The sequence below is a fragment of the Tiliqua scincoides genome, chromosome 4 (assembly GCF_035046505.1).
Source record: "Tiliqua scincoides isolate rTilSci1 chromosome 4, rTilSci1.hap2, whole genome shotgun sequence".
In the NCBI taxonomy this organism is placed as follows: Eukaryota; Metazoa; Chordata; class Lepidosauria; order Squamata; family Scincidae; genus Tiliqua; species Tiliqua scincoides.
In genome coordinates, this window is record NC_089824.1 from 183,363,473 (window position 1) to 183,424,420 (window position 60,948).

A 60,948-nucleotide genomic window follows, 5' to 3' on the forward strand; every position below is an offset into this window, starting at 1 on the left:
TATTTATTTTATTTATAAATTTTATATTTAAAAATTTTTTCCAGCCCTCAAAACCGTGCCAGACATTTGATGCAGCCCTCTGGCCAAAAAGTTTGGAGACCCTTGATCTAAACGGTTGCCTCTGATCTTATTCTAATGAAAGTCAGTAATGAGTTGTTCACCCTGTCTTTTTTGACAGCAATTTGAGAATTAGTATTAATATGTTCATCTATGATCTTTTTTTTCATGCCAAGTAAGCACAGATTCCCTTCACCTTGCGTGATTTGCCTTCCAGTCCTGTTTGTCATTGTCATATCTCCCTCTGGATTCTTGCTAGTTTCGCAGTGTCCTTCTTGAATTTCTATAGCCAGCAAAAAACAATCTTATGGGTCTTACCAGTGCTGGACAGAGTGACACTCAAGGGCTTCAATCCTACATGCTTGGAAGCAACTCTCATTGAATTCAGTGGGACTTACTTCTAGGTGACTGTGAATAGCATTAGACTGATACTACTCAGTGTTGGATACAATGTCCCTCCAAATACAACCTAACAACTGACCTGGGTGCCCAGGTATCATATAGGAGACAATTTATTGCCCACCATAGTATCCAAATACTTCTCAGTGATGTTACTCCTTGCCCCGCAAAACAAACAAACCTCAAATAATAATGAAATTAACTCATCCTTTTCAGATCTCAAGTTATTTTTTCACATCCCTTACCTTCAGTACACTGTACTCCCAAAGCAGCAATCAGACATGCAAAAAACAACTGAACAACAGATAATGCCCTCTCATACTATCACAATAGAGGTCATGGATCCTGCAACACTCTGTTTTGAAAGTTTCCACACTTGAGCCAAAGGCCCACTTTTTTCATAATCCACCATATGATGGGCAGCCCAATCTCAAACTCCTTGCTCAACTTTGCGGCTGCCAGAGCACATGCTGTATCTCTCAGGGGAGTTTCAGGCCCTGGAGGCCTCCTTGGGGTAAGAAAACATTTGTTCTCTTGCTCCAGGGTAAGACTGTTTGGACCTGCATCAGTTATTTAGCTGGCACAAGTCTGAGTGGATGTGAGTTGGGGAATCAAGGCCAGGAAAGGGGACCGGGTATTAATGGTACTGCTGCCACTGAAACCACCCCTTCTCTTGATCCACTCCACCCCATTTTGATCCACCCCACCTCCACTCCATTCCACCCACTCCTCTTCCAACCCTTTACTGACTTACCAGCACTGGTGGGTATCCTCAAGTTCCTGGCGCATGGACCTGGCCCTTTGCCACTTGATTGGTTATGGGCAAAACAATCCTAAACTGCCCCACAGCCCAGTGGGACAGCAGTGCTGAAATGGCCACTGCTGTATCCCAAGGGGCCAGGGCAGCTACCAGAGTCTCCTTGGGATCAGACAACGTTTGTTCCCTTACCCCAGATAAAGTCCTGAATGCCCCAATGTGTCTTCTCAGAGCTGCACCAGCTCTTGAGCTGGTACAGAACCAAGGAGGCCCATGTAGGGCTTCCTGGCTTGGGAGGGAGCATAGCATTTGGCAGCAGAGTCTGCTCCCATCCCCGCCCACCTTCCGGGCCCAATCCGCACCTCAGGCCACCCTCCGTCTGCCCAGTTTCACCCTCCACCACCCTCCCCCTGCCCCAAAAAGCCTTACGCTAGCTGGTAGGGCAACTTCCTGCTAGCTCCTGAGAGGAAGCATCTTCCCAATGCTAAGGCCCAGCACGGACAGGCATTGGACTTAGTGCCAGCTCAGTGTCGTTACCACCAGCGCTGGAGTGCCTTATGGCACTTTTGTGGCAGCAGTTGCTGGGGCAGCGTGGTGGCCACCAGTGCCACCCCGGTATAAGATAGGGGCCTTAATCTGGGATTGTCACTTTTTGTTCACTCGCTCATTGAATTAGGTTCAAATAATGACATCATCCATTCATTGTCAATCTGTAACATCCTTGTGCTTAAATACTAATATTTTCTAATCCAGTAAAAAAAAAAAAAAGTTAACTTTTGGGGGGGACCAGTGTACAACCGTGCATGTGTGAACTGTTGTCAATGTTACTATTTTTTTAAGAAGCACATGCCCAGATACAACAGATCACAACAGAAACAGGAGGGGTAAGAGGGAGAAGGTCAAGCTACTGTGGCCCCAAAATATGCTACATCCCATGCAGTGTGGATAGAGCATTGCAATTTGCATGCTATTGGAAGTGGAAACTCAACAGATGCTTGACACTACAAGGGAGCACACCTGGAAGAACAACACTGAATCTTTTGAAACTGATAGGCCAGATATCTTTGTCTCTAAATCCAAGACGAATTTCAGGTCAGTTTTGTTTTTCCCAAATGGAAACACCCATTGATTGACCTAACCCATGACACTGTGGAAGCATGCGACAATTGACCATTTCCTGCTTCCTCTTTTTTGACCAAAGCAAAGGCTACAAGGGCCTTGACTTTCTATTGTCAGAGCATCCCTAATGGAAGGCAGCTTCTGCATTTGCGTTTAACCTCAATGGGACATGAACTCCTTGCAAAAGAATAAAATAAACCAAAGTGGCATCAACACACACTGAATTTGGTTGGTCTTCTAACTTTTCTGGCTGATCGGATTACAAAGGCATCTTCTGAGATTGAGAAGTAACATATGAAAGATTGGAGAAGATTCCCTGGAGAAGATTCCCTATTGTGAAAGACCTAAACAAAAGAAATGGCATGAAATGTTCGCAGAAACTTCACCAACTTTATTTCACTGTCTATATAAAGCAGCAGCCACGCCAGGTCATAAATGGATGTCATGTTAAAGCACATGCCAGTTTTGTACGTACTTGGTTGTAGGCTTGAATGAATCTGAACATTCTGTAGAAGTACAAAAAATAATTAGCATTGAGGGGGAAAATTTCTCCCACACTCAACAAAAGCACCTTCTAAAGGGTGAAAAGCTGCCCACAGTTCTGCCTTCCATCTACTGAAATGAACAAGGGCATAGTCTGTGCATGGGTTCTAAGAGGAGAGACTGACAAAGGTGACTTCATATAAGTAAGCACCGAAATGCAGGCATGTATGGCGCAAAGGGCACGACATGCAAATACATGTAGTGAAACCCAGACAGGTTTCTTTCAAATGAAAAGCAGCCTTGGGAGATGTTGGGAGATGAGTGGAAGGGTGGGAAGGAGGTGCTTAATCCTTTCCCTACCAGTTTTTTTTCTGCTCAAAATAATTCCCCAGCCTGCTTTTCATCTCCTATTCCAAATGTGTTCTTGCAAATATACAAACAGAAGGTGAGCAGCTTGGGAGCATATATTTTTGTGCAGAAAAACTGTTGAAGGGGAGAAGTTTATGCAACGTTATGCAAACCCTCCCCCTGCCACTCCTCTATTCGAACTTGCAACTTCTTAGGGCTATTTGTTTTTTTTTAAGACTTCAAATACTGTGGGGGCTGTGTTGCATGTATCTCATATACATTTGTGCCTCAATCACTGCTGATTTGTTTTTCTGCACAAACGCATAAAGGGGAAAGTCGTGTGTTTCCCCCACCGCTTGAGATGTGCATCTCCAGATCTAAGTACAAAGCATGCATCTTCCCTTGTGGTAAAAGTGATGCATAAGTTTCTTACACATATGCTTTGGTGGGGGTCACAGCCACTCCACTAATGAGATGACCTGATCTGGCTCACATCCACAATGGGCTGGTGGAAGGAGGCTTTGGCAGACTTCAGCCACACTGACCCTGGTGGGGGGGCGGGGCTTTCACTAACTAGCTAGTGTAACCAAAATAGCACAATGCAGAGTTAATTTATTGAATTCTCTGCCATAGAATTTAAATTAGAGCGTAAGAAGAGTCACTTTAACTATCCAAGGGAAAGCTGATCTGAAATCTCTCATGGATTACTGTCTTACATACAAACCTAAGAAGAGCATCAGGTCAAGGGCCCTTCTAGTCCAGCTTCCTGTCTCTCACAGTGATGCCCACTAGATGCCTTACCCTGTTGCCACTCCCTTGCATCTGGCATTCAGAGTTAGGCTACCTCTAAAACCCAGAGCTTGCATGCAGTCATCATGACTTGCAACCTGTGATGGACCTTTCTTCCATAGATCTTCTGAATGGGCCAGTGTCACATGATATCTAGGTTCTATCCAGCACCTTGCACAATGGCAGCCTAAATAAATGTTCAGTGCTGCCATCACAGCACATCACAGCACAATGGAGCAGGTTAAAGCTTCAAACACAAATGCCCAGTCTCTAATCTATAAATAGCAGGTTTTTCCCTCCCAACACCTTCCCCATCCCTGGATTGTTTTATAAATAAGTTGTAACACAATCGTTTGGTTGGGCCTCAGACAAAAGAGCAGAGTCCCCCCCAAGCTTTTGCTGTGTAGCACTCGAAATCGGAGAAGGCTAATTGGATTATAAAGAAGCGTAGGGTCTCTGCTCTCAGTTTCTCCCTGGCCAAACAAAGTCATTATTTCATCTGAAACAATTGGACTAGGAAGGAAGCTGGAGATTTGGCAGAGGGAGAAGGCCAAGATGCCAGAATGCCTGCTGATCCCAAGGTTTGCGATCCTGCAAAATTAATTAGACGCACAGCAGAACGCTGCTGCTTGGAGGAAAGGTTGACTCTTAAGAAACACAGGCACCTGCTAGTGTCTGAAACACGTCAGGAAAAAAAGTACAAGTTTAACCAAAGTTTGCTGATGGTCTCCAAAAGCGGGGAATGCTTTGCGACTGCAATAATCACGAGACAGCAGTTTTGTTGAAAATGATAAGCTCTATTATGCAACAGCTAGCTCTTTTCCCTCTCACATAACACCAGAACAAGGGGACAGCCACTAAAGTTGAGCGTTGGGAGAGTTAGGACAGACAAAAGAAACTTTTTCATTACCCAGTGTGTAATTAGTCTGTGGAGCTCCTTGCCACGGGAAGTAGTGATGGCATCTTGCCTAGATGCCTTTAAGAGGGCATTGGACACATTTCTGGAGGAAAAGTTCATCATGGGTTACAAGCCATGGTAGGTACATGCAAGCTCCTGGTTTTAGAGGTAGGTTGCCTCTGATTGCCAGATGCAGGGGAGGGCACCAGGACCCAGGTTGTGTCTGTTGTCTTGTGTGCTCCCTGAAGCATTTGGTGGGCCATTGTAAGATACAGGAAGCTGGACTAGATTTCCACCGGAGCTCTTCTTATGTTCTTATTGCATCTCCCCAGTACACTTCCCTCAGAGTTACTGGAATTCTTCAGGTAGTGGCTCCAAGCTTCTGGTAGGTGGCTAGCAGTAGGAGGATGTGACATAAACACAAGATTGTGCACTCTGAGAAAAAACGGGGTGAGCGGCTTAGAGCGGCAGTTTTGTGTAAGGGGAGGCCGAAGCTCAGATTTTAAGTGGTGCCTAAATGAGTACCTCCTGGGACAGAGAGAGGCAGAAAGACAAGAGCAGTTGGCACCCAGCATAGGGACAGCAAAGGTGTATCATCAGGGGTCATTTTAAAACGAGGCTGCAGGTGGTGTGAATGGCAAGAGGTGAATTGGGTCAAGTGGCGTAGCTAAGGGGGTGCAGGGGGTAGCAGTTGCACTGGGCATCAAGCTTTAGGGGGAAACAAGCTGAGATTGACACTAGTGACCAAAATTATGAAAATTTTGGTATGTATGAATAATACCATCATGTTACATATCATTGGAAAGGTAATTTAATGTAGAATGCAATGCAACAAACCACACTGGAATATCTGTATTATATCAAACGTTATGGCCAATTAACCAGAAAATGAAAACACAACTGCCTTGTGGAACAAAAAGTGATTTGCTTAACTCCAAACTGACCTATGAGACTGATTGTTCTCAGTGCCAATGAGATATTATGATAGAGCATGGAACCAATAACCATTTATTTATTTACTTAATTAAATTTTATTTTGTCATGCAGGGGGGGCTACAAAATCATCTTTGACCCCCAGTAGCAGATATATGCCTTAGCTATGCCACTGACTAGGGGGAGGCAGCAGAGCAAGTGGGTGGTGAGCTGCTAGGTGGGGGAGGTGGGTGCCTCCCAATTTTCACTTTTTTAAAAGTCCAGGCTTGATATCACATCCTGTTGTGACATCACTTCCGGGGCAACATTTTGAACTTGGCACCAGGCTACATGATCAGTAGCTATGCCACTGATTGGGTCAGAGGGCAAGAGATGAATTGCAGCATGGCTCATGAGATGATGGGGAAGTAACATGGCATGAGACTAAGATTTTGTGCATGTGGGGGGGATGAAAGGGATTAAGGCTGCAATCCTACATACACTCTCCTGGGAATCTTACTGAACACTTACATCTGAGTAGACATGCCCAGAATTGTGTTCTAAAATAGTGATTGCCAAACATTTTTGTACCGGGACCCATCTTTTTAAATGGCACTCTATCAGGACCCACCTTGGTTTATCAGAGTTTCAAAAACGAGATCTAGAAAGAAATAATATTTTTTTTTATTTATAAGCAATAATAACCAGAAAAAAGACCCTCAAACATTTATCTCCCCATATTTACACATGCTTGCAAACTGCAGGAGCTGAGCTCTTTGCAGAGTAATTAGTAGCTACAGGATCTGATTTTTGAATAGCCTCAGGGCTTGAGACAGTTATCTGAAGTTTCCATGAACCTGTGACACCCACCAAAAATCAGGGTGCAGCCTGATGATTGTGATGTGGAAGATAAAATCATAATAAAAATCTCCCATAGTTGTTTTAAAAATTATATTAAATCAGTCATGGAAGAAAGTTCATTTGAACTGGAACCTCAGTAGTTAACCCTCTCCCCCTAGTCCATTTCCCCAGTCAAACTTCAATCCTGCCCCCCACCACAGTTGCTAGTTGTCCTGAAGCAAAACATACAGACACTAAAGGGCATGTAGTGCATGTTAATAATTATTAATATATTAATGCTGTGCAGGTAAGTATTTAGCTTTCTAAGGTCTGTACCTGTGTTGGATCCCTGGCAACCAGACACATTATTAAGATCCTACTACCATTGAAAATACAGTATCCTGCTTAATCTAGAAGAAGCTACTAGTGTTTTTCTTGGCAGCTGACAGTGGATGTTAAAGGAATGCACAGACAGAGTCTTGGGCAGAATTTACATGTGTATTGCGTTAAATAATTGCCTGATGACAGCAGCATCAAAACTCGCATGTAAGAAACAGCCAGATCAAAAAAGAAAGTTTTTTTTTCCTTTGTCATTGCCTAAAAGACTGTAATTTTCAATGGAGGCAATTCACATGTTCTGAGTGTTTGGGGGGGGGGGGCAGTCCAATCTGCACGTGACATGCATGTGTGAATCAGTCCCAGTGCATGTGGGCAGGATTTATGAAGACAAACAAGGAACTGCTTCCTTCTAAAACACTAAAGAAGATGGAAACTAGCAATAGAATGAAATACACAGTGTGTTTTTTTTACTACTTCTACTACTACATACACACACAAACCCACTCTAAAAATTAAAACTGCTCAGTTCTTTTCTATTAATTCGATCCTTAACCTTACCATGTATTCTAGAAACAGCGATTCATTGAATTTGGAGTTTGTTTAGAAACCAAAATAATGATTTGAGTAACTAATCAAATTTAAATTATTGCAGCAGATGCAAGCAATAACTGAAAAGAGAGTCTCTCTAGGAGTACAAAGGACTCTCTAGGACTCTCTAGGAGTACAAAGGACTGTGGACAAGTTTTCTCAGAAAATGGTCCCCTTAATGAATATGCATGTGTTTCATACTGGCCCTTCCTCAGATATTAAGCATATTCCAGTTTAAATTAGAATTGCTTTGCTGGATCGAACCAAATTCTGTGTAGTCTACCATACTGTTTTCAATAGTGGTGGGTAGATCTTTCCCTGTTGTTGATCCACAGAATCTGGTATTAAGAGATACAGTATACTATGTCTGAATGTGGAATTTTCATCTAGGTGTCATGTCTGAAAACTGGGATCCATTCATTGGGTTCTGGGTCCTGGAACAGACATACAGTTTTACAATAACCCTGCAAAGGATGGATTTATTTATTTTTCTCCATTTATGTTTGATAAGCCAAAATGATGAGATTTGTACATGGGAGATCCAGATTCCTGCCTGCATCCTGCCACTTGTGTTTCAGGATCACTGTGCAACCTTTCTTCTGTTAGCGCTGAGAACCAACAGTGAATATGACTGTTCCTCCCATTCCAGGAGCATTTATCCTGCTGAGCCAACTCGTACAATGGAGTTTACTCCCAGGAAAGTGTAAATAGGATTGCAGCCCAAGGCAAACCTCACACACAAAACATAGGGCACATTCCTAAACAGATTTACTCAGAAGTAAGTTCTATTTTGTTCAACGGGGCTTACTCTCAGGAAGTGTAGTTAGGATTGCAGCCATAGGCTCACAAACATAACATAGGCTGCAATCCAATCCACACTTACCTGGGAGTAAGCCCCATTGACTATAATGGGATTGACTTCTAAGAACAGCCCCACTGGATCAGGCCATAGGCCCATCTAGTCCAGCTTCCTGTATCTCGCAGCGGCCCACCAAATGCCCCAGGGAGCACACCAGATAACAAGAGACCTCATCCTGGTGCCCTCCCTTGCATCTGGCATTCTGACATAACCCATTCTGAGTAGACAGGCATAGGATTGGGCTCTAAGTGCCATTAAAGTTCATGAGGCTTACTCCCAGGTAAGTGTGGATATAGGACTGCAGCCTATGTTATGTTTGTGAGCCTGGGCATGTTTTGTGTGTTATGTCATGTTGGAGGAGGCATCCTGGAAACCAACTCCAGGGTTCACACATTACTGGCTCCACTTCTTTTCCAGTCTATGGGAGGGGAGGTTGGGGGGGGGGGTCTAATGTCAGGTGGTCCACCCCATGGGCAGCAGCCCCCCGGTGGTTCCTTCTTCTCCTTGGGAATGGGGGCTCACCTGAGCCCAGAGCTGAACGGCAGGAAGCAGGGGGCGCTAGGACCCTCTTGCCCAGCCCGGGAGGGGAGTGCAGCAGGGCTGCCTGTGATCCCTTCTGGCTCCGGCTCGCAGCAGCAGCAGGTGGTGCCTGGGAGGGACAAGGTGAGAGCTCGCAGCCAGCGGGCGGGGGGATAAAGCCAAGCCTGGAAGGGGGGAGGCGTCCCACTTGCTCGGCTGCGCTGATCCGGCCCCAGCCCCGTCCCGGAGCCGGGGAGTGTTGCCCAATGAGAGCCCACGGGAGGTGTCAGTCTGCCCCCGAGCCCAGCCCTCCGGCGTGTCATCCGCAGCCGATGCCTGCCGTCCATGGGGCTGCCTCGGAACCCGCTCCTTGCAGCAGCAGAGCAGCAGCATCTCTCCCGGGGAGCAGCAGCAGCAGCAGCCAGCCAAGCCCGCGACCGTCCGCCTGGGGCTCCCGCGTCCTTTGATCCGGCCGCCTCCAGGAGCCCTGCCCCGGGCAGAAGGCGAGCAGCCAGCGGCCGTCTGGGGGCGGAGTGGACGATCCTCGGCCAGGGGCGCCTGGAGCAGCGCGCTTCGGAGACTCCCGGCCGGCCCCTCGGAGGAAGGCAAGGATGCTCGGGCCCGGACGCCTGGCCAGCAGCGCGGCGAGGATCGCCTGGACGCCCCGGGGCAGCGGGCGGGCGGCAGAGGGCCGCCCGGCCCCCTCTCGCCTCTGGGGCCCTCTGGTCCTGATGCTGCTGACTCTCACACCCCGGGCGGCGGACTCCTCGTGGTGGTGAGTGGGGGGACCGGGCCGGGGGGGGCGGGCGCGCGGGCGAACCCAGAACCGTCCAACAAAAAGGCAGGGGGAGGCTCCCCACGCCCCGGACGTGGGGACAGGGCGAACCTTGGCCGTGGGGAGGCTGCCAGGGCTCGGCCGTGGAGCCTGTGGCTGGACCTGCGAGGCTGCCTCCCTCCAGACGTGACGCAGTTCGAGGGTAAGGGTGCTTCTGAACATGTACAGAGTGCTTTCGTCCCGGTCTGGAGAAGCAAGTGCAGCTCTACTCAGACGAGTGCTTTGAACGCCGGCGTGGCTCTTTCTAAGGAAGGATCCCCCACCAGTCAGCAGGCGGGGGATCCAGCCGCGCCAGGCCCTGTAGGTGATGGCTTTGCCAAGCGGAGATGGGTTGCGCTGGCTGCCCGACGGGCTCTGGGTTTTCTCTTCGCCGCGGTTTCAGCTTTCGGGGCCGGGGTACCTGCCTCCCTCCTCGGGACTTCTTGTCAAGGGAGGATCTAGGACGGAGAAGCGGCAGGGGCGCTGGGCTGCCGGAGAGCAGACAGGGTGGGCAGCGAAGGAGGGATCCTGGAGCTGCTGCGCTCCTTGGGAAAGCCGGGCAGGGAAGCCTAGAGGGCGGCACGGAGAGGCTGGCTCTGTCCCTTTGATGAGTGCTCATTACGGTGGCGATTGGGGAGAGGGGGGCTCCCTACTGCCCTGTTTGATTTTCCCTATCCTGCCAACTACGCCAGTTTGTCCCGTCCAAATACTCCAGCACTTTTGGGCTAATTAACACCCTCCTTTTCCAAGAGCAACAGCCGAGGTGTACAAAGGAAATGACCAGAACTCCTTATCAGTTGAGCAATTAACAAGAATTTATTGCTACAAAGACACACACTCCCTGCAAGTCCTCTTGTCCAGAGGCTTTCCCTCCCCAAAACTCCACTCAACTCAATGGGTAAAGATCTGAAGCCTCCAGTCCAATCCAGTCTCCAAAGCACAGTCCAGTCTTCCCAATCCAGTCTTCTGCATTAGAGTCCCTCCTCTCCAGCAGAGTGTCTCCTTCAGCAGGGTCCTGGCAGTCCCCTTCTTCCATAGATTGGGGTCAGGATAGCTCTGGCTCCTTCTGAAGCTGCCTTTTATCCTGCAGCCCCTTGTTAAGTCCAGATTCGGCTCAGGCGAGCCATCTCTTAGTCCATGTCCATTCAAAGTCCCCTCAAGGTCAAATGAAGCTCAGGTGTCCATCCAGGTCTCCACTGGCCTTGATTGATTACAGCTGTGGAGCCAGCCCTGCCCTTCCCAGAGCTGTCAAACAGCTGTCAAAACGTGGGATCACTGTCAACACCACATCATCCGCCTGATGATCTTCTGATCTTCCATTACACCTCCCCACTTCGTAATTCCCAGAGGTGACTCCTGGGTAGGTGCCCCCATCTCTTGCCAAACGGTGATCATGTTCCAAAAAAAGAAGGGCATGATCCAGACCAAGGTCACAAGCAGAGCCCGACCCTTGGCATGGGTGCTCAGGAAGAAGTTCCACCGTGTTCAGCGTGGCTCACTCCCGGGTCGAACTGCAGAGATTAATAGCATCCCATTTAGTTCAGTGGGAGAAGAATTCTGCTTTCACTGCGGGATTTCCTCCTCTGAAATCAGTGGGACTCGCCAGGGCTTAATTTGGGGGGGGGGGAATCCCAAGAGCGATCCCATGAACCTGTCAATCGTAGAGCACACTGTTCCCTGGTCTACTCAGTGAGTCGTATCGCGATCAAATCATTTGTTCAGCTCTTTCTCCACCTGGTCTACCTGGCTAGGGGCCCGATCCTGTCCACACTTTCCTGGGAGTAAGGCCCATTGATTATAATGGGATGTACTTCTGAGTAGACATGCATAGGATTGGGCTCACTCCCCCCCCCTCCCCTCTGCTACTATTTCCCTAGATAGCAAGATCGTCTGCGATGGGGTGAGGGAAAATAGATCCAGGCGGAGAGACGAATGGAATCACCCCAATGAGCAGATCCTTCCTATCTCTTGATCGGAGAGATCGGGACCTCGAAAGGGACGCTCTCGCCCATTTACTGGTTCTCCGCACGAAGTCGTTACGGATATTCTCAGGATTTCTTACGGTGCTTCTCACTCCCAACGGAGTTGTTCTGTCTTTTTCGGCCTAACCTAATCGAACCTCAATCCTGAGCACATCTACGCAGAAGTAAGCCCCATCATAGCCAATGGGGCTTACTCCCGGGAAAGTGGGGATAGGATTGGAGCCTTGGAGCCCGATCCTGGGTATGCAAGGCTACAATCCTAGCCACCTTTCCTGGGAGTAAGCCCCATTGGCTATGGTGGGACTTACTCCTGAGTAGACATGCGTAGGATTGGGCTCTAAGTTCCATGATAGTCAATGTGGATAGGACTGCAGCCTAAATTTCATCCATGTTGCCATCGATCTATTGATAGACAAGCTCTTGAGACAGTTTCTCTCCAGCTATTGGGGTGTCCTAGATTTTCAGCTCCGTTTTCCGACTGCCCCCGTCCATGCACCTCTCCTTGACGGGTTAGCCTTGGGGGGGGCAGGACTCGTTCCCCTCTGGTGAGCTCCTCGCTCGCGGTGTTGCCCACTGGCCCAGCGTTAAGGGCTGCCAAAGGCTGGGCTGGCCAGAGCTGGTCACTGATGCTGGCCAGGCGGACCTGAGCCTGTCTTCGACGGAGGGGCGGAAGATCCCGATGGGGTGGGAAAGCGGGGCAGGCCTCTTTCCCACTGGTGGGTCCGAATCCCACGGAGTGTCAGCCAACTCTCTCCAGCCTGTTCTGCTTAGCGCTGCTGCGGGCGGCATGGCTTGAGCATTGTTGCTCATGTAAACATGGCTTGAGCATTGTTGATGACAGAACCGCTTGAATGTAAAACTGTTTTTCTTGTCCATGCTCGGGAGTTAAACAAGAGCGACTCCTTAAGCGGCCACAGCTGTCAGTCTGCCCCGAGAAGCGGAGCGATAGCTATGGCTGTATCCATGCGGGAGCCAGAGAAGAGGCGTGGAGGCCGTTCACACGTGGTGGGCGTCCATCGCTTGTTATTGGGTTGCTGGCTTTGGCATGGGGGGTCTAGCTGCAAGCGATGAACGACGCCACACAGGCTTGGCCTCGCTACACGCCTTGGGCTGAGAGTCACGGAGGAGTGGTGGTTCCCCGTGTCATGCTACTCGCGTGAAGACTGCCACAGCATCAGAGCATGGCTGGCTGGCATGTGCGAATGGGCCCCGACGCCGCGGGCGAGTCCCATGATCAAAGCCTGCTCGGATCGCGACCAATCATCCCAAACACGCGGCTTCTCCGGGGAGTCCGTTCACACGTTCAGCTGCCCTTGATCGAAGGCACGATAAGTGGCGCGCGTGCCCTTTAGCTTTAAGAGGTACCGGGATTGAAAAGGGACAGAGGCACATTTTTTGGTGATAGTGGAAAGAAAGAAAGAAAGAAAGAAAGAAAGAAAGAAAGAAAGAAAGAAAGAAAGAAAGAAAGAAAACTGGATGATGGAAGGAGCAAAAAGAATCTGTTTGCCTGCTCCGAATAGCAGCAATATTTAGTAGGAAATACAAATGTAATGGGAGGAATGGAGGAAGTGACAAGGCGAAGGCAAAAGTCTCTTCCAAAACGAATATCAGCAACGATTAATCGGAGGTTTGATTCGACTCCAGTCACCCGTCCTCACTGATGAGGGAGGATCGATTTCATCGAACGTGGGGCGACTTGGTTGTGAGAAAGCCTCGCTGCTCTATGGGGCTGCATCCGTGTATCTCTTCACGCAAAGATTGGGGGGTGTGGGGGGTGAGAGAGAGAGAGATCTATAGAATCTATAGGATTTCTAGGATAGAAGATAGATATAGGATAGAGTCTAGGATTTCCTATTATAGGAAGGGCATTGGACTAGAGATGACTGTGTGGGTCACTTCTAATTCTGTGATCTCCCAGCAAACCCTCCACGGATCATCTACCTATGTGAGATTTCTGATTGAGAAACCCGCCTCTGAATTAAGCCATTTCCGCCCAACGTTGCATATACGCAACAGGGACCTGTGGGCCGGGCAGAAATGGGTCCTCAGCATTAGCATTAACCGATGCTTCTTAACTGTTGCCCAGCCCACAGGTGCACACGTTAGATTCCCTGTTGCGTCTGTGCAACGTTGGGCAGAAATGGCTTAACAAATAAAAGCCCTGAGCTGGTGCCACTCGCAGGAAGAGCGCTGGACTGAGGGCCAGATGGGATCGGACCCCTCGCTGAGGCCCAAGTATTGCTGAAAGGAGCAGGGACGGCAGGAGGAGAGGGGGTGGAGCGAGAACAGAAAAGCTGCCTCCCCTCCTCTCTTTTTTCCCTTGCTCTGCTCATTTCTTCCCCAGAGGGTCGTGCATTTTGTTTGACGATGTGAAACGCGATCTGTGGGGAGCCTGAGGTCCCCACCCTCTGCTGCATGTCTTCTCAGAAGCCGCTCCCATTATAGTCAGTGGGCTTCACTCCCAGGAAAGTGTGGACAGGACTGCAGCCTCAGTGTGGACCGTGCAAACCTAGGAGCGTGGTGATCTGCCCGCCCGCCTCATCCTTGCCACGCAGTGGGATTTACTCCCGAGTAAACCCGCCCAAGATCGTGGAGGGGTGTCATGCGAGATGGAGCCTCGTTCACACGCGCCCTAGTGGGTGCCGTGGCTCTCAGACGAGCTCACGGGTCTCTGCTCCACCCGCATCCCCCCCCCCCAAACAGAGGATCTTAGGAGGTTTCCTCTCCGTGGGGCCTCATCCTGCCGCTAAACTGAAGGCACTCTCAGCATCTGGACTTCAGAAGTTCTTATCGCTGGAACCGCAGTTCAGAATCAGTCCCTAACGCCCCCCCCCCACCTCCAGCACCTCAGAAAAGGGGGGCCAGGCAAATGTCCCCAGGAGAGTGCTCAGCTCTGGGGTTTCAGAATGAATGGACAGCTTCAGATCAGTCAGTTCAACTGCAGAGGAAAGGTGTGTGGCTCCCTGGAGAGAGAGAGAGAGAGAGAGAGAGCCCAATCCTATGCCTGTCTACTCAGAAGTAAGTCCCACTATAGTCCATAGGGCTTTCTCCCAGGAAAGTGTGGACAGGATTGCAGCCAGAGTCCTTGGCTGGGAAAATCCCTTGACTGAATAAAAAAAACATTACCTGTGAAGAAGATAATAAGAGCCCTAATATGGGGATTGGGGACATCTGTTTTCTGAACATTGCTTCTTGGATACATTGATTTGACTGGAGAGTGGTGGTCACTGCCCTCCCTGGCAGAGGCTGCAGTGATTCCTGGTCCATTTATGGTGACCTCTGACCCACACCTGCTGTGTCTTTCTTTATTCACTACATTTGGGTCCCACCTGTCTGCCTGACAGCAGGCAGTGAAGGGGGCTGACAAAGAGACACAATTAGAAGCACACCAGACATAGATCTTTTAAAAAGCAAGGTGAGGAAAAAGCTCTGGAAGGACAATAGTGGAAAAGTGTACACATAACTGCTGTTTCTTCAGAGGTTCTACAATTGGGGGGTGGGGCGAGTAAGAAGTGTACTATCTAGCACCAGGGCCATGTGCATCAGGTGCATTTGGTGGGGTGCGGGGCACTACATCTTCTCACCTGGACAGCAGAGCAGCCTGCATCTCCTGGCTCTCACTAGAGAGAGAGAGTTATGGAGGGTTTGCTGGGGGATCATGGAATCATAGAATTGGATGTGATCCACACTGTAAGCAGAATGTGCCTGCTTACACCCAAGGAGGCTCTCCTTACGTCTGAGAAAGCAGGTGTAAGGAGAGCCTCCTTGGGTGTAAGCAGGCAGGGCAGCTATGTAGCTTTTACATGGACTACAATGGGGCAGTTCTGCCTCACCAGTCACCCCTGTACCGCATGTCCCTGATCTCTTGTCCAATGCCCTGCTTATAGCATGAATTTCTCCTAGAGCATCTCCAGCAGGTGCCTGTCAAGCCTCTGCTTGAAGATCTCCAGGGAGGAAAAATCCACTACCTCCCTCTGCAGTCTGTTCTACCGTAGAACCTCCCCATGGAAAATGTTGATGGAAAATGTCCACTTCCTGGGTCTTTTGTATGTCTTTTTCTGTCAATGCCTGATTTGTCGTGGGCCTAAGAATGAGAAGTCAATCAGGAAGGAGAAATTGGTGATGATGGGTTTGAGGAATTGATAATGTACCTGGTGAAGGTTCAAGAGCGACCCAATGAATAGTTTATGTATAATGTACAAGAATGAAGCATTGTATGAGTAAAAGCACCATGTATATTATACCACCCACTGCATTGCTTGACTTTCCAATGGAATCTTTCTAGTTGGACTTGTCCAGCTGAACTGTGTTGAGCAGTGAGCATAAAATATAGTGCAGTTGTGTGAGTCTGTGGCCACCCGTTCATGCACTGGAGCATACATCTCATTGGGCTATTTGAAACAAAGCAAAAAAATGGCACTATCATGGCATAGCATCCAGCCTGCCACTCCAAGGCCACAAACTACTTCCTGCATTAATATAAAAATGGGATGGACAAGTAATGTGCAATGGTGGCAGAAAGAGAATATTCCATAATTACTTAATTGTGGTTAAGGTACCCCCAAAGGGTCCTGCAGGCCCACTCCCATGTTTTACATAAATGGAGTGGCATCACTAGGGGGATGCAGGGGTGTAGACTGCACCAGGTGATGCACTCAGGGGGGTGTCACTAGCCAAAATTGTGAAAACTTGGTATTTTTGAATAATACCATCATGTTATATATCATACGATATGGAATTTCATGCAGAATGCAATGAAACACACCGTGTTTAAATATCTGTATTCTATCAAAAGGCATGGACAAATAACCAGTAAAGGAAAACACTACTGCTTTATGTAACAAGAAGTGGATTTCTTTAAGCCCTTTCTGCCCAACATTGCATATATGCAACAGGGACCTGTGGGCCGGGCAAAAATGGGTTAACTCAAAACAGACCAATGCTAGTTATTGTTCAGAGAGCTAATGAGGTGCTATTATGATGAAGCAGGGAACCAATGAGGTGTTAGTATGAGTCAGCTCTCATTTCTATGTATCAGAGCCAATACTAGAACTCTTATTCAGTTATGCGTCAACAAATCGGCCACTGATTTTGGGGGGCTACTGAGTGACCTGTACTGTTTTATATTTTTTTAAAAAAATTAATGGAGGTTACACCAACCCTAGTGATGCCACTGTGTTTAGGTTGTGTGCGTGATATTGTAATTTATTCTGCATTGTCTGGTATGGGAGGAGTTCCATCACAGGGGTGATGCAATGAGCTGTCGCAATGGGTGACTCAAACCCTAGTGACACCTCTGCATAAATGTCTGCATAAGTGTACATGAAAACTTCTGCATAAAAATTTAGTTTCCATCTACACTGCTTATTCTTTAGTTACACTTGAATTATTTCATTCATTCATTCATTCAGTTTTACCCTGCTATGCTCCTGAAAGGGCACCCAAAGCAGCTGAAAATAAACTACGAAAATACATCAAATGTAGACAATAAAAAAATATTGATACAAAATAAATGTTATAAAATTACACATCAAAACATTAAAGACACGCAGAGCCCAGTCCTATCCAATTTTCCAGGGCCAGTGCAGCAATCCCAGTGGGGTGTGTGCTGCTTCCTGCAGTGGTGAGACAGTCAGATAGGTCTCCTCAAGGCATAGGAACATTTGTTCCCTTATGTCAGAGCTGCATTGCAGCTGCACCGGAGCTGGAAATTTGGATAGGATTGGGCTCCCAGCCAGCAGCAAACTGTATAACAAGAAATTAGAAGAGACCAAAACACCTAATATACAAATGCACAGTAAAAACCACCAATAAAATAAGCAGATAACAAACTAAAAACCACCATACTGAAATCAGATGGCTTCTTGGGAAGAAATGTTCATAAGCCTCACTGAAAGATGGAGCGGTTGTTAAACCAAAGGGGAAGGGATTGCATAAAACGTGTGTCACTGCTGAGAAGGCTGTATTTCTAATCACCACCCCTCTAACTTCTGTTAACTGACAGCTCCATCCAAAAGGACCCTCTCCGATGACCAGAGTTCAAACCGGATTATACTTCATTGCAGCTGTTCTCAAACTGTGGGTTGAGGCCCACCAGTGGGTTGTAACCTGATTTTTGGTGGGTCATAAATCTGACAAACTGATAGCTGACAAGGGAAATGTATTGAGCCCTAGGGAAACCAAAATGGAGCAGTATGTGTGTGTTTACATGCCTTGGTCCACTTCAAAGGGAGGCTGAGGGGAACGCAATGCCATCAGAATCAGTGGCGTTCCCACATAATGTTAAGTTTTGCAGGTGCCTCAGTGCGCTATGTAAGTGCCCCCTCCCCATTTTGGAGCCATTCCGGGCAGTGAGAGTAACATGGAGGTGTCTCCTCCATCTGTGGCAGACTTGCCATTAAATCAGAGGGGCAAATGCACTAAGCACGGAGAATCACATGCCTCTAGGACCGCGCAGAAGCCTCTTCGAGGCTTCTGACCCGGTCAGAAACTGTGCTTTCCACCAGGGGAATGCCCAGTGGGTGGGGTACCAGCAATATTGGCTGGAATGGTAGCCCAGGTCTACTTAGCAGGTAGACCTGGGCTCCAAGTCCAGATGGGAGTCCAGGTCTACTTGCCTAGCGAAGCTCAGCCACGGAGGCCATAAAGTTCAACCAGGAGCCCAGATCTACCTGCCAAGCAAACTCCCACAGAGGCCACAAGTTAAACAGGGAGCTCAGGTCTACTTGGCAGATAGATCTGGGCTCCAAGTCTAGGCAGGAGAGGAGGTCTGCCTGCCCAGCAAACCTTGGCCACAGAGGTCAAAGTTCAACCAGGAGCCCAGGTCTATCCACCTGGTTGACCTGGGCTCTGGAGTTGGTAGTGCTCATGCCCCTCCCCCCAAACCCAAATGCTGGATTCACCCCTGGCCCTTGGTGCAAGACATTAACATGGATTCTGTACTTTGATCCTAAATTTGCAATCTCCATTTACAAGTGTTCTATCTTTAGTGCTCCTTCCGTCAACTGGTATATTCAGTGCTTGGCCAAAGAGAGAAGTTCTTGGCTTGCTGAGAGAAGAATCGAGGTGGTCCCTTATTGTCAAGTATGAGATTCCAAAAAAAGGTTTTCATAGTAATTGATGTTTGTCAACGAAAAGGCAGTATGACTGATATTGCACTGTTAACAGCGGGTGGTTGATTCAGATTGCCCACATTCCTGGAGAGATTTATGATCTTCAGGCTGATGATTTATACAATCATTTACAATTTTCAAGAAATGCTGATCATTTTCTCCAATCAACGTTCAAAGCCGAGGCATGGAAAGTACCAGGTGCTACTCTCACTGTGCATGACAAGGAAATATCAGTCAAATGCTTCTTCTAAACACCAGCCAATATGAATTTTCAGTGACGTCAGAGACAGCACAAATTGCTTCATGATTCCCCTCTCCCTCCCCTAGGAATGGCTGGAACTCCAGCATGGAGGTTTGCAAATGGATGTGTGTATAAGAAAACTTGTAACTCTAAATAAATGTTATTTACTCTACAACAGAAGCTTGGTTTAAAGAAACAAAACAGAACTGTGGCAGATGGACTCCATAAGGTGCTTGCAGCATTAGCTGTGGGGAGCTCTCTCGTTCTTGTGGTTTTGGTTTGGGAACTTCACAACCGTTTGAATGCTGTGATCCTCAAAGAGGAGAGAGTGGCCTATGTAGAGAAGTAATTCCATGCCCAACAAATACTTACTGATGAAAATCCAGAGACTCCAAAGATATTAAGTTGGAATCTCTAACTCAGCAGCCGTACTCCAATTATGAAAGGGCTCTGAATGAAGTGGACAACCTCTACCCCAAACCTCTCCAAAGCCATGAATGCTTCTCTGTTTAAAAACCATAGCTAAGGGGGATAGTCAGGGCCCACATTTTGTGTAAAGCCTGCCACGTTTTATATATCCAATGACCATATATTCAATGGTCATATGAAATTATGATCCAGTGGAGCAGTGAAGGGGCCCAAAAGAAACTTTGTACCTCCTGATAAAACTCCTCTCAGAGGCCCTGGAAATAGTGCAGAAAGAGAACCAGATCCCTCTGCCCCACACTCAATGTTGTTTGTAACAGTTGTGTAGCTAGAGGGGGTGCAAAAGCACTAAGTTTTGCAGGGAGCCTCACTGCAGCGTGCAAGCGTCCCCTGCCCTTCAGAGCCACTTCAAGCAGTGGGAGCAAAATGGAGGCATGCCTCCCTTTTGCTCTCACCACCCAGAATGAATCAGAAGAGGAGGGGCCACTTGCATGCTGTGGTGAGACTCCCTGCAAAACTTAATGCTTTGCATGCCCTCCTGCTATGCCACTGGTTTGTATGAATGCAACTGATGTTAACTTTTAGGATCTGACTGGTAGAACATTTTTCCGTTTGTTGAAAGGAAGCATTCTAGTGGGTAAACAACTGGACTAGCCTGATACACTTATTATGAAAATGCATTTATAAATGAAATAATTCACAGTGTGCTACTCATTAAGAGAGTCCCAAATGTGCTTCCGGAAGTGGCCAGACCACCGCAGCCCTCCTAATGGGTTGGGCCAGCTTGGAAAACAGGATTGTGTTCTACCAATGCCAGTGTCCTAACTTTGGAAAACAGCAGGGCAGCTCTATCCCCTGCCAGGAGAAATCTCTAGTACTAATTTTCCTTTAACTGCAAGAAAAATGTCTTCAGGGGTTTAGGGGCTTTTCTCAGTGCATTGCAGCTGAAAAGCCCCTAGATGCCACAGAATGGGACTTCTCAGGGATCCACCTTGCCTATATCTTGCAAATTCTTTTGTACCTGGCAGGGGTCTTGACTTGTAGTTGTGAATTCTTGCAAAGGCTCTGAAAGTGATCATTCATGCACTGTTTGGGAAGGGAGCCATCATACAGCACTTGCTTTTCATCAGAGGGCTCCAAACTCAAGTCCTAATATCACTATCTAAAAAGACTTCCAGTGGAACAGTTGGTAAGATCTCTGACTGAGCACCACTGTTGGTTGGCCAGAGACAATACCGGACCACACTGAGTCTGTAAAAGGCAGCCTCTTATGTTCAAGTTAGCCAAGAGATCTTTTCAGGATCAGGCCCTAAACATTGGCCACATGCCTTGCTTGAGCTATTTGGAGCAGATTAGAGCAACTCAGCTCCCAAACATGATCTATGCAATAAACAACCTTGGTGTAAATATCTAAGTAGAGTTTATTCGTTGCTGAGAGGGGAGTTAGCAATTATGGAGGGAGACTCCATCTCACAGTTGAAATTAGGGTTTCAGTGAACTGTACACAAAGCACATGTGTTTGCAACATACTGACACAACACAGAAACATGAATACAAAAGACATTTTCTGCCTCCTATAAACTCTTTCACGTGCCTCACTAGCAATTTTCTTGAGAGAAGTTTGAAACTGTGGTTCTAGCAGCATCCATTTTTCTCCACCTAGCACCAAAGAGGTCAAAGATCACACTTCTGGATCTCAAAGGGGACTGTAAGTCCCCAAGCACCGTTTCTACACAACACCCATTCATTTCAAAGTAAACCCACATGCTGAGGCATGACAGTGGATATTCACTGTACTATATGCCTGCCTTTTAAAATTCTGATACACTTGCCAATAAAAATGGGCAAAGCTCTGTAGTCATCAGACCTGGGATATGTATAGGACCACCAGTAGTAGTGGTGGGGAGAGGAAACAAATGGCTCTAGGAGGAAAGGGGGTATTTTTGTTTGTTTGGCTAATCAATTTCTGGAGGCTTTTAAGGAGCTGTCAGTACTACTCTGGAGGATTCGGAGTAGCAAGAAAGAACATAAATCATAGATCATAAGTCACTTGGTCTAGTTGCAGGTGCCACCTCTCCAGCATGGGAAGGTGAAAGGGGATTGTTTTGCCCTTTTGGTGAGAGGAGAAAAGTTTTTCATCTTCTGTATCTGCTTCTTTCCTCTCCCAGGCTCTCCTTTTCCATTCAAGCATGGTGGGTGCATTGGTGCTGGAAGGTTGGATAGGACTGGGCCGCGGGTTAGCAGAATGGTCTTCACCAAAGGCAAAATTTAATGCAGAGGCTGCTTCTCTGCAGATCATCACAAAAAGACAGCAGTCCAATCCTTTTGAACTCCTCCTTGCCCTTTGCCCTAATGGAAGTCCTGGAATGTCCTCAAAGGGCCCAATCCTGTCCAACTTTCGAGCACTGATGCAGCCAAGCCAACAGGTTATGAACTCGGCAGTGGGGGGAGTAGTCAGAGGCCTCCTCAAGGTAAGGGAACATTTTTTCCCTTGCCTCAGGGCTGCATTGCAGATGCAATGGCACTGGAAAGTTAGATAGGATTTGGCCCTTAGTCTGAAGGGCCAGGGCATTCTGAATACTGACCTGGATTGAGGAATGGCTGAATTATAAACTTAACACCCTTCCTTTTCCCTCAGATGTGAAAGCTTAACCATAACCATTAAAAAAAATCATTCAATTTAGAATGCAATCTTACAACTGTGAACAAAACTAAGAGTGGGATACAGCAAGGTCTTTCAAACCCCAGCCCTGGGGCTGAATCCAGGGTTTGGAGTAACCCTTCCACCCTGCAACTGGAGCTTACCATTCTGCTGGGTCACCGCATGACTTTAACTGAGATAGGGGACAGGGACACTCTCAGCAGTTGCATCTGCTACCTGGTGCCCCGCAGGCTGTGCAATAGGAAGTCTGGGCAGACACGACCACCAAGAGTGTCCCTGTCCCCTGATCTCAGTAAAAGTCATGCAGCGACCCAGCAGAATGGTAAACTCGGGTCTGAACAGGGACTGCTTTTTTGTAACTCAGCAGTTGTGAGTTTGGCAACCGCTAGTATATAGTATAGAGAAAACTGGTTCATAGGTTACAAGTTCCTTTAATTAACTTACAGCACAATTTTATGCATGTCTAATCAGAAGTAAGTCCCACTGCATTCAGTGAGACTTACTTCCAGGAAAGCGTGTATAGGATCGTAGCCAAAGTCCTGAAAATAGCTTGGAAAGTGGTGGCTAGGCCTTCAACAATAGCCTTGACAGTTTATCTCTGGAGCACATAGGGTTGTTGGATTCAGTACAGCAGAGCTGCTGGATGGGTTGACATCATCACTGTGTGAAATCATCATCATCGTCTGATCTTGGTTTGAAGTGGCTTGATGTGAGACATGTTTCTTGTGGCTTTATGGCCTCTTCTCTGTGCCATGATCATAGTGCTCTGTCTGTATCATTGTGATTGGATATGATGGATAAAAGAGCATTGAGAGTTTGTTTCAAGGCTGGAGATTTTTTAACAAGCATCAAACCAGTGTAGCTCTCCTACATTAATCAGCATGGTGTTTCATTGTAAGCTTTGCTTTTTCATAACATTGGTGCAGGAGTGAATCCTTGACTGACACAACATTTTCAGATAATTTTCCTGTCTGCCAAAAATAGCAGCCTCTGCCTCTCACAAAGACAGCTTCATAGTCTGTGACTGCTTTGGATATGGAATGCCTAGAAAGATTGTTAGTGGGGTTGTCTTTTTCTAGTCAATAGATGACTCTATAGTCATAGCCTCACAATTTGAGCATCCATAGTTCAATGTGAGTCAGTGGTTGAAATGACGGGTGGTGCTAAAAAAAAGATGGATTATTAAACATAGGCTCAAGAGGTTTGTGGTCAGTTATTCCTGTGAATGGGCACCCATATATATTCACAGAATATTTTCTTACAAGATTTGCTGGCATATGTAATGGTAGAGGTGTGGCCATGTGGATTAATCTGTATGAGAACAGTTCGTAGCCCAACAGGGCTGGCATTCACCAAACATTTGGTCTTGATCCACAGCTAGATCAAAGTAGGACCTGATTATATCACTTGCAAGGGTGTTCTTTAAGTCAGCAAAAGCAATTCGATGTTTGTCTGGCCATTCCCATGTTTGATCTTTTTTTGTAAGATCCCAGAGAGACTGTGCAATTGTGGCTAGCCTTGGTATGAATGTGCCACAATAATTTGCAAGGCCTAGTAAACTGCAAACTTCACTAAGGTTTTTTGAACTTGCATTTTAACAGTTTAGGGTCAAATTGTTATGCAGTCATTGTAAGTCTGCATGATGAGTGTCATGCTCTTTAGATGTGGTACTGAAAACAAAAAGATCATCACTTACATCAAGAACTGTCACCTAGAAGTTCATGGATGGTATTCTGGAATATTTTTGTAGCTAATGAAATGCTGCAGCTAAGACACTTTGTGATATACCTGGATACAGGACAAAGTTCTAGTTTGTGGCAACCAGCTGTGGGGTCGAGTTTGGAAAAGGATTTACTCTGTATCGACACTGTTGTCATCTACAGTGGGAGTAATGTGCCTTCTCACTTAGTGGCTCAATTGGATAAGTGCATAGCCACACAAATCAAGATTTTGCCAGGTTTTTCACAGCCCACTGCTTTTGAAGGGAACCAAGAGGTGGGGCCTTCTACATGCTTGATGATGTCAAGCTCTTCCAAATGATTAACTTTGTCTTCCACTAGGTTTTTTGATATGGAAGGGAATATGTCTAAATGGTTGAACTACTGGCTAAATAGTGTAATCCATGTGAAGTTTAACTTGCTTTCTTTTTAGCTTTCAATTTCATTCAAGCATTTCTTCATGGGTCTGGAGGCTTTGAGTAGGTCCATCAGGATCTATTGCATGGTCATTTTGATCCGTTCTAATGTACTAGCTGCCTTGTATATTGTGATCAATGCATCAGGTCCAGTCTGTTGATCACCACATATACTGGCCTTGTAACAGTTCTGTCTCTGAAGGTAAAATGAGCTTGGAACGCTCCACACATTGATAATGGTGCTGGATTTCCATAGCCATATATCTTCATTGTTGTGTTCAGTAGTAGTGGTTTTTGAGGGATTGCATCATGTATGCCCCAAGTCATAACACCCACAGGTGCACTAACATCAATCAAAATTCAAGTCATGTGCCCTTGAAAACACGACAATGTGGGAACCCCTTTAGTTTGGAAACTATTGTCTATGGGGAAAACACTATATAAACACCTGAGCTGTTTTCCTCTGGAGAGTCAACTGGGAGAGCATATGCTTGGCTTCAGTAATGAGTACCTGGTGCCAATGGTGGTGATCTGCAGGCTCTTGCAAAGTGCTTTCATTTTCCACCATTGCTGTAAACGATACCTCTGCCCAGGCAAATATCTCTGTGATGATAAAAATCTCCACAACTGTAGCAAGTGTCCTGTACTGGCTCCATAGAGATTTGGTGAGTTTTGGAAGAGTGATTGTCACGTTGGAGCTATGTTGACTGGTTCCTGTTTGAATGTTTCTGGAGTGCATACGCTCTTTTTATTTTTGGGGAGGGGATTCCTTGCTCTATTCATTGGGCATGCCTTTCAGCAGTGGGTGAAAGGGCCACACTGGGTGATGCACTCAGGGGATGCGGGTCACACTAGGTGACACATTCATGGATGTGTATGACACCACTAGTGACCAAAATTGTGAAAATGTTGGAAATTTTAATAATACCATAACACAGGCCAACACACATTTTGCTTCCTTAAATGTTACACCAATTCCTGTTGGTTACACCAATACACCAATTCCTACACCATGGCTTCCTTATGAGGAAGCTGCTTGAACCATTCACTAATGAGGCTATACCATATCTCCAAAACTAGCCGTGATAGGGCAAAACGGATGCCCTTTTTTGGAATCGGCACCCCAAATTCCTATCAAACCATCATAAAGTTTGGGAAAACTTTTCTGACCCTCAATTTTGTAGGCCTGTGTAATGTGATATATCATTTGATGGGTAATATAATGTAGAGTGCAATCAAATAAACCACATCAAAATATTTGTATGTTTTCAAATGTTACAGCCAAATAACCAGAAAAGGAAAAACAATTGCCTTATGTAACAAAAAGTGCATTTCCTTAACTCGAAACTAACCAATGAGACTGATTGTTCTGGGAGTCAATGAGATGTTTTGTGACACAGCAGGTACCCAATAAAATGTTAGCATGGATCTTGTGAATATCATCAGGTTGGCCACTGGTGTTTTGTTCATTACTGATTTGTTGGGTGACCTGTACTGTTATATATTAAAATAAATTAATGGGGGTTACACCAACTCTGTTGATGTTACTGCATTAAGGTTGTGAGTATGATATTGTAATTTATTCTGTACGGTCTGGTACAGGAGGGGCTCCAACATGCGGGTAGCGCAATGAGCTCTCGCACTGGGTGATGCAAATCCTAGTGACACTCTGCTTTCAGATAGTTCATTTGCTCAGACAGTGTATTCTGATGCGGGTCATCTGAGGTTCTCATAAGATTTGCCTAGTGAGCTTTACTGGTGTATTGTTTTGCCTTTATCTCCTGAACCATGCTTGCAAATTTGCATGACCAAGTCAGGTGATGTAAGCAGGTGTGGCACTCATGTCCTTTCTCTTTCCTTTTGGTGTGCCTCCCAAAAAGTATACTGTTCAAAGTCCACATTTCCGTGTGGCTTGAAGCCATTGGGTTAGGGATAGATTTGCATATAATCGACACTGCCTCCTCCAATAGGTAAAGTTTTGAAAATTTGGTGTACCTCACTGCCTGCAAATAGGACCTAGGAGTGTGGGGTAAAGGGGGTAATTTGTACCCGGGCCCAGGGGCAGAAAGGGGGCCCAGGAGCCAAAGGAGGGGGCCCAGAAAGTTCCTGGGACCTGACATTTTCCTATCTCACCTGAACTCGCTGCCAGCGCATAATGCTGGGGCACAACCATGTGCATGCAATGTTAACTGCTGCTGCAAGCCATGCACACCAGGCCCAGGAAAGTATCCATGACCCTCCTTAATAAAGTGTCAAATCTGGAAGGAAACTAGCCTGCTACAGTTTGTCTTATGGATCCCATAACCATGAAGAAGTATATAAAAGCTCAAAGACCCAGCTGTGGGGTTACAGCTGCTGCAGAAGTTCATTTTGATCCATTCTAGCGTGAGCCTAAATATGATAATGCTCATTTTCTGCAACTGATTTTCTATATTTCAAAGATTTTAGAGAGACCTGGGGGTGTGTTTGGTTTTCCATATCACTTTATATAGCTGCCAGTGCTGCATGTTCGGGTAGACCTGGGCTCTGCATGAAGAAGCCTAGTAGACCTGAGTTCCAAAGACTATTGTGGCTGTCAATACCCTCCCCCTGCCCTATTTTGCCCCCTATCTGCCTGCCCCCATTGCCCCCCTTCCCCTTTGGGAAGGGTCCCAGAAGCAACTCTGTACCCCCTGCTAAAATTCCTCTCATGGGCCCTGCCTGCAAAATGCAGTAACACCGCACATTTTGCAGTCATCGTCTTTCATTAAAAGACATAAATTTTCCAACCTTTCAAGCTCGTGGTCTCACCTGGGCCATGTAGACAGTGAAGCTCAAGAAATGCAGGAAACATTTTGAAGGCAAAATTGCAATTTGGCAGAATGGGGGGGGGGGGAGGAGAATTGTCTTTTAAATTAACTCTTGAGAGAGTTTTAAATGGTGTTAGGGTACACTTAGACTGAAAGCTTTTGAAACTGATACTCAGAATGGCTGTGGTCACACCTCTTCATGCAGGATCAAGATTATGCAAAGCGTAAAATGATGCTTGAGCAGGCTAATAGGTGAGTTTTATGAGTAGAAGGTGCAGATAACTCAGTTGCAAGGAAATCTGTTGTATGCTGAGAAACTCAGCCCAAGAGCCCTTTATCTAGCCCTTACTGTGATTCTGTTGCCAGGAGGGCAAATGCTTGGCTTTGGTGAATTGCATTCTTTTTATTGTTGCGACTTTCACACAATTATGACTTTCTTGGGGGACGGACGGACTGTTGAATTCTATTATGTCTGTTAAAGAAAAAAGAAAAAAACCTGTGTGACTAATTCTAAGTTTCGCCTTTCTGTTTTTGTTTGTTTTGTGGTCTTCCCCAGTTTGCACTTCTTTATCACTTTCATCACCAGTGTAGAAGATCTTAGAGGCTACTTCTCTGTGGCCGGCCACAAACAGACTGCCTTTTGGAAACCTTGCCCCCTTCGGCCTTGTATACATCCTGGAAGGGAATCTTAGGGCCCAAATCTATCCAAATTTCCAGCGCTGGTGCAGGCATAATGCAGCCCCGAGAAAAGGGAACAAATGTTCCCTTACCTTGAGGAGTCCTCTGTGACTGCCCCACCACCACAGGATGCAGTTGGCACAACTGCATCAGTGCTGGAAAGTTGGGCAGGATTGGGCTCTGATGGAGCTTGCACTGTATTCTATGGGCCAGCAAGAGACCAGACAGGAGAGCAAAGAACACTTTTACTTACCTCTCCATAGGCCGTTCTCCAATGGGTTTCCTCAAATCTATGCCAGCTTTTTAACTGGCGTAAGTCTGAGGAGACTCTGGGTGTGAGTATGGACCAGGAAGGGGATATAGGATCCCACTAGCTACTCTGAGATCCACCCCCTCCTGCTCCTGAATTTTCCTTGGCTCAGCCCACTCTCTGCCCTAACCCTCCCATAATCCTCCCATGAACAAGCAACAGCAGAGAACGGCAATCCTCCCCTTACCAGCAACAGCGGAAGATGGTGGCATTTCTGCAGACTGTTGGCACCCTTGTCGCAATCAATCCTGCAGAACAGCAGAGCAGCTTTCACATCATTGACCTGGGACTTTACAGTGGCGGATCATGTGATCCAACACTATAAGGCTTGGATAGTGGAAGTGCCTCTGGCAGGCCTTCTGAGTCCCCACTCAGGCCTCAGAAGGTCTCCCTCCCAGAAGTCCCACATCCAAGAGGTACAGGGAGGCCCTCCTGACCTGCGTTAGGTCAAAACCATGCAGTGGTAGTCCTGGCAGTTTTCCCGGCAGAGGCCATCCCTCACTTGTTCCCCCCGACCTGGAAGTAATTGCGGTAATGTAATTGTCACTGCAATTACTTCTGCACTGCTTCCTTTGTTCCCCCTTTGGAAAAAAAAAAAAGGTAGGAGGAAGTAGGTGGCCCAGGCTCCAATGGAGTCTTTTTGCATGCTGCTAAGCAGTGCAGAATGCTCCATCAGAGCTTTTTCACGCTGCCCACCTCCTGGAAGCAGTGCTTACCTCCTGAGTGTAGCTTCCAGTGGCACAAAAAAGCATTCCCCCCCCCACGGTATGCCGCTGAATCTGTGGGTCCTAAACCTGTAGATAAGGAGCACTTGCATGTACATCAAAAATTGGAAATGCAAAGTGTGACTTGCTAGCTTTTTGGCAAGCCCCACATGCAAGCCCCATGCATGTGTGAATCAGCACTTGGTAATACTTGGAATTCATGAAGCTCACCTACTACTAAGTCACTATCCTCTGCAATATTTTCATGAGACCAGACAACCAAGGTTTAAGAGCAGGGGTGTCAAACATAAGGCCCGGGGACCAGACGCGGCCCGCGGAAGTTTTTTTATACGGCCTTCAGGCTTTCAGCTACTATGTAGTGCTGAGGTGTTACTGCTGAAAGGGCAGCCCACATAAAAATTGGGCTCTCCGATATCTTGAAATATGATCAAGATTTGTATATTTTCTCTTTTGTCATTTGCAGCTAATGAGTTCCTAAGTGAGAAAAAAGTGTTTATTGTTGGTTATGACCTGTTTAATGACATCACTTCTTGCCTAATGACATCACTTCCAGCCCTCAGCAGCCATCAAGAATGCTATGTGGCCCTCCGTATGAAATGAGTTTGGCACCCATTTAGGAGTGTCAGTGAAGCAGCATGCAGTCCAGGAGGTATTTCCCAAGGACAGCAGTCTGCAGACATTACACTCCTAAATGGAGTCTCAGGAAGCCCTACTGGTGCATGTGCAGAGTCTTGGGGAGCCCCAGAGTACTGGTGCATGCACAGAGTGGCACATCACCAAGCAGATGGTGGTCACTTATGGGGTGCTCATGGAGATTCTGAAGGAGTCTTAGGGAGTCCTAGGGCTTCTAGGAGCACACTTTGAGAAACACTGCCCTAGGCATATCTCTTGCAACACTGCAGAGAATACTGGGGTACAGCTTTCAAACTGAATGTTGCTGTAGCTGTTCAGGGCAGCCAAATGTCTTGCCAGCAATGAGGACCGTGATCGATGCTTCCTTAGCTCAAATGAATATTAAAGCCAAGTTTGTTTTTGTCAAATATGAGCTTGTATATCAATTCAAAAAATGAAGACCCAAACAAAAAAAAGTTTGATTAAAATAGAAATCAATAAATATTAAAGGACACAGCCCCCTAGAAGTTCCTATTTCCGTAGTCTAAAAGTGGAAGCTCTTTATGGACTGAGCCAAAAGCCACCAAACTGGTGTCAGCAGGAAATTCTTCCAGTGTCCCTCTGCCGAATGCTTCATGATTTCAAGTGAAATTTTGACTCTGCTGGAATTAATGGCAAAATTCCTGCGGTGTTAAATGTCTTCCATTGTATAACTTCTGCCTGAATGGAGAAAATGGCACAGTATTCTTCTGCAGAAGGGATGGTCCCATCCCATTCCCTTTGTCTTAGACTCAATGGCTTTGATATGTTGCAAAAATTGGATTTATTGTCATTGTTAGATGGACATTTTAACCTAACCTAATTTTCAAATGTATACCAGTACAGAAGACGTGCAAGATATTAGAAGCAAGAAGCTTACATAGCTAAGGATCAGAATGTAGCACAGTTTTAACATTAGGGATTACATCAGAACAACTGAACTGTGTGATGTTAACAGTATTATTTATTACAGAGGGCTATTAACAGGGTGATTGCTAGAGATTGCTACAGTTCTAATCATTTAGTAAAAACTTCTGAAATAATAGCTGCTTTTCAAAGACGTAACTAAACTGTATAATATTTCCACCATTCTATGGGGCAGGATGCAGCAAATTAATATCTAGAGTTGCTGTGCAGATACCATGGCCATCCATGCTACATCCTTATTTGGAAACTATTGCCCTCATGCTTGACTATGTTTAAGAAACACTTGACCAATCTTGATATCAAGACTGTATATAGAGATGGTAGGATTTGAATGACAAAAACATTGAGGTTCTGATTACAGACTTCCTTATTCTCAGTCCTGGAGGACTTTTTTTTTAAACATTAGTCTGCATAATACCATTGTTTTGCTATTTAAAAAATAGTAAGAGGAAGCCAGTGATCAAAGCCTTCATCACTGCCCCCCCCCCCCCCCCAGGACTGAAACTGACAATGAAAGGATTAGAAAGGATTCAAGGGCAATTCATCTACTGCCCTAGCAGTGATGGGCAGGAAATGACAATAGATTACTGAGAGATACATTAGAATTGTTTGTTTATATAGCATCATCAGTGTTTAGAGAGTTTTAGAAAATAGGAGAATCCCAAAAGCCAGATCTCTGCCCTAAAAGGCTGATTTTCAGAGCTTTGTTAGTAAGGAGAGACATAGGGAAAGGGCAAATGGATGGGAAAAAAAAATGTGAGCAAATGCAATTGCACATCTTAGAATTCTCTTTCCTTGAAGCCTTCAAAGAGTGTCATTCTGTACTACTGTGTCTGGCTTGTTTAATTGCTCCATGCTCTTTGAATATTACATATGAAGAAGCCTTGTACTGAGTCAGACTATTGGCCCACTGAGCTCCAGCCTGACTTCTCTTGCTGACAGTAGCTTTCCAGTTTCTTGGGCAGCTTTTTTCCTGCCCTGCTTGTATATATGTGTGTCCTACATGCAAAGCATGCATTCCTTCATTGAGCTATGCCCTCCTCCATTAGAAAGGCATAAACAGGCAAAATTTTATATCATCAGCTGGATCAATTAATGGCTTAAAAATTGCAAGCTTTATGCAATTCTTCAACATAAATTAAAAGTTTAGAGGAAACATAAAATGATATTAAGTTCATTCATTTGTTGACTTGGTTGTATAATATTTGCAAGACCGCATTGTTTGTTTGTTATTTGTCAATATTTAATTTAAATCTGTTTTTCTGCACTATTCTTTCCCAGGAGGTGGCTCCTCTACCACCTATTATAAATGTGTGATGCAGTGTATTTGGGTGGTGGGCGGGTGTTAAAAGAAGTATTGCTCGCATCTGGAGTTCAATTTGAGCTTGGTATCCTTACAGATCATCTCTTGGAATCCATACCAGATCTGGGCATTGGAACACATGGAAATAAATAAAGAGAAGGGTGTCTCTGAGAATGTGCAGAGTTTGGAAATAGCATATGCTTGGAATGAAGATACCTGTCAAAAAATAAGGGGATGTTGCTGTCGCTCACTAAAGCGTGTGCTTTTTACATGTGGAAGGTCCTCGGTTCAATCCATGGCTTTTCCAGGTTGGGCTAGAAAAAGACCTCTGTCTGAAACCCTGGATTGGGGCTGTTAGTCACCATGTTACTGAGCTTGATGGACCATTGGTCTGACTCAGTTGAAGGGAGATCCATACGTTCATATGAAAAGACCTCCAGGAAGGTCAGAGCATCAGCACTTCTCCTAAAAGAAAGGTTCACCATTGCTCACAACTCATCTCAACTACATGCCTCTTCTCGCATCTATAACCCATGTTGGTTGCAGGAGACCTGCAGCATAACTTTAGGTAGCACAGTGATGGGAATTGGTTTAGAAGTGCTTTCAGTTGTATGAAAGTATGTTATCCAAAATCTGCTCAAAACAACTGAAGAAAGGGGAACCCACTGAAATGAAACCAGGAAGAGAGGTTGTGAGTGACCAACAATGTCAATTCAGAATATTAACTGTAGGTGAGGAAATTAGGGCTATTAATCATTCCATAGTGTCAACAATTTTAGCAGGTCCGGATGGCCTCATTTCCAGCAGAGTTTAACAAAATAGTAAAAGTTTATAATAATATTAATTTTAAAAAGTTATCTTGGTTTTATGTAACACTTTGCATTCCAAGATGCTTTGCAATCCCTTGCAAATCTGAAACTGGGGCTTGAAGGCGAGGATTCAAAAACACTCACACAAGGCAAAGCACAACAGAGATTTGGAAATGTGAAGAGCAAACACAAAGCTTTTCACTGGACATCTTGCAGAGTGCAAAACACAACTGTGCCCTAAATCTTTCCTCTAGCCCAAGTCTGCGCTGGCAGCTCGTGGCAGCAGAATAACCCAAACAGTTGTCCCGGGCTCCACTACAATCAAGTGAGCGTGATACCGTTTCTAGGGCAGTGGACACTGAGAAAAATATGTGGCCTATTGCCTAGCAATTGTTGGAGAGATTGTCACAGTTCTTCCCCTCTCTAGCCAAACATACTGTACTGAAAAGGAGAAGGAAGTAATATGGACATATAAACCACTTGTACATTTTTTCCCCCTGTGCACTTATTGGAGAAGCATGTCCAAACTGAGTAAGGTGAGTGTAGCATTGCATAGTGCATGGATATGCCCAGAGGATATACATGGATATGCACAGAGGATAACACCATATTCTGTGCCCCCTCTTTAGAAATGTAATCAAAACATTCATTTTTGTAAAAGTCCATATTGTACTAAAACTGCTATTTCTTGGAAGGAAGTACTGTTAAGATGATGGGAACTTCCAGTAACTATGACCCAGTCTATACATTATACAGGTGGCAGAACCCTGAGCTGTTCTGATTCAGCCTGCAGGTGGAGAACCATATCTTTGAATCTTCTCCTGTGCAAAACAAACCAACAAAAACAAAACCTTCATGTAGTGAAGCAGCACATTTTCCTCCAATGTGCTTACTTACTACATGTCATTAGGGTTGTTTGTTTTGCATAGGGAAGCATGCTGAAATATGACCGCCCCCCCACGTACACACCAGCAGTCTGAGGTGGAACAGTCCACAAAGCTAACATCCTCATTTTATTGCTGTGTAATATGTAGAAGGGGTCTAGGTTAAGACTCAGTGTGGCATAAGCACAGCTGCTTTAATGTCATCCATGGTGAAGCAGTTGCTTTGGGTGGTAGACTCTGGAAGGGGTGCCGTTTTCCTGCCCTGAATCTCCCTCTCTGAACATTACTTCAAAAAATAAGTAGAGGGGAATGAGGCGCTGATGAGTAATTTTGACTTTTTGCGTCAGGTGAGGAAGGCACCATACATCACAGGAAGTTACATCCCACAAGGACTGAGGATAGTGGTTCTGGAGTTCTACGGATTACACTGTCTTCTGAACCAACATGCATTGCACTTAAAGTCAGGCAACCCTTTCCATGCCATGCCTCCAAACAATAAAATGTAACCTTTAAATAACTCACTGCCAGCCCATTTGGCCACCCCAGACTATATTGACTGTGTGTATAGACAGGACTAAAAATGTATAGACTTTTAAACTTAGGCTTCACCCCTAATTGAATTTTAATTCAATTGAGAAAGTGCTGATGGTACCAACACTTTAGCTGTGCAGGGATTATGTGCCAGGCATTCTTCCAAATGATATTGTGTATAGCGGGGCAAGCTTGTAGGCCCACTAAATCTCACAGGCTGTCATCTTCCAGCCTGAAGGAGGCAAAGTCTTGACTGACTTGTGTGTGTGTGTGTGTGTGTGTGTGTGTGTGTGTGTGTGTGTGTGTATTTTAAAGGGAAGATCACAGTCTAACCATTTCTTATGTTCTTTATTTTATTTTAGTTATTTTAATGATCTTTTATGTACAATGGGTATTGTACTGTTTTTAAATAATCTTGTTATAGGTATTAAGTATTTTTATATGCATAGCATTTAAAAAAAAATTTATCTTGTGATAGCCTTTTGAATTTCCTGTCAGGGTCAAGAAAAGCGAGGTATAAATACTCTAAATAAATTAATAAATAAATTTTTTTTATGTTTGTCCATACTGTAAGTCTGTTGCATCCTGCCTGGTTTGAGGTGCAAGGCTTTCCTAATTTCTGCAACCTTTGGATGGAGAAAATTTTGCCTGTCTGTGGAAAAGGAAAGGCTGGTGCTTGTCAATGGTGGGGCTTAGTGCCAGTGGTCCATAAGTAGAATAGGCTGTCCCTGTATCCAGGTGCAGGTACCTCAACCTGTGTATCCCCCCAAAAGGCCAGTGGCTCTTTCATTGTGTGTGTGGACTAGGACTACTCAGTTGTGCCTCTAAGAATGCACCTGATTCGGGAGGCAACTGGGTTAGGGGACTCTACTCGCCAGCCAATTGGAGCTTGTTGTTTGGGACTCTGTTTTCTTCACTGTTTGATCTGCTACTCCAGCATTGATGGTGCTATGTGTAGGAGTCATGCAGAGATGAATGTTTGGCCAGGAGTGCAAATGGCTGGAAAGCTTGATGGCCACAGGAACGAGCAACTTGCTCCCCAATCCCTACAATAGGAGCTTAGTATTTGACATTTGCTACCCACGCTGAGTGCATATTTATCATCTGAACAGGAGACAGATTGCCCCCCTCCCCATCCCTGACCAGGTCCAGATGTTCCACTTGGTGGTGGTATTGTGTCATTAGTGATCTTTCAGTTCCAGATATGCCCAGTTCTGTTCTGGGAGCAGTCACAAGAAAGGAAAGAGATGGCTGGTGTTTGTGGACTGAATTGCATGGCCTGAACCGCCAATCACCCCTCCTTCTCTCCATGATGGGCCTGTTTCTGGCATGCCTTTGTGATCTTCCTAACTGGTGTGCTCTCATTGAGGCTGCTGTCCTGAGCTTCCTGCTGTTTCTGTCTAAAGTTATGAGTCAGAACACCTGTGGAGCCTCAGTGTTCAAGTGTTATCCAACTGCACTTCTTTCTTTTCCATGAGCGCCTGATGACCCCAAGTGTTATTGAAAGTGATCCCCCTTGAGTCTGGTGCTGTTCTTTTATCTTTGGTTTGCTTCACCAATTCCTCCTTCCTCTCATGTGTATAGAACAGAGGACAGAACAGAGGCACAACCTGTTTTGCCCAGTTGCCTATATGTATAACATAATACCAGCTTATTTGATGTTATACCATATGATATAATTGATTTCTGGGCTAGTTGTAATCCTATTCTCCAGCTGTGCAGAGGGAGAGAGAATGGAGGAGCGGTCCTTTGGGACCATGATATAGACTTGTGTTTGGAGTTGACACTTGTTTTCTATGCACAGAATTTGTACTAGAGCAAGAGAAACAATCTTGAAATGTTGGGGGGGGGGGGTTGTCAGATGGTGACTAAGGCCTGATTCAGACATTGCCACAGTATTATGGGAACCACTTCCCGTGGCTTTTGCCCACCCACACCATGCCAGCAACATCCAGGTGTCAAAACCACATGGTCAACATGAGTGATGTGATTCTGGCCCACATGAATGTCTCTCATACACAGCTGCCTGCTTCAGGATGTCAGTTTGAACAAAGGCTGTCAGTGACATCAAAGGTCCACAGCCCCAAATGGGAATGATAGGTCTTCCTTAAAAAAAAAAAAAAAAAAAAAGGAAAATAGGATCATGAATTATCCTTTATTATATATATATATATAAAGTCTTAAAGGAAAAAATACTACTAAACAAATAAATAGTGTGAAGATTACTTCATAGCGCCCTACAGGTAGACCACAGCTGCGATACAAGGACATCTGCAAGAGGGATCTGAAGGCCTTAGGAGTGGGCCTCAACAGGTTGGAAACCCTGGCCTCTGAGCAGCCTGCATGGAGGCAGGCTGTGTAGCATGGCCTTTCCCAGTTTGAAGAGACACTTGGCCAACAGTCTGAGGCTAAGAGGCAAAGAAGGAAGGCCCATAGCCAGGGAAACAGACCAGGGACAGGCTGCACTTGCTCCCGGTGTGGAAGGGATTGTCACACTCCCGGATTGGCCTTTTCAGCCACACTAGACGCTGTGCCAGAACCACTTTTCAGAGCGTGATACCATAGTCTTTCGAGACTGAAGGTTGCCAACAGTATGAAGATTAATACAATTTTATATCACATAAAGCATGAAGAGCATCATGTCATATGAAGGAGAATATCTTTTACCTGATATTCTCATTAGGCTTTGTCCTAAAGGATAAATGAGTTCCCACCTCATTTGAATTACTTTTCCCCTCCCAGGAATGATAGGTTTTTCTAAAATGAAGTTGCTACAACACAGTTATTGCTAGATGAACGTTCATGCATTTCTCTATCAGATATCTCCAGTGGTTTTCAGCTTTGTTGTGTTGAAGACTACAGTTCTGATTTGCAGACAATTGCATGTTCTCACCTTATGGCCAGTGTGTGGTAGGAGAGCACCAGAAAGTTCCTCTGCTTCTTAAGGGCCCAATCCTCTCCAACTCTCCAGCTTTGATGCAACCCAATACAGCCCCGAGGTAAGGGAACAAACATTCCCTTATATTGAGGAGGCCTCTGTGACTGCTCCCATACTGCAAGATGCAGCACACTCTCTGTTGGTACAGCTGCATCAGCGCTCAAAAGTTAGATAGGATTGGGCTCTTATTCCGTCTTCCTAGTTCCATTCATTATAATACCAATTCTTACCTCAATATAACACTGAAAAGGTGGTCTTCCCTGTGGCCTTGTTCAAATGCTTCATACTCTGGAACTTTTGCTCGTGCTCCCATAATTGACATTATTTCCCCTTACCATCATCAAGAGATGGAGCATGATGTTCCTGGAGGGGGACAAAACAGTAAGGGTCTGCTTTACACAGGTGTCCCAGAACCTGAAGAAACTTACTGCTTTGCCTCCCCTATCCAGGAACACCAGTGAGATGGAGCATTCAAGGAGCTGCACACCCAACTAGCTATTACACAACATTAAGACACACAATTATAACGATTCAAGCAAAATAAACTGGTGCAATCCATCCCCTTTCACACATGCAAGTTACAGAGCTGTGTACATGAGAGGAAGCCCCTCCCATGCTCACCCTTCACTGCACATTCCTCCTTGTGCTGCACATTCTCAGTGCAATGCACCCATCATTACCTGCCATTGGTATTAGAAGTGCAACTGGAGACCCAAGAGCACTTCCATAGAGTGGAAGAGTGTCCAGGGCCATGCACATAGACTACCTATATACCCTAAGGGCATGGATCACTCCTACTGTGACATCAAATGACCCTATTGTTCCTTCCATTGAACCTCTTTTTTAATAATTCAGTGTTTTTACATTGGAAAATTGGACAAAACTTCCCCATTCTCAACTTCTTGTCCTCAGCAAGACTGTTTTACAGACTTTTCAGTTGCTAAATAGACCAGAAAATCATCATCATTATTATCGTTGCATAAACAGAACTGGGTTACAAGTAAAAACGAGTGGCCGATCCCCTGAGATGCTGGCTACCCACTTCTCACATGGGAACATGTGCTCGCCAGGAAGACACGCTGGTCTGGTGTTTAAAATGAAACGTATGTCACTGAGTAAATAGACATGGCTGCCTCTGATGATTCTGTTTATCCAAGAGGCAATTTAGGATTCTCCTTGTTTATTGGTAAAAGAGCCAGCAGATTCTTACAACAAGGGAGGGAGGGGGAGACAACAACCAGGAGGTGATATGTGACAGTTTGCTTCTGCTGCCTAAAGGGCTGCATCTGTGACAGGCTGCATGGACAGGCCAGGGAGAGACTGATCCCTTGGCAATGGCATATCCAGATTGGCATCAATAGCAGATAGCACTCAGGCAAAAGAAAGAAATGCAATAAAACTTCACTACTCTAGCCTTATCGAATGTGCATTCTTGTGAGCAAACAGATTCAAAGCAGGGGGGAGGGGAGGAAAGCCATGATTCTGAAGCATACTTTATATGCTTTCCCAAAAGGGCAATCTCAAAAATAGATGTGGCGTTGTCGGAACAGAGGAGCGCAAAGAGTTCATTCTTTTCCCGTGTGCTGTTTTTCTTCCCAGAATCACCACCTTGAAGCAACAATTTGTTTTTGAAGAGGCTGGTTCCTGAAAAACCCACTTCAGGAGCAAACTTCTGTTTCAGGGGGGTGGTTTTCAGAATGAAAATGGCATGCGGGCGGGGGGGGGTGCAAGAATGAATTGCCCACTCCCTACAATTCTAAGTTCCAACCGGGATTGCTCCCTGGTGGCTGTTTTGGAGCACAGCACATTCAATTGGATCTGAATAAAGAACTTCTGAGCTTGTACTGAATACCTTCTCCCTCTACTGACTAATCAAAGCCAATGTCCCATGGGTTTGGAATGAGGAAGTAGCTGATTCAAGGGCTTGTCCATCTCATAGCCAGTGTACACTCCTCATCCTGTTTTTACCTGTGGTAAGCAGATACTAAGCAGCAGTTTGGTCAGGTGACTCAAACTTGAGTCACAAAAAATGTGTGATTTTTGCTGACTCTGCGCTTGTGAGTCACGCTCGTGGAAGACTGAAAAAGACTCAAGTCAGGGCCCCCTGAGACAGCACTCATTCCCACATGTGCTGACTCAAGTCTGCCTGTGTCTGGGGGTGCTTGCTTATTGTTTTCAACGCATGGAAAACGTCATGGAGCCAGCATTCCAATGGCAAGCAGCAGGGAGTTCCAGTCGGGAGGCAGGAAAGGGTTAATGTGGGCAGGAGGGGGAGGCAGGACTGGTCTCTCTTTTCCCATCTCTGATTGGAAGGAAGGAATGGATTATCATTGGAGAAAGGATCAGCATTCTCATATTTCCATTGGCTGAGGGAGGGCAGGAGAAGGAGCAGAGGAGGGGCAACCCTCATTGAATGACTGGCTACAGTGGGACTACTTCTGAGTAGGGCTGCCAAGGATCAGGTTGTCCTGGTAAGCCACCCAGCTACTGCTTGTGACCCACCTCCCTCTCACCGCTTCTGTCCCAGCTCTCACTCTGTCCCTCCCACCCCTCCTGCCTTGTTTACAGATGGAAGGGGGCAGCAAGGGAGAACTAAAGAGTTCTAAACTCTCTAAACTAAAGAGAACTAAAATTCCGACACTCACACACATACTCTCCCCAGCAGCAGCCCCGTTTGTTCCACTTTATAAAAGGGAGCTTTTTAAAGGGGGGGCAAGGGTGACTTGACTCGAGTCCATTAGAGTCACTAAAGGGTGACTCGGAGACTCAGAAAGTGTCCCTATTAGTTGTGGGGGGCGGTGATTTAGCGACTCTACTTGAGTCAAGCCATACTGGGTTTTCCCATCCCTGTTAAGCAGCATGTGCAAAACCTGTTTGACTAGACACAACTGTGAGACAAAGGACTGTTTTGCATATACACCATGAGAAGCAACCTTTTCTTGCTTCATTTTCAGCCCTCTTGGCCATATCACTGGCTGGGGGATGTGGAGCCCATGAGTCTTATCATCCCTCAACATAAGCCTGGATCGACTTTATCAACAAATTGTGGTCAATGACATCTGCCACTAATGTGGCCCATGACATCTGCCAGTTGTTTATGTTGACAACTGAAAGGTCCACTTCTTATTTTTAGTAACTCAAGAGGGCTTCATCACGACGCTAACCACAAAAGCAAAAAGCTAAAACATTTTCTTTTTAACCCATTTTTGGTTACCTTCTCTGTTTCTTCTTCACCACATCCCACACTCTCTTTTCTCTCTCTGTAGCTCCCCCTGTCCCATTACAGATCTCCCTGAACTCTCATTTCAGTTGGACTTTCTTTTACTTTCTTCCTTCGGTCTCTTTTTTTAGTCTGTTTTTAATTCCCCTCCTCTACCATACCACTCCTCCTGACCGATCATCACACAAGGCTTACGCTCCCTCCAAAATGCCTACATTGAAGGCGCAGAAACGCCATGCTGTGGTTGGCTGGTGGCAACAGCTGGAGAAAATGGTACTGGCTCCATCACATGCCCCTGAATTCAAGGAGACAATGCAGATCCAATGACAGAGGCATTCTCAGGTCCCCATTCTCACTTTGATGGGTTTGACACTTCTTAGATGTTCCTAGAAAGAAGGGGGAAAGGGCTATGAAATTTGACATTTCTCCTGGGGGCCACAATCAGCTCATGGTTTGTGTCTTGTGCATGCCTGTTATAGGAGAAGGCTGCTTTTCCCAGGCTGTTACTAGCGCATATCTCCAGTCTGATCAGAGTTGTTAGACTGTTGCTATCTCCTCTTTCTGCACCTTACTGCACCATGCTACAGGCACACAGTGATGCTGGTTCTTATTCTCCCTTGGGCTTTTATTTATGCCTGCATTAAGTAGATATGGAACGTGTCTGCTAATGTTTCATGTGGAGCATGTTTTTGCCTATCGCTTGCAGACAGTAATCACCTCACTCAGCATGAAGCTGGCGCTTTGGACGTAGGACTTCGTTGGCAAGGTGGACTGCAGGAAAAGAACGCAATTAGTGACCTTCCTATGCACTCTCTTCTGCTTTATCCTTAAGATAATATTTGCCTCCATCAAGACCTTTGGCTGTAAAAGTAGACAAGAGCGTAAATCACTGGCTCCCTATGTGAGCTGGGCAATACTTACTCGAAATTCTGTCTTTGGGAAACTCTTACCATGGCTTTGGTTCCAAGTGATCTGTTTGGGTTCAGGAAGGAGATTTCTCCAGAATACATTGGCAAACACCTGGGAATGGTGGGCCACTGTCTTCCTCTCAAGTCAGTTTTGGCTAACTTACTTGTGCCACCTGATTAGTTTTGCTGAACAATTAAAAAAAATTATACAAGTACCTGTGCAGTAAGGACTGCATTTCCTTGATCAATTCAATGCTCTCTAGATAATGTGGGTGTGGTGAGTCATAGAAGATGATCTTCTGGTCTCCTGAAAATTGGTGATCCATTGCTTGTCCTCTAGAGCTGCTGACAGTGAGGGAGACAGTGCCTTTATAAGAACAGGATGTGTCAAACCCTCACCCTCATTATGTTAAACACTCTACAGCCAAACAGAGACCCCTGCAGTGTTGAGTGCTCCGTCCTTGAAAAGTGCACCAACCTTGCATTCTGTACAGGACTTCTTGAAAACATCCTAAGGGGAAAGAGACGCAGAGACTGACAGCCCAATCCTATCCACACTTTCCTGGGAGTAAGCCCAATGACTCTAATAGGACTTACTTCTGAGTAGACATGCGTAGGATTGGGCTGTCAATATGTATGCCTCTTGATATGGCAAGGAATAACAGTCCTTAATTGAAGTGGTGTTCAGGGGAAAAATATAGTATAAATGGGCACTTTAATGCATCAAATGGGAGAAACCCAATAATTTTTGCTTGGGGGATCTTTTTACAAGTGATGAACTGGCTGTTGCTGGCTTGCTGTGCCCCCATCTCAAGCTTACTGACTAAATTGTTTCAATATGACCTACTCAAAATTACCTAATCAGGTGGCTTGAAAAATCAAGTGGTCATTTGTCTTGCTGGGATTCAGAACAATGACCTTTAAAAATCTCCCAGAATGCAGTTCTGTGATGCAATGCAAACAAGGTAGCTTAATGGTTTCTTCTCCCTTTTCTCTGCAGTGTCTTTTCCCCATTGCTGAAACCTAGTTTGCTTGTCTCGGGATAGGGAAGTGTCTTTTCTTTTTATTTTGTATTGCTCACCAGCTCCAGCAAGTCTCTGGAAGGCCAGAGGCTCATTGGAGACTTATGTTTTTATTTATTTACCTGCCACATAATTAATCTGTGGAATTCCTTGCCACAGGGTGTTGTGATGGCACCTGACCTAGACGTTTTTTAAAAGGGGTTGGGCAGATTTGTGGAGGAAAATTCCATCACAGGTTACACAACATGTTGACTATATGCAGTTTCTGGGTTTTATAGTAGCCTGGCATCTCTGAATGCCAGATGCTAAGGAGTGGCAACAAGATATAGGTATCTTGTGTGCTCCCAGAGGCATCTGGTGAGCCATTGTGAAATGGACTCGTTGAGCCCTCTGCCTGACTCAGCAGGGTTCTTCTTATGTTCTTAAGAAAATGTCCTTTAAATGATGAGGAGGTGCAGTGGAGGGATGGGTAACCTCATCTACCCTTTTTAAAGTACAGTTCTGCATCATAGGTGAATATGGATATTCACCTAAGTACTAAATATTAAGAACTTCAAAAAATACTTCCAAAACTATTCCAGCTGTGGATAAGGAAGAAAAACCCTGCTATTCCCTCTGATCTTACCCCTTCTGATATTACTCTCTCCAAGTTCATGAGTGATGTTTGTGTTTCTCTGACTGCAGCTGTTGCTGGTTATTTATCTGAGATTCTTAAAGTAACTTGTCAGAATTTAAATAACTTGATATCCTGCTTTTAATTGTCCAGTTTGTTATGCAAATTGCTATGTCAATTGTAAATTTTGATTGCAAATCATGTTGATATGCCAATAAAGGTTTCAGAACAGAACAGAACCCTGCTGCTTGGGGTGGACTGTGCCTGCATCCATCCCAGCATGTGAGAGGTGCGGTTACCTCTTGGATATTTACCAGCTGAAAATTAGGCACAACTATCCTTGGCATATGTAGTGTAGTTTATCATCCCCAATGGTCTCACTTTTTCTTTGTCAATAGGCAGATTGGGGCAGCAGAAGTTAGGACTTTGGCATGGGGTTTGGGAGGAATTTAACCTGCTCTCCAACTGCTGTTCCAGCCCATGGAGATAGGGTTGCTGAGCTAGCTGCAACTGCAGCAAGAAAAATGAAGCGAATAAACTAAGCCACTAAAGCTTTGATCATCACATTTAGTGCAATCTGCTGCAATGGGCTCTAGTTGACAAGAATTTATGTCACAAGAGATCTTTAAGGTGCCAATGACTCTTCCATTTTTGCTGTGATATGCTCTAGAAAATGCATCTGGAGCAGTGCTGGTTGTGTTGCTAGAAGCTACTTCTAGCTTTTTCAGATTACAATTTGGAGGTCAGCAATCCTGCAGGTCTGAGAGAGCGCCTGAGAGATCATGTTCGGTTTCATGAATCCAGAATGGAAAAGCTGGAGATTATTAGAAATGGAGAGAAGGGCATACTGATATGGATTTCAAGGATGCAGTAGAGCAGTGATTCCCAAACCTTTAAGTACTGGGGGTCACTTCTGAAAATGACATTCTGTCGGGACCCACCTAAGTCTACGAGATTTAAAAAGAAAACCCGTTTAAGCCATTTCTTCCCAACGTTGCATATATGCAACAGGGATCAAATGTGTACGCCTGTGGGCTGGGCAGAAACAGGTTAATGTTACCAGCTCTTCAAGCCTCTGTTTTTGTCCTTTTAACTATGGTGGGGGCAGGAACCACCTTCTGGAGCATTTGTTGAGCTCCGCATTCATTGGAACGGGACCATTCTGGTGGTGTTGTGTTCTTCTTGGCCTGCCCTTCAAAATGGACTGAGAGCCAAATCCTATCCAATTTCCCAGTGCTGATGCAATTGTGCCAATGGGGCATGCAGTGCATCCTAATGTGGGGTTGGGGCAGTCACAGAGACCTCCTCAATGTAAGGGAACATTTGTTCTCTTACCTCAGGGCTGCATTGCAGTCAATTCCAGCATCAGTGCTGGAAAGTTGGACAGGATTGGGCCCTGAGACATATTTGCCTACTCAGGACTAAACATGCACATGAGTCACTTAGTTTCACTTCCCATAGAGCTCAATATATTTTCCTCCTCAGCTGTCAGCTTGTCAGTTTCAGTTTTATGACCCATCAAAAATCAGGCCACAGCCTACTGGTGGGTACTGACCCACAGTCTGGGAAACACTGCACTAGAATGATCCCTGAGTGATTACCTCAGAATGCCAGGTGCAAGGGATGGCACCAGGATGCAGGTCTCTTGTTGTCTTGTGTGCTCCCTGAGGCGTTTGGTGGGCCACTGTGAGATACGCGAAGCTAGACTAGATGGGCCTTTGGCCTGATCCAGTGGGGTTGTATTGTTCTTATATTCTTATCCCATGCCCAAGATTGGGATAGAAGAGCAGGGATATTAGAGGAAGAGTACTCTAATTTGCAGGAAAGTGATTCTGAGGACTCCACACTTGTGTAACCCTGGTCTGTCACATCTGGAACTGGTAGACTCCATAAAGATAAACAATTGGTCTGACCTAGTCAGAGGGGCCATATTCCAAAAGAGAGAGGGCTTCTGTTTCTGCAAGAGTTTTTGCAATCAACCTTACCCATCACGACACCATTGGCTAAATCCAGGCAACCATTGATCAAATAGAAGCTTACCACAGAGTGTATGTAACCACTTTGCACCAACATCCTGCCAAGTGGTGAGAATTTCACCACACATCTGCACCCTATCAGGAAGCTGGGCAGTACTAAACCTCTCCTGATCACTTGGCAGGATGTCACAGACAACCATCTTTTTCAAGTGGTTACAAACACATTGTGGTCAGCTGCCACTAAATGCAGAGTTGTCTGGATTTTGCCTGCTGAGATGTGAGAGGCCGCACCTCCGGTAACATCTGTCTTCCTCTGACCTCTTAAAAGATACCGAGGCCAGTTCCCTTCTGGAACAGCGTGGTCTTCAACTTCACAGAACTGTCAGTCTTAGGATCAAGAAAACATTTTGCCCATTTTGTTCAAACACCAGATTTGGATCCAGCCCAGTTGTTGGAGTTGTGCCAAGCCTTTTCTCCTGAAACGCTGATGTAATCTCCTGGTCCTTTAACTCACTCGCATGATTCCTGCCTCCCTGCATTTTACAAAGGGCTGTTTTCAAATGCCACTTCCCCATCTTTTCTGGGATTTGCTGGCAGTGAAGAGTTGATGGGCGAGCTTGTGAAAATAAAGTGGGTTAGTCAAGACAACCCTCACTTGCAAAGGCCTTGGGGAGCTATCCGTGTTATCCACCACACCAGCCCTAGCTGACTTTGACTTCTCACCAGAATTCAAACCAAATATTTTAAAAGGGGAAAAATAACCAACCCTTGTCAGAGCGTTCCTAGGGTGATCTCTGTGACTAATACAAATGATAGCACACAGTGAGGTAGACAGTGAAATATTGCTTAGGCGTATTCCTTTATTTTCGTTATTATTAAAGGGAGGGTCTTAATTCCAGTCTAGGAAATTGAAACATTTGAATCCTACTCAAACCTCTCCTTTTTTAGCCAGAAATGCAACTTCAGTGGTATGTGACAAAAGCCATTCTGTCAACTAAAAAAATCTATTGCTTTCTGTCTGGAATTAAAGAAAAGATGCTATTTAATGGATATGGAAAATTCCACATGTGACTCAACTGTCTTTGTTACTTAAGTTCAGCAGTGATGCTCTTTTTTCATTTTTTATTTTTTTTTTGCTTTTCTTTTCTGTATGTGCTGAGAGAGCCAAAAAAGATCAACAAGCAAGACAGTGCACATTTGTTCAGCTAAATCAGACACAGTGCATCAGAGTATTTCAGTAGTCCCCAAACTGTAAGCCGTGGCTCCCTGGGGAGTTGCGGAAACCAGCCAGCAAAGCCGAGACTCCTCATGGAAAACCCACCCCCCTGTACAATGTATAGTAGCCCTAATGGGAACCCATGGCCAATGTCCCAGTAGGTCAAGGGAGCCACCAGTCAAAACAATTTGGGAACCACTGGACTATTTTATCATTATATAGAACTGTGGAACAAGCTGGCAAGTTGTGGGATCAATCCCCGTTTCCTTTTCCTAATTTGTCGCCTTCATTCAACTAATGATTGTAGGGTTCGTTTTAATGGCCTGGGTTCTACATCTGATAAAATTCCTATTAGCAAAGGAGTTCGTCAAGGCTGTACACTCGCTCCTCTCCTCTTTAATTTATTTTTGGCAGATTTACCTTCTCACTTACTAAGATTTCAGAATTCCCCTCCTTCACTTAACGGTGTCCCCCTCCCAATCCTTCTTTATGCAGATGACGCAGTCCTCTTGTCTGTCATTAGACTTGGCCTATGTCACTCATTGTCTTCCTTTCAAGATTACTGTCTATCCAATGACTTAATAATCAACTCTGAGAAAACCAAAATTTTGGTTTTCGCTAAGTCTTCGACTAAGCTAAGTCTTCGACTTTGTTCCCTTGGAAGATAGGTAATCTTTCTTTCCAACAAGTACCAACCTTTAAATACCTAGGGATCCTTTTTCATTTCCATCACAGTTGGTTACCTCACAGGAAATCTGCCATTTCTTTATCTTCACCTCACTTAAAAGCGATTGCCCATTTTCGTTTTTCCAGTGGTAATCAGTATGTCCCTGCTGCCCTCCATATCTTCAAAACCAAAATCCTTTCCCAATTACTGTACGGTGCCCCCATTTGGATAGAGGCTGCAAACCACGATCTCGACCAAGTTGCAGCCTCTTTCCTTAGACGGATTTTGAGGGTTCCCAATTTTATCAGATTATCCACTCTTATCCTCGAATTAGGGATCCACCTTCCTTCTACTATTGCGTGGTCCCTTACATTCAAGTTCTGGCTTCGTCTGCATCCAAGTATCCACTCTGAATCTCTTTTAAACGATTTCTTAAAGGATTCCTATCTCTCCAGGTGGTTTCAATTCATTGCTTCCAAACTTTTATCATTAGGTCTGTCCCTCGAATCCCTTGCTGATATTAACCTTCATAGAGCCCATTCAATTATTAAGTCTAAACTTTGGGAACTTGAATTCAATCAACTCTCTTCCAATCTCCAGTGAGGCTGTTCTTATGTTCTTATGTTAATCTCAACCCCACCTGTTCTTCCCAGTTTTTTGGCCTCCTTCCTTCATTTGGCCGTTCTTTTAACTATTTCAATATGTTGATTAACCCTATTAAGAGGAGAGCATTTAAGCTTGCGAGATTTAACATCTTTCCTTCAGCCGTTCACTCTGGCAGATTCTCTAATAACCCGCAGGAACACAGACTGTGTCCTTTTTGTTCTTTAGAACCGGACACAGTGGCCCACATTCTACTTTGTTGTCCAGCCCAGTTACTCCGAGAAATACATCTATATCCTGTATTTTCTTTCCCTTTAGGTTCCCTCACTGAGACTTTTTCTGCCCTCTTGAGTGACTCATCTGTAGCCACCACCAATGCTGTAGCAGAATTTCTCTCTGCAGTTTCTAAGTTAAAACCTTCACCTTGACTTTATCTTTGCTTTTTTCCCCTCTTTACCTTTATCCCCTTGCTGCGACCTTTTCTCTTGGCAACACAGCCATTGTGCTGGTTATTATTATTGTATTGTAATTTATTGTTTTATGTCAATTTTACTGTTTTTATGCCAATAAAGATTTTGGAATTGGAACTGGGAACTCTCCCAACACTCATTATAGTAGAACTGATGTCTACTAAGAAGCCTCTTGTTCAATCATTCCCAATATTCTTTTGCCTTAGTCTTCCTATCTGCAATATGGAAATAATAACAATGTCCTACCTTTCAGGGCTGTTGCATTCAGACAATATAAGTGAATTGCTCTGAAGACTTGAAACGTGCTGTAGAAATGCTGAATATTCAACCAAGCACAAATATCTTTCTCTACATGCCTATCAAGGTCATTTATCAGTACAATAATCTACTGTAAACCTCATGATATTTTACTGGTCTCATTTTCTGGAGTCCAAATAGATAAAGCTCAGTTTCTCTTTCTTGAAAATAGTAATCTGGTCTTCCCCATGGCATCCTAAAGGTTCAAAAAATAGGCCAAATAAAACATAAATTGCCCACCATTTAAACACTCCTGTTATACTCCAGCCACACCTTGTTGCTTTGCCTTAGTACTTCTGGGAAATGTTGTCATTCAACTTGACTAGTTCCTAACAATAATTCAGGCAGAAAGTTACATGCCCATTCCTTCTTCTCTTTTGACTTGGGGCACTAATTTGAGATAATTTTGTTAGACACAAAATGCCATGCTGTGAGCTCACCAATGACCGTTCCCCAGACTAGCCCCCTCCTACGTCTGTCTGGCTTCAATATAAGACTGGTGTGTTGGACGTTCAGATCCAAGTTGGGACATGCATCTCAGTACATTTCTCCTGCTGCTGGGTGAAAAGCTCATTTAGAGGAATTACGTTAAAAAAAAAAAAGCCTGCCTGCTCTACCTACGTCAGAATTCAGGCAGAGTAAAGGTTGGAACTGGATGGAAGTCAGGAAGTTATTGGTCTCTGATTAGAGAGACACAGAAAACAAAAAATCTAGAGAGTGTCAGTGTTGACTGTTAAAGTAATTTCTTATAGATAGCCTCTCCCAATAATGCAGATTTTTGTTAAAAAAAAACAACAACAAACTGAGTATTAATGAAGTCAGACCAGAACTTAAGCCATTTCTGTCCAATGTTGCATATAAGCAACAGGGACCAAATGTGTACACCTATGGGCCGGGCAAAAATGGGTTAATCCTGTGTTGCTTTCTGATGTTCAACCATGTCACCCATGTATTATGTTGTCGTAAGCCTTAGAATAATGCTGTGCTCCCATATTGCAATTAGGGTGCTGCATCTCAGAAGGTATGGCTGAGATAGGACCACCTAGTAAATTTATGGCAGAGGCAAGATTAGAACTGGGAACATCTTGATTTGTATTACAGTCCCTCAGCTGGTACAATACATTAGCTTTCAAAACCAAAGATGCTAATAAATGGTAGTCTGTTCTAAAAGGTGCTATTCTTTTGGGGGAGAGAAGAGGGAAGGAACCCTATTCCAATATTAGGAATAGGGTAAAAAGAACAGAATTGTGTGTTCCAGTTCTGGAGAAGGGGGAGACAACAGACACTGAAGAAGAAAGAGATTCACCAAATGCAACTTTAAGAAAAGGTTACAAACTGACATAGAAATGTAGAAAGAGGAAACTCATTTTTACTTTTGTTAAAATCAAATGGGTTCCTATGAGTGTTACATGACGATAGTAACTGACACGCAATCAGAGCTGGGGATTACATTTGCCCTGTTGAGAAAATAATATATTAAGAAAATGTAGTTCCCCTACAACAATGGAAGAGTTGCCTGAACTAATTATATCTGGAGCTCTAGAAACAAATGAATTAGAATTATGCATCTAGATGGCCGAAAATTGACAGAAAAGGCTATAACAAAGCCTTAGAAAATAATGATACACTCATAGGTGATGACCAGATCTTATGTCATTTAGGCAGGCCAGTGGGCCTGCACTGTATCCAGCACAAGTTTGGAGCTTTCTGAGGCTTGGCCTGAGGCAAGGCGAAACTTTTCCCCTTACCCCGGGGAGAGTTGCAGTAACCCCAATGGGTCTACTCAGATCTGCACCACCTGATGAGGTGCTCCAGGCCACCCAGGAATGGGGCTAGGATCCAGCATAAGTGCTGGATCTTGGCCTTACCTCCCACTCCCTCCCATCTGCCCATAGTCCCACCCACCCTTCCCCTGCCCTGAAATGCCTCCCTCCTGCCTCCTCCCACCCCCCCACGCCCCCCCAGACCTCCACATCAGCTAAGCTTAGCCAACGCAACTCACCTTTCCCCAGGGCCCGTGTCAGCCCAGGGAGGCCGGCACACCTCTATGTGCTGGCCTATCTTCCCTTACGATGGCGCGAAAGTGCTTTACGGCGTTTTCGTGATGACGATGGGCCAGCGCAAGGGACTCGCATCAGCCCATCTGCCACTCAGGATTGCACCCTTTGTGCATATGTAACTCCTACAGTCCACATCTGTCAGTCATTCTATATGTCACAGCCTTATATATTCCTTGCTTGCCCGGCTCATGTAAATTGAAAACCAAAGTAAGCATACTGCGACTTGATCATACTGGAATAGTAGCGTAGACACTGCAGTTTCTGGAAATTTGATTTGAAGTGTCTCTGTAGACTGGTTCACACCTCTGTTTCTCTTTTGTCTGCATTCAATTTGATTACTGTGTGTTTGATTGTGTACTTGCAATGATGTGAAGTTGCATATTTGCATGAAGTTCTATTGGCAAGGCCCACATTATCTCCTGATGTGCAGCCATTAAGTGCTGATCACCATACCTGTGGATCCAAGTTAAAGCAAGTGCCAACCTGATTGAAGGGGAAGCTGCCATCCTGAGATTCCTGCAGTCTTTCTTGCTACCCACCCAATCCTCAAAAGGTTTTGGGATCAGAGCACCTTGTCCTGCTCTTTTTTAAATGCACCCTTTCTGTTCCTTCAGGTACATTGGGGCCCTGGGGGCAAGAGTGATCTGCGATAACATCCCTGGACTGGTTAACAAGCAGCGCCACCTGTGTCAGAGTTACCCCGACATCATGCAGTCCGTTGGGGAAGGTGCAAAAGAGTGGATCCGAGAATGCCAACACCAGTTCCGTCACCACCGTTGGAACTGCAGCACTTTGGATAGAGACCACACAGTCTTTGGCAGAGTCATGCTACGAAGTAAGTACCCTGAGCAGCCCATCTTCTGCCTAACCTCATTGAATTATGGGTGCATCATGGGGAAACTTTTGACCTGCTGTTATTTCATGTTTTTTTTTTAATGGTGTGTTTTCTTTGGTCCCAAATTGCTCTAATTTTTTTTAAAAAAAAACAGAAGAAAATGTGAGACTCCTTTGTTTTATTTTTGTTCTTGGCGATGAAACACCCAGCAAAAGGCGTTACAGTGCAGGGAGCCAGGACTATCCACTTGCATTGCTGCACTTGCTCTAGTGAGGTCCATTTCATTAATCTAGTGTAGTGCACTGACCTCTGTGGTCTTTCTGTGGTATCTGCCAGTGGCATAGCTAGCCACCCTGGATTCTGGGGCAAAGTTAAAAATGATGCCCCCCACCTCACACCTGGAAGTGACATCAGTTATGGGTGTAACGTCACAACTGTGTTTAAAATTGAAAAATTAAAAAATCTTCTACCTTTCTCACCCCAGCCCCTCCTGCTTGATCTCCAAGTCACCTAGTCACCCCCCTATGTCCCCAGAGTAAGGGAAAGTAGGTCCCTCATGCAAAGAGCTGTGATCCCAGCTGCCCCCTCTTGTTTTTTCCAGCATGAGCAGCACTTGTGGAGGGGGGGGCAATTGTGTGGGCAGGCAACCAGACTGTTGCCCCAAAGCAGCCTGCAGCCCAGTGCAATTGCTATCCCTGCACCACGAAGAACCCAGAAGAGTTGTTCAGCAATTTTCAATGCTCTACTCCAAACTCCTGTGGCATACCTGCAGACCTTTTGTGGCACACTAATGTGCCATGGCACACCAGTTAAAAATTGCTGGTCTAGTGAGAATAAGAACAACCTTGCTGGACTGGTCTGTTTCCAATAGTGGCCAATCAGATGCCACTGGGAAGTTCAAAGAGGCACCCACCATCCCCTGTTGCCTTTCCCCAGCATTTGCTACACTCAGCGACACTCCCTCTTTATAGGATCATTCCATTTCGTTAACATAGACCTACCCTCCTCCATTAATGTGCAAGCCTTGAAAGTTAGTCACCCTGACTTACCACTTGTGAGAGGCACCCGTCCCATTCCCATGGACAGCAATGCTCATATGCACTCCAGAGACTAGCCTAAAGCAAACCTAAAGCAATTTCTAATAATACAGAAAGGAACTAAGGTTGCAATTCTATACACACTTACTTGGGAGAAAGTCCCATTGAACATTGTGGGACTTATTTCTGAGTAGATGTGCATTGGATTGTGCTCTAAGATATTATTTTATCTAGAACAGCAGTCTTCAACCTTTTTTGTGCCACAACCCAATTAAATAAATAAGGTATGAAATTGAGGACCCATTGTTGATCCCACCCATTCTTCCAGGGTCCTTATCTACCCACACTTCCCCCATCGCCACCCACTCCCCACCCCATAACACCCTCCCAAATCAAATATTGTAATCAAATATTCTTATTAGAGCAGAAAAAAAGTTGCCATAAAGCCTGGCACTGGTGAAAGCTATTGTTTTTTTTTACAATTGCTAAGAACTTGGACACAATCTTATGGTATCTGAAATGCTACACCAGATGCCTCCCCCTTTACCCAATGGTACTCTAGTCCTGTGGTCTTCAACCTGTAATTTGCAGCAACCCACAACTGAGGCTTCGAGGCCCCATTGGGGTCACAATCCCAAGGTTGATGAACAACGATCTAGACCAGGGGTCTCCAAACCCTGGCCCAAGGGCCAGATGCGGCCTGTGGCAAGCCTCTATCCAGCCCACGGCCGACCTCCTGTGCCCTGAAAGCCTCTGGCCCACTCAACTGAACATGACCAGAACTGTGCTCTGATTGTGTCTGGAGGGTGTTCTGAGGGCCAGAGAGGTTGAATGAATGAGCCCATTCATTCATTTATTCACTCACCTAAGTTCCGTCTCAAATTTATTTATTTAAATTATTTTTCCAGCCCTCAACACCACGCCAGATATTTGATGCGGCCCTCTGGCCAAAATGTTTGGAGACCACTCATCTAGACATATATAGCCTGCCTTTTCACCTACTGAAAAAGTCCACAAAGCAGTTCACATTTGATTTGCAACAAAATACACGTATCCTCCCTATTCCCCTTGTACAGGAATGTTCCTTGGAGTTTTTTTATTAATTAAAACAACTAGCTAATTTTTAAAAAATTCTTGATCAGTTATAGCTTTGGATATTTATTTACTGCCTAGTGCTGAGCATGTGGGGTGTGCCAGCTGAGGCCATCAACACTGTTGTCATCAGCTACTTTCCTTACTTGGAGGAAGGTGGCAGCTTTATTCTCATAGCGAGTGGCAGAGATGTTGCTGCTCACCTTAGCCGCCCAGACAAACTTGGCTGCCTGTTGTCTCATCATCATTTAATTATAGATCAGCAATTCCTCTTTTTCAAATTGTTTTGTACAGCGGTCAGCATTCTTGAAAACCTTCAGCAGCAGGGCTTTTGCATTCACACTGACATTTTACAAAAGCAATGCAAATTTTTTTAAAAAAATCCCTAATTCATTATGTTGATCTTATGGTTACAAAAGCTCATTTATTATTTTATGTCTTCGAAGTTGGCAGTTTCAGTGATATAATCTTATGACTGGTGTGCACGATTGCTTCGGTTCAGTCAAGGAGATCCCCACACAGAAGTAGTCTTTCAGGGGCATAATAGCAGCCGCTGCTCAGGGACCCCGCCTGCTCTTAAAGTTAGAGCGCCCAGTTTTTGCTCTGGGTCACATCTGAAAGAAGATTTGCTACCATCCCATTTAGTCTAGTCCTCCAACCTTTAGGAAGCAGGAACCTTTAGCCCTGGCATCATATGAGGTAATCAGGACCGGCAGAGCAGGGTCTAAATTGCCCTGTGTGATGTCTTGGCTTTCTTGTATTGTGTACAAAGCACATCGAAATGGGATATGTCACTGCACTGGGAAGTAGCCACTTTAGAATGGGAGAGAACACCTCTGGAAGCATGAGCTTGAAAGTAAACTGTAATAGGATATGTAAATATTTGGCTAGTGGAGCTGGCTGGGAGTCAGCTGCTGAGGGCAAAGTTTGTCATCACCCTACAAAGTGCAAAAGGCCAAGCCGCAGCTTTGACCTTCCTCTCAAAGGAGTGCCTGTGGTCATGGGGTGAAATACATCCCTGTGCAGGCCTCACACATCACTGTCTCACTCCCTCCCATGCGCTGGTTGTACCTAGAGAAAACAATTATTGTTTATTAAATGTGCACAATAAGCTTGCATATCACAGTACTTTGCATATCACAGTAGTTTTGAAGAAAAAAAAGGGTACTTGGTTTTCAAATGGTGCATGCCTGGTCACAGCAGGTGCCCTTTTAGAGAGGCATTCTTAACTATGTGAGAGTAAAGGAGGAATGCTTCTTTTTAATCGTACCTGCCATTTGCAGCATTTTCTTTTTACAGGTGTTTATATTAAACATTATTAACTTTTTCTAATAAAATGTAACAATAAAATAAAAAACACAACTTTTTAAAAACATTGCTTGATCCAAACTGTTTTTTAATAATCTACTTATCTGGTAGAGCAGAGCTTTCCAAACCCCAGCGGCCGGATCCCAGGGTTTGGGGACAGCCCTCCACTCTGTGAGCAGAGCTTACCAGTTCAGTTCAGTAAGACCTTTATTGGCATAAACAGAGCTTACCATTCTATCTTCGCACTGCCTGTATTTTGAGTAGATCATGTCTGCCCAAAGGTCTGCCATTGCGCAACCTTCTAGGACACTGGACAACCAACTCAACTGCCCAGAGCGTCCTGGTGCCCAGATCTACTCAGAATGCATGCAGCATGGAGGCGGAACAGTAAACTCCCATTTCAAATGGGAACGTTTTTTAGACAGACAGCGGTCGCGAGTTTGGCGACCGCTGGAGTAGAGGTTGAAGTCTTAATATGTAATACTATACATGTTTTGTTAGCAGGAGGCACATGTGCAAAGATGTTAATAGCTACCACTTCTCATGTTGTGAGGCTGAGGCTGGCCTGAAGTTAAAGTCTCAAATGGATAAGAGCCAGGAAGTCATCTTTAAGTAGCAGGCTGTGGGGATTTAGAAGCCTTGGCTTAGGGAGAGATTGTGAATCTGCCGCTCTTGCCTTCTGTCCTTTCTGCAAGACAGGAGGCCCTCCCCTTTGCCTTGCCAGTCTCCTCTGAAGGCTGTGAGGAGCACGCTGCTCACTTTGAAGCTGCTCTTCCAAGGCTGCATCTGAGAAACGCAACAGTGTGGTTTTGATTTGCAGCTGTTTTTATGGCGGTTATAAAAACAGATGCAAACTCAAAGCAGAGCTATAAAATACCAGGCAACATCCTGCACTGTGTGGGGAGTTGCCAGGCGATTTACAGCTTCTGGAAGGATCAGTACTATATGCATTTGTCCAAAGAGACACCAGTCACAACTAGGATGGTATGCTATGCTGTTCGGTGGGGGCCGGGTACAAGGCAAGATGTGAGAATCCAGAAAGAGCAATTTCTACACATACACATGGGGAAAAGCAAGAAAGTCCCAAGATGCCCCCCCAAAATCATAATTTTGGAGCATCATGGAAACAGAGGAAAGCTGAGCATCAGCCAGTCAGTTTCTTTTCCAAGAGCATCTAAATCACTCATTATATTACATAAAAATGATATTGAAATATCTCCACACCCTTCACTTTCAAGCCTCCCTCCCACCAACTCAGCTCACTTCTAAGTAGTCCATTTCTTTGGCATCTTCTTTAGCTGAACTCTCTCTGTTCCTTGGCTTTTGGACCTCCTTGGGTTTAACCAACCCCAATCTGCATCCAAAACTGGAAAATCTCATGGATCTGGGGCTTGAATTTGTATATCTTATGGGTTGCTGGTTCCTCATGACTGCCAAGTGAATCTGCCACACAGATTTAAATAGTCAGTGTCCAATATCCTATGAAGCCAGGAGCGCCTTTTTTGTAAGTAAGCATCCCCTATATGGGCAGGAGGTCTGGTCTAGAGGGTTGAGCTTCCATTTGCCTGAAGATAACATCCGAAGGTCGCCAGTTCGAGGCCACCGGCACCGTGTGACCTTGAAGCAGCTGACAAGCTGAGCTGAGCTATTCCATCTGCTCTGAGCGTGGGAGGATGGAGGCCAGAATGTGCGACCAGATCAAGAAAGAAACATCTGAATGTTGTGGTTTCTTGAAAGAGAGAAACCTTCTTTCAAATTGTAAAAATCCCTACGGGGATTTAATTTGCCTGCCTATGTAAACCGCCTTGAATAAAGTCTAAGGAGAAATCTGAGGACCAAGAAAGGCGGTATAGAAATACATGTATTATTATTGTTGTTGTTGTTGTTGTTGTTGTTGTTGTTGTTATATCCCCTCTCCAGAGAGCTTCCACAGTTTCCCTCCTTTACTTCTATCCCCAGTTAAGCCGACAGAGATTGCTCCTTGCTAAGAAACTCAGCTTCTCCTATTGGCCATGTGTTGTAGCCACAACCAAAGGAAAAGTCACAGAATTCAGAAAGCAGGCAGCAAAGTATGCACAAGAACTGTGGAGTTAGAACTGATTCTATCTACTCACCAGAACTGCTTTTTAAAAACTGGGTGATATGGATGTTTTGTTTGTTTAAACAACCCATTTGTGAACAATCAATAGACCAGTAATTTTTTTTGACCGATCAAATGTCCAGCCCTATTTCCCATGCAAGATTTCCTGGAACCCCATATATTTTATAGGTTGGGTCATCTCTTACAGTACACAGGACTGGCTCCCCATACTATACAGCTTAGTTCTTTTGCATTTGTGTGTAGGCTTATTTTACTCATTGGAGATCAGTACAGTCTTTATAAATTGCTAAATATGTTGCTATGTCCAAAAGGGAAAAAAAAGTTGAAAAAATAGTCTACAGCTAGTAAAGATTGCTAAATAACATGTATGTACAAAAATCAGATAGGATAAGAAACTCAGATTAGTGTGGAACTAAGATAAGACACTACAAAACGATTCAAAAGCATGTAAGGCAAGTGTAAAGATGAGACTAGATGTATTGGTTGACTCATTTTTGTATGTGTGGTTATTATAAAGGAAAGCTTTGGGAGACCCCCAGTCCAATTGGGACTGGGTAATTGGAGATGGGAAATATGTAACCCTTTGCCCCCCTTAGTTTCTGGATCTGAATCAGAGGACCTGTAGCTGCTAGTTGCCCTTGGAGGAAATTTGAACCAGTGGCAGCTTTCTCCCTTGAGCAAACAGCCACCTCAGAGGAGCCTGATCTGAATTGCGGCCACATCAGGGGCACTGGTTAAATCCCCCTCCACCAATGCCGTAAGGCTGAGGCTGCTATTTAAAAAACACAAAACAAAAGATATAGGGTCAAAATGATGCACTCACAGGGCTCAATCCTAACCTACTTTCCAGCACTGACATAAGGGCAATGCAGCTCCAAGGGAAGGGAACAAATATTCCCTTACTTTGAGGAGGCCTCCGTAAGTGCCCCCCAACTGCAGGATACAGCACATGTCCCACTGGCACAGCTATGCCAGAACTGGAAAATGGGTTAGGATTTGGGCCACAGTCACATCCAGTTTGGCCCTATGTTAGCCCAAGTGGCTTGTGTTAAAACAAAGAGGTGGTACTGATAAAATTTTGAACACATTCCAAGATATTTCCTATAGAAAAACCTTGGTAGCAGCAGCTGCATTCTGATTGAGGGTAACCCAGATATTGCATTAAAGCTACGTGGATTGAGCAGCATACAGTAAAATACTAACCAAAACGGACCTATTAAGGACTGTGATCTTCACAGGACTGTGAAAGTTGGTTCTACTGAAAGCACGATAGATATGAGAGCATAAAACCACACTGAAGAGTTGGTTCTTGTGTACATATTACATTCTGCAGCATGTAGAACTGTAGGCAGCTGAAATCCTTTTATTCCAAAGGTGTTGTCTCTGTCCCCAGCTGCTGCTAGAAGCAGCTACTTTCAACAGATGTACTTATATACAATGAATTAGTGTTGCTGAAACACCGATTAATTCAGCTCGATGTTGTCTAGTGATTTTCCAGAACGTTAGGCAGAAGCCTTTTCCAGCTGAAGATGTCAGCGATTGAGCATAGGACCGTGTACATTCTGAGCAGGTGCTGTGCCATTGAGCTATGCATCCTCCCAGAATGGAGGCTTCTAAGGCCCAAATCCTAACCAACTTTCCCCCACTGACATCGCTGTGCCAATGGGGCATGTGCTGCATCCTGCAGTTGGATGACTGTCATGGAGGCCTCCTCAAGATAAGAGAATGTTTGTTCCCTTACCTCAGAGCTGCATTGCCCTTATCTCAATGCTAAAAGTTGGTTAGGATTGTGCCCTAAATAACCTATGGTTCCTCACTTCATTAAAGGCAGGCTTATAACTACTGTGACATAAAAACAACTCCTGCCTCTTGATGCAACAACTGGAAGACAATGCATTTCACATGAACAGGCCATTGGGTATCTATACGCTCAAGCTCCTTTCAGAACTACGCTGCCTCCTGACTCACTCTGCCCTTGTTTCTTTCACCCATTTGGTAGGTAGCAGGGAAGCCGCCTTTGTCTATGCCATCTCCTCAGCAGGAGTTGTATATGCCATCACCCGGGCTTGCAGCCAAGGCGAACTCAAGTCCTGCAGTTGTGATCCCCACAAGCGGGGCCGCTCCAAAGATGAAAGAGGGGAATTTGACTGGGGAGGCTGCAGTGACAACATCAACTACGGAATCAAGTTTGCAAAGGAGTTTGTGGATGCCAAAGAGAAAACCGTGAAGGATGCCCGGGCCCTGATGAATCTGCACAACAACCGCTGTGGCAGGACGGTTAGTGACACCAATTCTTAGAGGCTGGGCAGAACCATCCATTGTGCTCATCCTGCTAGCTTACACCTTGGAGTCAAGCCAAAGAGAAGCTGTTGCATGCCTAAGGCCTCAGCTAATGGGAAATGTTGGCATCTCAGATTTAATCCTCAAAGGGGCATGGATATTAGTTACTGGGACCCAGTCCTTAGAACACATAGGGCGCAATCCTAACCCCTAATGTCAGTGCTTTCCAGCACTGACTCAAGGGCAATGCAGCTCTGAGGTAAAAGAACAATCATTCCCTTACTTTAAGGAGGCCTCCGTGAGTGACACCCAACTGCAGGATGCAGCACATGTCCCATTGGCACCACTATGCCAGTGCTGGAAAGTACTGACATAAGGGGTTAGGATTGCACCCATAGGCTACCTCCCAAACTCCTATCCTTGGCTTTGTTCATTGGGAACTACCAACCACTGGGCTGACTTTGATTATGAGGCCTGGTAAACCATCAGTGCCTAAACTGACTATAAATTAAAAAGGGAAACTGGTGACATAATTAAGAAGGAAAATCACTGCCTCGATCTCTCTGCCTGTTTTTCTGATATATATATATTTGGAACAGGAAAAAATGGCATTGCACCCAGATAGAGCAGCACATATGCCATCAATGTTTGTATTTCCATAAGTCTGGCACTTCTTAGTCAGCCTGTGATGTTTGTTCTAGAGACAGGCCTACCCCAGCTTCACCCCTCCGCCCCGCATCATTATGCAACATGTACTTCTATGCATGCAGTGTAAAGTTAGGCCTTCCAGCACAAGCATTTTTGACTAGGTCATTAAAAGGGCACCTAGAGTTGTTTTTCATAACGAAATAAATCTTTGTTCTAATTAGAGATTGATCACACAACCGCATAGAGTTTGATCACACAACAAAAGAGGAGCCACAAGTATTGCTTGTAGATACTTGTGTCTGTGTTCTACATAAGGTGAAAATATTCTCTCCGGAAATTCTCAACATGGGAATGAGAAATAGGGAAAAAACTACAGGAGGCAGAAATGGCAGAACACAGAAATGTTTTTAAAGCATTGTCTAGCCTTACTGGAAGCATGCTGGACCTATCCTAGGCTTGATGCTGACTCTTTTGTTCTAGGCTGTGAAGCGTTTCATGAAACTGGAGTGCAAATGTCATGGGGTCAGTGGCTCCTGCACCCTAAGGACTTGCTGGCTGGCAATGTCAGACTTCCGCAAAACCGGAGATTACCTACGGAAGAAATACAATGGTGCCATCCAGGTAACCATGAACCAGGATGGCACTGGATTTACTGTGGCCAATAAAAACTTTCGGAAACCCACAAAAACGGACCTTGTGTATTTTGAGAACTCGCCTGATTACTGTGTGATGGACAAGTCCGCAGGTAAGAGAGTGTCCTGAAACCCCATCTGCTTACAGTCATGCAGTGTCAAAAAAGCATTGTCCCTCTTCTTCTGCAGTACAGCACAAGTAAAATTCAGCATGGCAAATCATATACAGAATGTATATTTTTGTGAATCTCAAGAAGGGGGGGTTAATGGCAAGTCTGTAGATAAGAAAATAGTTGCAAAAGGGCTCAGGAAGGCAGAGTGTGCAGCTTCTCTAGCCCTCAGAATGCCTCCCCCTCATTCTGGGGGAGGCAGCGGGCATGGGGGGTTGGCACCCCTGGAGGTGTACCCCCAAGTGCCACAGTGGCTAGGACCACCAATGAGCTAGCATAGTTTGTAGTGTGTTAAGACCATACCTACAACAATTTCAGGAAGCAGTTTGTACAGATAAATGCATGTTTTTGAAAAGATCTTAAATTCTATTGTCACAGCTAAGGGCTTCTAGAGCATGCTCTTTCATGTGCTATGAAAGAAAATTCCCCGCTTTATTGGTTGCATATAGGCAGTTTCCCCAAGTTTCTCTCCATGATTGGGAGACAATCTAACATAAAATAAAACAAATTGCATTTTCTTTGTACAGGTTCATTAGGGACAGCAGGGCGAGTGTGCAACAAGGCATCACGCGGGACTGATGGCTGTGAGGTCATGTGCTGTGGTCGAGGATATGATACTACTCGCAAGACTCAAGTTACCAAATGCGAGTGCAAATTTCATTGGTGTTGTGCTGTCCGCTGCAAAGAATGTGAGGACACTGTGGACGTTCACACATGTAAAGCACCAAAGCGGGCAGAGTGGGTAGACCAAACCTGAAACAGTATGGAACAGAGCCGGAAAGGGAAAGAAAAACTGGCATAGCGCCACCCATGGGTCTGGGCATTCTGGGAACTGTAGTTCAACTGCATGGCTTTTATTTAATTAATTCTGCAAAGCACTGAGAAGACTACATTTCCCATGGGGCAATTGTGAGCTCTTGTGCTCAACAACAAGGATTCATCCCCTATTTTAACAGAAAAAAATGGAATT

The 60,948-nt window shown here is 45.2% G+C and overlaps 1 protein-coding gene across 1 annotated transcript; it reads left to right on the top strand.

Moving 5' to 3' along the window:
• Nucleotides 1-9,638: 9,638 nt before the first annotated feature.
• WNT2B (Wnt family member 2B) lies at nucleotides 9,639-60,735 on the top strand. Its single transcript, XM_066622867.1, has 5 exons — nucleotides 9,639-9,682; nucleotides 50,490-50,710; nucleotides 58,248-58,525; nucleotides 59,657-59,921; nucleotides 60,506-60,735. The coding sequence occupies exons 1-5, from the start codon at nucleotides 9,639-9,641 to the stop codon at nucleotides 60,733-60,735; spliced, it is 1,038 nt and encodes a 345-aa protein (XP_066478964.1).
• The last annotated feature ends 213 nt before the right edge of the window (nucleotides 60,736-60,948 follow it).

Bases quoted from the DNA above. Each gene is read 5' to 3' on its own strand.
- WNT2B (XM_066622867.1), top strand. From the start codon at position 9,639: ATGCTGCTGACTCTCACACCCCGGGCGGCGGACTCCTCGTGGTG. The intron at 9,683-50,489 runs GTGAGTGGGGGG...CTGTTCCTTCAG, and splicing joins GCGGCGGACTCCTCGTGGTG to GTACATTGGGGCCCTGGGGG. The intron at 50,711-58,247 runs GTAAGTACCCTG...CCCATTTGGTAG, and splicing joins TGGCAGAGTCATGCTACGAA to GTAGCAGGGAAGCCGCCTTT.